Below are 72089 nucleotides of genomic sequence, written 5' to 3'. Positions count from 1 at the left end.
CTGCTTCTTCCTCTCCCACTCCCCCTGCTTGTGTTCCCTCTCTCGCTGGCTGTCTCTATCTCTGTCAACTAAATAAATAAAATCTTAAAAAAAAATGTACTTAGAGGTTAATTAAAATATATTTGAATATGAAAATATGCAAATTTTAATGTTTAAAAAGTATCTACTATTCAGTACTCTTTGACACCTAGTCTCTTTGGTCTTGCCTTTATGTCTATGTGATATTCTCTTGGCCTTGATTCTTGGTTCCATGCAATGTCAAGTGTATATTCCTGTCCATATTGCAGTTTAAGCCACACCCAGTATCATATTAAGGAACAGTAACTGGCCTCCTTTTCAATAGAAATGAGTTAATTCTTTGGGTGACTAGAAACCAATACATGCATGTCATCTTGAGTGGAAAGCCCGCAGAATAAAAAGTTTCACTAACTCAAGCCACCAGTCAACCTTAAAACACTGGTATAGTAGTAGTGACAGAATGAGAAGAGAGGTGTCAGGAGAGAGAAAATAACAGAGAGAGAAATTAACAGCTAGAGTCACAAAGTGCCTGAGGCTTGACGTAAAGGAGAGAATGAGGCAGACTAGATACTGCTAACAAGGGAGTGAAAACCCTCATTTCCTTCCACCTACCCCCTATTAGCTTTCAGTGTATTGTTGCCATGTGTCAGAATGACACCTTAGCAACAGTCTCCCATGTGACATCTGTCCATCATGTGATCATTTCCAAGATTTAACTTTTGCCATTTTTTCCTAATAGGGGGAAGAGCTGAGTTAGAAAGAGTAAACACATTTTCCTTACATTCTCACTGAATATTGTTCCCTAGGGGTTGTAATTACATCCTGCCTCCTTCTATAAAATAATCCAATAGACGTTATGGGGGAAAACCTTCTATAACATCCCTAAAATATATAATCCAATAAAATTAAAAACACAGCCAAAACCAACTCAAGGAACGTTCAATCGTCAACTAGTAAACTAAAATATTTGAAAACCTCTGTGAATTGAATTTCAAAAATAAATTCTGTAAGAAATAGAAAATATGAACAAAGTGATAATCCTGCAACATAACTTAAAATTGCTGAAGAATTTCCCTGCAAACAATTGTCTGATAGTAGGATTAAATTAAAGTTACTTTAATTTTAAAGAATTGCAATCTATAGAAGCTTTTAGAATGAGAAAAGTTTGAGAACTTTATAAGTTATGTAATGTTATTGTTTTAACATCATATGAAACTTTAAAAGGGAGCAAAAATTATTTTAAATGTGTAATGTAGATGCAGAAATCCTAATTAAAATAATAGAATGTCAAGTGTTTTTTAAAAAATAATATAAAAGTACACTTAATAGGTTTAATAATTGGGATTCTTTCGGTGGAAATCAAGAAATCCAATTCAATTGGCTTGAGCAAAACTGAATAATGTAATTGAGAAATTGAACTCTAAAATTAGCTCCACTACCGAAATAGAATTGTTCGGAAACGTCTTTAAAATCTGACTCTGGCCAACTTTATATTCTGTTTTCCTTTATGTTGGTTTTCTATTCGGGCAGTTTTTCCTTGTGGTGACAATGATGGCTGACATCAGTCTAAGAATTATTTTCTGTTATGTGAATAACTTCAGGGAACATAATGCACCAAAAACATCTATAGGAGGGGACTAATTGGCCCACCTGATGATATGTGGAAATCTCAACTAATCACTGTAGCCAGCAGACTGCATAACTTTTTAAGGCTAGTCATGGATAGCAACATCCTTACTTCTGGAAACAGAACTTGTGGTTTGGGGTATACCTAAATCATATGGATTTAAAGTAGGTCAAGAATTTCTCCCCAAAGCAAATTTAGAATTCTGTTACCAGAAGGTAGCTGAGATCAATAGTTGGTACTTCTCATGGTGTTCTTCTAAGGAGTTCTCCTGAGAAACATGTCATTTAGCTTTGCAGACAGCTGGAATCACTCCAGGCACATCTAAATTTCCTCTTAATGGTCAATCTTCAATAGTTCCAATGGTTATATAAGCCTCTAATACCTATTGTTAAATATATTTCTCCTCAAAATACCCAGTTGCATGTTCTTTTTTCCTGACTGAACCCCGATTAATGTAATAGGCAAAAATAAGAGCTATTGTGTGTATATATATATATACAAGATATTATTGCATACATTTATATTTACATACATTATTATATATATATTTATATTATTATCCACCTATTCAATTGAAAAACTTTTAGTTGTGTTACTATAAATAAATGACACACATGCCATTCAAAATCAATAGCTTTCCATGTATCAACACTAACCATTTGAAATTTTAATACCAAAAAAAAGCTACCAAAATATGTGTCCATGAATATATCTTATACAAAGTTGATCATGTCACTTCTGGGCTTAAAGCCTATCAAGGACTAATTAATCTTATCATTTACACTGATACCCTTAACTTGACCTATGATGGCTGGAATAATATAGCTTCTATTTTCTTCTCCAAGGTCTTCTCATTCATTGACTCTCTAACATCTTCACTCCCACTCTGGGCAACACCTGTCTGGGTCTAGAAGTGTGTCTGTCCTGTTTACAACTCTCTCTACTAACATGGCCAAGGCTGGAACATCACAGGAACTCAGTAAATGCTTGTTGAAGCATTGATGAAACATGCATGGGTTCTTACACAATGAAAAACTAAAATCTTATACAGAAGCATTATTCGTTTGTATTAAAAAATAAATATTGTAGAACACGTAATATTTCTGAATTATTTTATACATTTAATTCAAATATAATAAAAAATGTAGTAGATTTTGTTTTGACTTGACCACAAGATGGATTAATACTCAAGTTCTTCCTAATAGGCAAATGTAAGAGATGTTCACTACAACAGGGGAAAACTAGGAACATATATATTATATGCATGAACATATATTCATAAAAAAGGAAAAATATGATTACTTATCCTGCTTGTTATTCAAATGCATGAGGAAGTTTTGCTACTTAATAATGAGGTTCTGCTGTAAGAACAAACGAGTACAATAAATGAGAAGAAAAATTCAAGAAATACACAAGTGTATAAATGAGTTTTAATTAGGTTACTTTGTCGCAAAGAAGAGAATCTACAATGTTAAGTGAAAAAGCAGAATTTATTAGAACAATAAAAGGATACCTCTCAGCACATACTGCATATCCTGCTCTCAATAAATGGCAAATATCCTGGACATCCACCAAGGTTGACAGCAGCTGCTTTCCCTGATTTACCTTCTCTCCTTAAGACAAAGATCTATCACTACTTCTTTTTGGGCATTTATTTTATTATATAATTTCTAACTCTGTAGATCAACTTCTTCATGTGGAAAATGGTGTCTTCAGTCCTATGGTTTTGACCTGGTTTTCCTTTGGTGGCCAACATTAAATAAGTTAACTATAGTCTCTAAGAGCCAATTCCAAAATTCTAAGAATGAGAACTGATTGACATAGCCAGTGCAGGGTCCCACGTGCTCTTCCCTCTCAGCAGGCAAAGACAACTAAATCTCTGAGAATTAAGTAATCAAGAGAGAGTGTCAGCTTACAAGAAGTGACTGGAATTCTTAGTGGACTAAACTCTACAATAATGAGCAAAAATTATTAATGATCGGAGCTGAAAGAATTACTTAAATGCACTTAAAATTAAATATTAACTTCTGGTCTAACACTTCGAAGATAAATAAATTTCAGTCGGATTAAAGAAGTAAATGGAAAATCATAAGGTTAGGAGAAAATATAATTATTTTAATTTTTTTTTAGCAAAGATCTTTCTAAACACTAAAGATGCCACAAGCATCTGGCTACATAAATGGTATGCTGACTATTTCACAATACAACATAGTTGATGATGAAAACACAATGATGTTTTCACAAATGTGAAGGAAAAAAAAGATTCACAAATTATGTGGCAAGCAAAAAGGCTATATTCTTACTACTAAATAGCATTGACAAATCAGTAAGGCAAAGTTTGAGGCAGATAAGGGAAAAAATGAATAGTACATTAAAAAGGAACTAAAGAACACTGATAACTTCTATTCTTATAAACAATGTCTCTTCTCACTGTTAATCTGAAACAAGTTTATCTGATATTCAGATGCTATTACCAAAATTGTCAAGCATTAACAAAAACAACTGCAACAAAAATAATACCTGCTTTGGGAAAAATTATAGACACTAACAAATGTGCTGTTGCTGAAATTGATAGTTGATACATTTTAGGAGACACAGGAATTTATTTAGAAAGCCATAGAAATAGGTATGGACTGATGAAACAATGTTAATAGCATAAGTTTATTCTAAGAATATGATAAACATAAGTGAAGTAAAGTTATGAGTACAAGAAAAATTATTAATCACATTAGGAGAAAAATGTCAAAATGTGATTAGTGAAGTTGTCACACATCCATACAATGGAATGAGATTAAAAAATACCTGAAGGGAAAAATCTTATCAGTTTTAAAAGGTGAGAATACCTAAATAAGTATAGAAGTTCTAACATAAAATATTAAGTATTATCATAAGTAATACAGAGTCAAACATCAATTTGGAAAGACATACATGAAATGTCAACATTTTGACTTACTGAGCATGAGTGACTTTTATTTTCTGTTATTTTCTATATTTGTTTTTCAATAAATATCTTCAGTACAGTCGTATTAGCAAGTATCACAAAGAATTAAGAGTATGAAGATCCTGTGGCAATAGATAGTCAGATTTTTGAATTTCATTTCTCCAACTCATCATGAACATAATGTTGAATTACTCAATGCTTTCATGCTTTTTTTTACTGTATAATTGTAATACTTATAACTACTCCTAACTTTCATATGGATTATTCTGTGATTTAAATGAGATAATATGCTCATTACAATGCCTATAATACAGCAAGTGTTTAACGCATGATATTACTAATTTAAAAATAGTATATACATTGATTAAAATGTACTTCTAAAGATGATGCAAATAGTAAAAAATAAAGAGCAGGTTTTAAAAACTTGGTTATGTATAACGCATATACATTTATGTATCAAAAAGATCCCACATTGTGTAGCAAAATAGTACTGAAATTTGATATGTTTTAATAACAATGAAATAACTCAGGCACCATAATGAAGTAAAGCACAGTACAGTGGTTGAATTCCAGGTGTAATTTTCTAAGGGCATATACCCACCCTCTCCTTGTTCCTGGTGATTTTTAGTTTGTACGACTGACAAACGGTCATTTGCAAATTGAATCTACAATCATATTTATTTATATCCCTCCTTTTTAAATTAATAAACTTCATTTTTAGAGCAGTTTTAGATTCACAGAACGGTATGGAAGGTTCAGAGGCTTCCCATATGCTTCCTGTCCCCACATATGTATAACCTTTCTCACTGTAGACATCCCACACCAGACTGGTACAGTTGTCACAACTGGCGAACCTACACTGTCACATCATTACTATCCAAAGTCCATAGTTTAGATTAATCTTCTTTATTTTTTATTAATCATGAAACTTTAGAAACTATTCAGAGATAATATCTCATTAGAAATAGTAGGGACTGTATGTGGAATAGAAATAATTTTAAAATTATGCCTAAACATTAATCATCCATTAGGAAACTTTATAAACTCAGACTTATAAAATGCACCTCATTAAAATTTAACATTCATGATTATTACATTGATCATTGTCATTATTACTTTTGGGTATAGTATGATAATACATATCAAGTTCTCTTTTTAAGATAAAAATTCTTATATAAACTAGAATACATCAGAAAACTACTGAATAACAAAGATGGGTTGTTCTCCTCATAGTTGCAGTGGCTAGAATAGTATCTAATACATAGACTCCAATTAATTTAAGGATTTTTTATTGTGCCTTACACTATTCTAAGAACTCAAGAAAGTACAGAAATTAACAGGAAAAGAAAAACCCTCCTTACTTTTAATGAAATTATTCTCAGAAGTAGGATTCATTAAGTATAATATGTAAAAAAGTAAGAAGTGTTGAGGACAAAAATAAAGCAGGGCAGGTGGTTGGGAGTCCTGGGAGAGAGATGGAAGTCTCCACAGTTTGGGCAGGAGGCCTCACTGTGAAGGTGAGGTTTGAATAAAGACGTGAAGGAGTGAGGGATTAAATTTTGAAACTATCTTGAGGAAGAGAAACTAAGTTAGAGAAAAGAGTCAGTATTATTGAACTGTGAGAGGAGATCAAAGTTAGCAAGTTTGAAGGGAAATTAGACCTGAGAGGTCGTAAAGCTACCAATTCTTTGTCACGGTTGTAAGTACACTTTGCTTTTACTGTGAGTGAAATGGGAAACCAGGGAAGGCTGTGAATAGAAAAGTAACTTCATCAATGTATATATACTAAAAGTATTACCATGATTTGCAGTGAGACATGGATGGGGACAAGGAGACCAGGTAAGCAGCTGCTGCCGTAATTCAAGTTAAGTTTAATGGTGTCTTGGACCACTGTGGTAGGATGGCAATGAAAAGACGTGAGGAAGTATTGGATCAAACCGAGAGTAGTTTTTATGAAGTGAATTTACAGGAAGAGATGAACAGTGTCAAGGATACATAAGTTCTGAGAACTGACCTTGCCTTTCTCAGTAGACTGATGACTTCACCAAAAATAGTTTCAGTGGAGTGAAAGAAGAGAATGCCCAACTACAGTGCATTTAAGAGAGATGGGGAAAAGCAGAGTTGGAAAGATATAAAGAACTCTTCTAATAATTTTAGCTGTAATCAGGAAACTAGGAATAGTAAGGAACTGGAAGGAGGAGGCAGGCCAAGATAGACAATATTTTTAGGGTAGAGTAAATAACAGCGTGATAGGAATAATGTAGTAGGGACAGGAAATCGATGGCATTGGAGATAGAATAGAGAATTGTCCGAGTGTTGTTCTTGAGTAGGAAAGAGACAGGTGCCCTCCTTAGGGTTTTGTAGTGTATACTGCATAGACATACTGAGTCCATGGAGCAAGTGGGAGTGGTAATCTTGCTCATGCTTACCAGCACTTGTCCCCCAGCAAATGGCTGAGTCCATCAAAGAAGAGACTTTTTCTTTGGCCAAGAATTTTATATGGAGATCAAGACCCTGGTGAGAGGGCACTGTAACCAATACCTAAGTGGAGGGGTTGGCCTTTGATGTTCTAACAGGAGTGAAGGCAGAGTATGCATGTTAACAGACACCTAAATGTATGGGCAGTTGATTGGAGTTCATTTCCCAGTGAATTCAGAGGCAAGTTCATCAGCTAAATGTGACTATGAGGAAAGAGATGGATTTTGAAGACTATAGAAAAGGTGCAGAATAGTCATTTGAGAGAGTGGGAAAGAAAGGATGGAAAAAATAAATTCCCTTAATGTTTAGAGAATATAGAAAGAAAATGTAAAATGAGATCAGGCAGCACGGTTATAGGTTTTTCTCTAGTTATCTCAGTGTTCGGACTGGATTAGTAAAGAGTTATTTAACTTGAGTTAAGGTAGAGGCAAGTGTGTGACAAAATTAGAGTGGTATAGTTGAGAGTACATGCAAAGGAGTCATTTAAACAACTGACCATGGAATTTCAGTTTGGTTCTGATGTAAGAGAAAAATATAAGGTTGATGAGGGAAATTGAAAATATTGAAGGATCAATAAATATATATCCTGGTGGCATGATGGCTTATCAGAGTGGGGTTGCTTGAGGCAGTGAGTACAAGCAAGAAGTCAGGGACTGGAGCCGACAGAGTGTGATGCATGAAATTGAGATTATGGAGGAGGTATTATTACAGGTAATGACAAGGTCTGGGTCATGACTGGAACCGAGTGGCTTGGGAATGGGCAAGACAAGTTCACAGTAGTTTGAGAAACTGAAAAGCTAAAGTCTGGTTAGGATTTCTGCTCGCTCTGAGAACTCATCAAAAATTCTGACAGGCAAAGTGATAGTGAAGTGGGAGCTAAAACCAACAAGAATTGGGGGGTGGGGAGACCAGGGTATCAGAAGATGATGCATTAATGGGATATCCTGAAGCATAATATCTTATAACATGGGATCAAATTCTCTGTGTAAGATGGAGAACAGACTGGGAAAAGAATGAGGAACAAGGAGGATACAAATCCCACCTTACTCTCAGGCTCAGTGATGAGAAAAATACACAGGAAACAAACAAGCCAACAAAAGAACAAAAATCCTCTACTACTTGGGAACCCTACAGGGAGAGAGCCAACCATTCCTTAGAGCAAAATTGTAAAGGGTGCTTTCAGAGGAAAGGTTGAAAAAAGATGGATTTTGTGGATAGACTTTACTTCTATAAAGGTATATCTAATTGGAGCAACCTCTAAGGAATTGGGAAAGGAAGAGGTGAATTTAAGAGTCTTCTAACCTTTAATTAAATGCTTTGTTTTTGAAATAATCCCTTTTAGTTTTTTTAAATTTAATGTCTTTTAAATGTCAATACACACAAAAATGAATAGAATAAATGAGTTTTCTCAGAAACATACAGCAGAGTAGCAATGCCTGTGATCTGTGATAACGTGGATTATTCACAATGTACAATTCAGACTTGGGATCATGCAAGGTCCCTTGAATCTTTTTGATCACTCTACATTCCTTTTACCATCTTTTCCTTTCCGTTTGGTGGTAAAAATCATTATTGTCTGCTTCCTGCTGCCATACTGTTGTCACTAGTGCTGTTACATGCTGTGTGGTAAAGAGATGGAAAACAGTAGGGCTGAGCTGACTTTTGCAAAGAAATGGGTAGTATTGGGGAATAATAATGTCTTCTTTGGATTGATTTCTAACATTTGCAGATTCTTTGCCTGGGATTTCAGTACAAGTTTTAATACATCTTGATCAACATATTTTAGATGTACCCCCCTTTCATTTTATCATCCTGACTCGTATTTTTTTTTTTTTACTAGTTTTAGTGTATTTTGCTATGAGCCCCATATCATACAACCATTTAACAACAGTTTTGCTATATAGGAATAGTAAATTCAATAGTCTCCAAATTGTGTCTCTTCTACATTTGACACATTCAATTTAAAGAACCATTATCTCATGAAATCATAATGTGACAAAGGTTTTCAATTATATTCATGAAGGTTGTTTAAATATTCTACTGAAGAGAGAATTGACCAGTTGTTACTGGGGAACAGAGTAATAGAGAGATGAGGAAAATATGTAGATGTTTATCATATGGAAATGACTCTAAATGAGTAGAAGATAGCAAAACACAAGACAGAGGTGCAGACCGTGCCAGGTAACTGTCATCTTTATTCTTTCTGTTTGTATTTATTTGTTTCTAGTATTGAACTATATTTCACCTATGACATTATATAAATTTAAGACATATAACCTGTTAATTGGATTACTTTATGTATTGTAACATGATTGCCATTGTTGTGATAATTAGCACCTCCACCATGTTACATAATTATCCTTTCTTTTTAGTAGTTGGAATAATTAAATTGTAGTCTCTTCACAAGTTTACTGTAATACACTATTGTCTATATTCTACACTCTGGCGTACAGTAGATCTCCAGGGCTTATTTACTGTTCATTGCAAGTTTGTACCTTTAACATCTGTTTTATCCCCCAGCTCCTATCCCCTGGTGGTCACCATTTTATTCTCTGTTTTTATGAGTTGGGCTTTTTTAGATTCCATATATAAATGGTATCATACAGTACTTGTCTTTTTCTGACTTACCTCACTTAGCATAACATGCTCAAGGTCCATGCATGTTGTCACAAATGGCAGGATGTTCTTCTTTCTCATGGCCGAATAACATTCCGTGTGTGTGTGTGTGTGTGTGTGTGTGTGTGCACGTGTATGTATCTCACATCTTCTTTATCCATTCATCTGCTGTTGGGCACCTAGGTTGTTTCCTTTTCTTGGCTATTATGAATAATGCTGCAGTAAACATAGGATCATATATATATCTTTGATGTCCTCTTTTCATTTCCTTTGGGTACGCATGTAGAAGTGGAATTGCTAGATCTATTTTTAACCTTTTGAGAAAACTCCAAATGGTTTTCCATAGTAGTTGAATCAACTTAACTTCCACCGTGTACAATGTTTCCTTTTTCCACATTCTCACCAATACTTGTTATCTGTTTTCTTCTTCGTCGTAACCATTCTAACAGGTGTGAGGTGTTATTTCATTATGGTTTTGATTTGTATTTTCCTGATGATTAGGAATATTGAGCATCTTTTCACGTACCTATTGGCCATTTGGATGTCTTCTCTGGAAAAATGTCTTTTTAGTTCCTCTGTCCATGTTTTAATCAGATTATTATTTTTTTGCTATTGTTGTTATTGAGTTATCTGAGGGTGCTAGATATTTTGAATATTGATACCTTATTCCATATATGGTTTGCAAAAATGTTCTCCAATTCTATAGCTTGTATTTTTTTAATTGTTTCTTTTGCTGTGCAGAAGCTTTTAAATTTAATATATTCACATCTTTATATGTCAATAAGAGCAATGTACTTTGATTTGCCATGAGGAATATTTGCAATGAGGAATATTCTAAAATTAAAAAGGGAAAATTATCATCAAAGGATGGAAAATTAAAAAAGGAAGAATAATACTAGCACATTTAGCTACCACCCCCACCTCATGGCAACCTTCAAATGTTCTGTACTTTAGTAAATCATACTAACTATGCACATTTACTCAAGCCAGAAATCATTCCACATTCTTTCTTTTCTCCATCATTTCCATCCATTCTACCACCTTATTATATGATCATTGATTTATTTACTCATTCATTCATTCATTCATTCATTCATTCATTCATTCATTCAGTAAGTAAGTAAGTAAGTCACTATGCTACCCAATGTTCTTCCTATCCTGGTGGAAAAGACCTTACATGCTACCGAATGCCAATTTATTCTCCTAAATATTTCTAAAGAGTTTCCATGTCTTTCTATCCTGATGCCATAGCCAAGCCATGGATTTTTCTCACCTGAACAACTGCCATAATCTCTTGGCAACTGATTTTCCTACAGCGACTCTTCCTGCTATCCATTTTATAGCCAAATCCTAAAAGTTTAATTCCTAAGTCCTGAAGTTAGCTTCTCAGAACTTCTAAAATGTAGGGGGAAGGATCACATTTAAATATTAAGAGGAGTCTTCTCAAACTTGTATGGAAAAAGTACTGTTTTTATCATGCGTAGACCAAATTTTTTATGATTACCGTTTTATTTTTTAGGTAAAGGCAGCCGTTTTTTGCCATTTTTGACCTTTAAGAATCATAGTAGGTGATAAATACTGATATGTTGGAGAAAAGATTGTCTCTGGAAGTGGAGGTAGACGATGTTGACAACCACCACTCCATTATGCACAAGGGACAGATCGACTTCTATAGTCACTGAATCAAATAATCGTTAGTTAGGCTAATTTCATTTTCATGTATTTTGATGAACAACATCCATTTTTTAAAATATTTTTGAGTCCTGGAGCACCTGGGAGATTCAGTCAATTAAGAGTCCATCTCTTGTTTTAGGCTCAGGTCACGATATTGGGATCATGAGTTTGAGCCCCAAGTTGGGCTCCGCACTCAGCGTGGAGTCTGCTTGGGATTCTCTTTCTCACTCTGTGTCTGCCTCTCCCCTAGCTCATGCTCTCTTTCTACCTCTCTCTCTAAATAAATAAGCTTTAAAAAATCAATTTTTGAGTCCATACGACATTGCCAGGCTATCTTTAATTCTGACATTATCCATTTCATAGCATCCTTCTCTCTCTCTCTCTCTCTCTCTCTCTTTTTGCAACAAGGCAAAATTACCTTTATTCGCCAACCATAATTTCAGAACATTTGTTAAGATATTTACTGATCATTTTATGAGCATTAGGAAAGTAGAACACATTCCTCTTCCCAATTTACCATTAAGATTTTGGATTTGCTACAATAATAAGCCTGTTTTTGTTATCTGTCTATGAGGACAGGCATGATGAAAGAGCTGAGCAAAGTTATGCATTTCCCTAAAAACCTAAAACTCCATGCCCCACATAAGGAAAATAATTCTATTAAGATTAGAGTCACTGATGATGCATTGCTCCTTGTAGTGGAAAGACAATTTGTAATAAGCAGATTGTCTGTGCATAGCTAAGAGTAGGAAAAAGTAAAATGTGACTGTTACTCTTTCTCCACTAAGAGCTTAATACAAAGATAATTTCTGTGATTGGAGGAACAATGAAATCCTGAAATGTACTGTAATTATTAATCCTTACTCTGTATGTATTTATTTAAAACTATGTAAAATTATTTGTTGGCTATAAACATGATCTGAAATATAATTTTATGATATCTAATACATAATTTATATAGAATTCATATTCAAATAGGACTGCAAGTCTGCAAGATTTTATTGATTTTCTGTTAAAGAACTTCCCAATTTCATATAACAAAATCATGCAGTGCACATTGTATTTTTGTATTATAAGTCATAGCCTAATAAATCAGTTTACTTTCAGTAATTACCTGGAAATGATCTCCCTATTCTAGATATTCATTAGTCACTGGAAATGAAAATGGCAGGGAAACCAATAGTGCCTAATTTAGAAGATTTTTAATGTTTATAGATTTCTAAGCATGATTGGAAATTGGAAAAGCTGCCTCCCCTTCAGAATGATCAATACGGGCACATATTAGAAACCCAGAAAATCGTACTTCTCAAGGGCAGTGATTTAACACCCTGGAAATGTGACTGAAACCACTGATCTCTTGTATCTTTATTAACAGGTGTGGAACCACAATTACAGATTTAAAATTAGAAGTGAATAATAAAATCATAAATCTGATCTACATAGTTTGTCACCTTAATTAACTATCAATATTTTAAATTATTCTTCCATGCTTTAATTCTTCAAGTACATTGTATCCTGCATTTTATTGTATTTTTTTCTTTTTAAAGATTTATTTATTAGAGGGGCGCCTGGGTGGCACAGCGGTTAAGCGTCTGCCTTCGGCTCAGGGCGTGATCCCGGCGTTATGGGATCGAGCCCCACATCAGGCTCCTCTGCTATGAGCCTGCTTCTTCCTCTCCCACTCCCCCTGCTTGTGTTCCCTCTCTCGCTGGCTGTCTCTATATCTGTCAAATAAATAAATAAAATCTTTAAAAAAAAAAGATTTATTTATTAGAGAGAGAGAACTCGAGTGTGGGGGAAGGGGGAGAGGGAGCAGAAAATCCCAAGCAGACTCCATGCTGAGCGAGGAGACTGATGTGGGTTCAATGTGGGGCTTGGTCCTATGACCCCGAGATCATGACCTAAGCTGAAACCAAGAGTTGGATACCCAACCAACTGTGCCACCCAGGCGCCCCTGCATTTGATTGTATTGTAGGGAGTAGTAAAGACAGTATTTAAAATTACATTAATTCAAAATTCAAATAAAAATATGATTCAAAACATTCAAAAGTTTATAACTGTTCTTCAGAAAAATAATTATGATCAAAATAGCAACATATATTTATCAGATGCATAAACATAATAAAATCCACAATTTGGCATGTTGGTCAGAAAGACAATATTAACATTTTATTAAAATAAGTTTAAAGAAAGAGCCTTTCACAACATATCATTTAATTATAAGAGTCTATAAAACTATTTCTAAAAATCATACTAATTAGTTATATGATTTATTTATTGCTTTACATATTTAAGACAGGTATAAACATAAAATTCTAAAAATGTAACTTGGGAATGTCGTTTGCTTTTTTAAATTTCAGTTTAATTTCTTTAAGAACAGAGCTCTGTGATTATATAATATTCTGGAATAAAATACTTTTGTATTATCCATATTTGCAGTCTTCTACAAGGAAAAGGAATATAAGACTTAGTTTTTGGAGGTGGTGGTGGTGATGTTTTGCAAATGTCATTCTTGATGTTGGTGATACTGTGATGATCAGCAGCCTTTGCTACTTCCTACAGTCTTCCCTTTGTTTTATCTGCAGTCTTCCCTTTATTGATTCCTCCCTTTTTAAGCATCATCATGAACTTATTCCTGTAAGATGTGATATCACATTTCCATTGTCTATGCTAGCTCATTCCATTGTATCATTCACACACTTTGGAAAGCATAGTTGCGCTCAATGCCTCTCCTCCTTTTGGTCTATTCTCTCATTGCCATGTGCACATCTAGGCTTGCAGTATTCTTTGACCCCCCTCCTGGTCCTGTTCTCAAATGTTCACCAATACCTACTAACTGACAAACCTAGCATGTCGTCTCTCCCATCCTCACCTTATTTACACTCTATAGTATTTGACACCTGACTTTTTGTTTCTCTGAGTTTTACTAACTTTAATTCTTGATTTTTCTGTCTTTTGTTCTAATTCTTCTTACAGGTTTTGCTTGTTATCATACAATTCAAGATAGTTATTTGCCAATGTTTTCTTTTTAACACTCCCCTTGTCTCCATCTCCCACTTTCCACTGGCATTCTCAATCACTCATCCCGTTCCAGCGATCACACCAATGTTGATGTTCTTCAGATGCATCTCCTTTGAACTGAGAACGAGCAACCTCATGGCTGTCTATCAGAATTTGGTATGTGGATGCGTCACAAACATTTTCATTCCAAGATATTCTTATTGTCATCATCATACATGTCTATTCTCTTTCTGAATGACTAAGTTTACATTATGTCTTTTTCATCTGTTTCACTTTTCCATCTATTCTCAATTTACATTTCCATTTATTTATATTTACATTTATATACATTTAGCTCCTTTGCATCCTTGATGATCATTTAAAAAAATAGAATAAGATGACAGAGAAGATGGTTTGGCACAAATCCTTAATGTACAGAGACTTACTATTTCAAGGGAATGTGACCATCTCTTCCCTGGCTGATTGTGTTACAGAAAACACATTCTACCCATTCACATACCCGTCCTTATTTGCACACAATTGTCACCTATTTGCAAATATATTTAATGTGTGCTGCTGTTATACTCACATGCAAATGTGGCACTATTTTTTAAAATATTTTATTTATTATTTATTTATTTATTTATCTACTCGTTATTTATTTATTTATTTACTTACTTATTATTTATTTATTTATTTGACAGAGAGAGACACACAGACAGACTGACAGTACAAGCAGGGGGAGTGGTAGAAGCAGGCTCCCCACTGAGCAGGGAGCTAGATGCAGGGCTTGATTCTAGGACCTCAGAATTATGACCTGAGCCTAAGGCACACATTTAATGGACTGAGCCACCTGGGCACCCCTGTGGCACTCTCTCTTTTCCCTTTGGTTAGTCAATATCTTCTTGGTCTAGTCTGTAGTGTTTTTCCTTATAAAGTTGAAGTTCTTCTGTTACAGGATCCAGTTAAAATGTTTCCTTACGGTAAATTAAGGGAAAATATATCTTGTACTGGATTAAATAGGACGTAGAAGTTACTGATTTTCATGTATCCAAAATGTTCAGAAAGTGGATAGTCTTTGTTCCAGAGGCTTATGATGATACCAGAATTTTGTTTTATTTCCGTAATTTCACTCATATTTGTTCTCCTCCTACCAGTGTGCCCTCTGCATGGACCTCATTATGTCACAGAATAACAGTGACAGTCCCAGGGCTCTACCTCTAGTCTCATTATCTGAAGGAGAGAGAACTTCTATCAGAGAATCAAATCTGATGTCTGATTAGACCAAATAGATAACATTCCTCATTATTACAGTTCTAACTAACTTTCAAAGTCAAATCCTACATCTTTGATTATTTCTCTTGGGCCTTGTCAGTTTGTCTCTTTCTTTATATTCTTACTATTTTACTAATCCTAACCTGATCACCACAAAGTCTACATTCATATAGAATCATATAATAAAAGCAAAGTAAAGTAAGTTTGAATGTATATTGCCAGTAACAGAGAAAACAATGTCCCAAATGTAAATAAACCTTCTCTAATAATTAAATTCCTGTATAGTTGGATAGTTAATACATTTTGTTCCCCTATAATTTGAAAAATCTCACATAATTAAACTTTTGTTTTGTTTTGCTGTACAAGGTTTTCTACAGTATAATTTCATGACCTGGAAAGTAGCCATTTCTTTGTCTGTTGTGTTCACAAAAGCATAAGACCAACTCAGGATACCATTCAATCATGAGCAGATTTTCTGGAAAAAACCAGTACTATAGCAAATATTTAGACATGTTAAACCAAGGCATTTTTAACTGTGTTATATTTTAAACACTGGACCCACCCCAGTAGTTTTGCTTTGAACATTGTGACTCTATGGTAAGATGATATTTTAGAAATTCAAATTAGAATACCCTTAGGTTTCAAAATAGAGTTTTGGGTGGAAACAATAAAGTAGTAGTTTTAGAAACAGTTGATACCAAGTCAGAATATGTGGTTCAAATCTTGACTACATCCTTATTTGGACAAGTAGTTTCCCTCCTGTCTCAGTCTCCACATCTGTGCGGCATGGGATTATAATACCATATACTGCATAGGATTATTTTGATGAGTAATTAATACAGAGAAAATCCTTGGACAGTGACAGACATGAGGTAAACATTCATAAAAGCTGTGCCTACCATTATGCTTATTATTGTTGTATCCACTCTTGAGAAATTCTCTAAAAGCTAGAATTAATTGGCTTACAAATGCTGAATTTTGTTGAGTGAGAAAATACTTTTCTTTGAATTTCAAAAGCCAGGATTTAAATCTTGAAAGTGAAATTTAGAGGACTGAGCAGAAAGGTATACATAGAAGGAATAAGTATGTACTGCGGTTAATAGATCTTCCTCTTGCTTGAAAGTAAACAAGAATTTATCCAACAAACTGGAAGAAGAGGTTTACAAACCATAGGAAAATGTAAGGGTAAGAGAAGAAGTGTGAAAATCGGTCTTCACCTTGCTTCTATACAAACACAAACCATAGGAATGATAGCTCTAAATAGATTTGGGAAATCCTAGAGCACGTGTGTACCTTCCTCCTCAGGCATAGCCTCAGAAGATCAGATATTCCTAGAGATCCTCTCCAGCCCATATGGTACTGAACTTTCATGGCAATTTGATTTTAGCATAGCTTTAGCTGAAGAAGATAACCGGGATAGATATGGAGAAATTTGATGATATAGGCGAATCTCAGCATGCTGACAAAAAGAAGTAGAGGATTTCCAAGATCACCAAGATAATTTATAGAAGGCTGACTGGACTATGAACAGGACAATAAGAATATGGTATTCATGCATCCCACAACAGGATTCTGTGGTGCGACATGTTGCACTTTAGGAGTCGATCTATGATAAGGGCATGACTGTCAGACACCCAAAACAAAAAGCCTGACAGTAAGGCTCAGCAGGGACCAGGGAGAGCAGGTGGTGGTCATGTTGCTCCCCTAGTGCCCTTTAGGAATACTTAAACTCCCAAGGCATTCATTCCAATCCAAAGAAAATGGGAATATAGACTCCTAACTATTTCTGTTTTAAACTGGCCATGATTAACACTTTACTTAAAGAGATACATTTTATACTGTCAACGACAGTAGGGAATTTACGTACTCAATTAAGTTCTTTAATGAAAACAAAAAGGAAGTGAAACACCAAAATTTGACAAACCTAGTTGGGGTTTAATATGTGTTCATATTATTATTATATTAAAACATTTTTAAAAATCTACCACCATGGCAATATGGCAATACATATGCACTAATATTTTGCCATGTTCACTGCAGATACTTCAAGGTAAGAAATACAGTTACAAATAGACTACATTAGAATTTTTCATGGGATTATTTTGATGATTAATTAATGCAAACAAACTCAGACACATAGTAAGATGTGGTAGACACATTGTCGGCGTTCACAAAACCTGTGACTATTATGATGATTATTATTATTGTATCCACTCTTATGAAATGCTCTGAAAGTCAGGGTTAATGGGGTTGCAAATGCTGAATTTCATTGAGAGAAACTGACACAATGGCTCATTTTTAAAGGACCAGGGCCTGGATAATGAAAGAATATTGATGTTGTTTCCTCCTCCCTTCTGAGACGTAAGTGAAGGAGAGAATACAATGAGAAGATATTTAACTAAAAGTCTCAAAATATATAACTGCTCAAAAGTGCCCAACAATCACTGTTGTTGATAATTCTTAGTGAGAGCTCAATTCAATAGCGTATCTTGGAACTAGTGCCAAAGTAATTCTCTTATTCCTTAATGTTCCCCATCAATCACCCCTGAATGGAATATAGCAGGTGTCTATTTCAGAGCTGTCATGTCAACCACCTCAGTCACCAAACTGTTGACACCATGAGTAAATGCGAATGTCCATTCCTGTCTGTAGATGCTCAGAGCCCACCCATACATGTATGATCAATGAATAAAGGCAGAATGCTTAAGACAGGGCATTGGGACATTCCCCACATGAAATAAAGAAAAAGAAGATGAGGCCACATCATGGTGGAAGAATCGATAACTCAATCCACTGAGAAATATAAGGCCATTGAATTCCAGGCTTTCACAAGTCAGACTTTTTGTTATTCCTCCTGCCAGAGAGCAGATAATGTTACCTCCTCTAGAGAAAAAAGAGAGGAGACATGTAGGTTTGTGAATAATTTTACTTTGGATAGAGTTAGCCCAGAAATGTATTATAGGCACTTATTACTTTCAAGAAACCGTGTGTGTTTCATGGTGCTATGGAAGGTAACAATGAAAATGAAAACAAAGGAATATCTACTGAAGAAGAGGTAGAACAGAATCACTGCTTGTGAGAGGTGCTTCTCTTGAGCAAACTTATCCCATGGATCAACTGGATTCCCTATTTTTTTCCAAGAAACATTTGTCAGTCACATTCCAGTGACTGTGGCTGGCCTTGAAAAACATATGCATGAATGTGACAAGGTCCCTGTTATTGAGTTCTTTGTTTGTTTGAGTATCATTGCAAGTGTGTGCTCAAATGTACATGCTTATTTTTAGGGAATTGAATTTTCTGAAATAAATCAACAGTAAGGAATAATGTGGAATCCTTCAAATGTTACACACACATACACACACACACACACATTTATGTGAATATAGGCATCATTCTGAAAGTAAAAAAAAATCACAGCAGTTCACTTCTTTTTAAATATATACATAAGCAAACAGTATTTATATTAATAATTTGGGGAGAAGTGCATTATAATGTTTATTAACAATCATGAGAGCAAGCTATTAGTATTTAATTTTTTTTTAAAGATTTTATTTATTTATTCCACAGAGATAGAGACAGTCAGCGAGAGAGGGAACAGAAGCAGGGGGAGTGGGAGAGGAAGAAGCAGGCTCACAGTGGACGAGCCTGATGTGGGGCTCGATCCCAGCACGCCGGGATCACGCCCTGAGCCGAAGGCAGACGCTTAACCGCTGTGCCACCCAGGCGCCCCTATTAGTATTTAATTTTTTACTCCAAATATTGAAGAGGGAATTCTTATACAAATCAAAATTAAATACTTCCAAAAATATAATCTCTTTGAAATAGAAGCTTAGCTGAATAGACAGTAATAATCATGTCACTCACTCAAATTCCAAATATTCATATTCAGCTTCTGAAAAGAATTTATAACCTTTTATAAAATAATAGAAGACACAACTCATTAAGCACATACTACACATATTTATTTAATTTCTTTAAAAACTTAAAAACTATTATAAGATATGCTAACATATGAAACATTACTATGTTTTTTTTTCCCTTATAACCTCAATTTCAAGATACTTATTTTCCATTTCTAACAATTTTAAAATAATGTTCTCAGTTGACCAGGATGGGAAGATGAGTATTTATTTTCTTTCTCTCATTCACTGTTCTATCCCATCAGAAACCATATATCTATTTTGCAATGTTTCCTCTATATGTCCCTGCTCATTTCCCATTGTCACTGTGTTAAGCAAGGTCTATATTTCCTAAAAATTCTCAACATTCTGGCTCAGTCTTTTGTTCCCTTTGGTCTTATATTTACACTGCCTCTAAATTAATCATCTCAGGATACTTCTTAAGGTAAACTGTTGATCTACGGGCTTGCTCACCACACTTTAGACTTGAAAATCCCTTGAATAAAAGGGTAAAGAGCATTTCAAAGCAGAACACACCATAACCCCCATGATGTTTAAACAAGTACGAACTCAGCCCCTACTCCGCCATTTGAAACAGAGCAGCATGGTAATTAAAAACAGCTGTGTAGCCACACTGGCTGGCTTCAGGTTCAACCTCTGTCATTAGCTACAGGTGTAGCCCTGAGTGAGTTGTTTGGTTTCTTTGCTGTCTATTTTCTTATCTGTAAAATGTGGAAATTACCAGTACTAACCTCTTCAGGCTTGGGGAACAGTCAATGAGTGGAAACCTGTAAAGTTCTGAGAATAGTGCTTGGCACATAGAAAACATTCCATAAATATCATCTATCACTTTATATCACTTGAAATTGTCTCCTTTGCAAGTCAAACTTGTTGAATATCAGCAATTTTATGTAGCTTAAGATGAAATTTTTCTATTTTCTCTTTAACGTGGTACATTGCTTTCTTTCTACCCTGCAAGTCAAAACTTTAAAGTATTCTTTTGTAAAACAAAAACATGTAACATTATTTCAATAGCTTGACTTTCTGATCTTTTTTTGCTTTCAGATCCAACTTTAGAATGAGATGTCATTGTTTCATTTTCCAAGACTGAAATCTGCTTGTATTTAAAAGTAGATGTGTTCTCAGTCTCTTATAACAATAATATTATTTTAAATGCTTTAAACATTACAAATGTATTTTAGTTTGCATAATGTTAGAGCATGTGCACATAATTCTGTAGAACTCTTTTAAATGTCAAGACATATCAATTTTGCAAAGGTCAACCAGACATCATGAAAACTCAGTTCTGTCATGAAGAATCTTCCTGTAATTCATAATAAAATTTACTGGCTTTCCCCTTACTGTCTTCTCTAATAGAGAAAATCTTAACAGCTACATTCTTCATTAGACATTCAGTTTGGTATTACAGAGGCACTATCTGCAAATATATGTATTATAATGATAAAATAATACGATATTTATGCCATTTCATATGTGCTTAAAATATCTCCTTGGGAAGATATGTTTCCAGTCTCTTAAATAATTCCAGAAATGATAGCTATATGATTATTAAACTTCCACATATATTGTTTTTCCTCTTGAGAGAATTATTGAATTTCAGATTTTGTCTGCTAATTTTGTTTCTCTGGGGCTTTATGTTTGTGTTCACATGAACTGAGAGCCAAAACAAAATATTTTGGTCAAGCTATAGGAACCCACTCTATTTTTGTAGAGGAGTATTTGTTGCCACCTGCCATGAGCATTTATTCTTGAAAGTTGTAATTTGGCACTTATGTTAAGACACTCTTTTTGGTTGCTTGCTGCCTTGTTTGGGGGCCCATGATGTCCTAATGTGGTTGGGACTTCTGCCCTAAAGCCCTCACAATTCCTTAAATTCAGCTCCTCTGAGGGTGGCTGTCTTTATGGTGATCTACCAGTCTCCCCAATGTGAATTTTATGTAGATCTAATATCCAATATTTTACATCAGGCCATTTCTTTTACTCCTCCAAAATTTTCTGACAAATTAGACTAAACTTTTCCAAATATCAGATTCTGACATCAGAAAGAGGAAAACCTAATCAAGTTTACACAGATGAAGTAGTACAGTAAAACAAAATAATTGAGTTTGAATGGCTGCTTTTCCTTGGTGAGTTCTAATTTATATTTTTTCCATTCGCTCTTCCATGAGAACCTGTTCCATGTCAATGACATCAATGGGAATTCTTGTCCTTTTGTTTCAGTTTGGATTTGGCCAAACAGGAGATGTAAAAGATCAGAGGGAGGGAGAGAATGAGGCTGACGTATTTGTGACCTGGGTTCTCACATAACCTGGTCACCAGAGCTGCCTGTGTCCCATCACAAAGGGCCACTGTTCCTCTCACAGGGGTCATCTCTCTATCCAAATCTCTTCTCTGGGCTCCAGTAATTATTTCCCTTCATTCCTTCGAGTAACAAGGTGGAAACACTCCTATTATTAGTTTCAGGGTACTAGACTACCCCTTCCCACCCATTTGTAAATAGTTCTTGTATTAAACTTCTCTCAAATTCTCCTAATTTGAGTATGCTATCTGATTTTTTTCTGCCAAGACTCTTACTAATGTACTTCAATGAATGAGCTAATTACATCTCATAGTTTATGGCCAAGATTTTAATAATCTAGTAGAACTATCATTTATATTAATTAACCAAAATATGAGGACTATTGTTGGATTTTTATAAATGGAGATTCATATATTCTTGAGATTGTATTTCAGGCCCTAATAAATGCTGAGGTGTATTACTTACTGGACAAACATTCTGAATATTGGGCATTGGTAAGCCTTTGCTATGACATTTTGGGCAAGAATAGAAATGCTCATTTACAAATATCATAGTACTGCTGGGTTGCTTGAAAGATCTAAAGACATATAAAATCCTCCTATATTTTTTAATGGTATATCAAATCTCAGTCTCTGACCTCTCTGAAACTTACCATTTTGAAGGATTTCTAAAAGCATAGCTGCCTGGAAATAGGAGAAAATCATTTTGCCCTTATTTGGAGAAAAATGTAGTAGAATCATACATATATTTATGTATTGCATGTCAATAATTATATGTATGTATCATCCAAAAAAATTGAATTTATCTGACTATTTTTAGAGGGGACCTAATGTTCTTTTGCTGACATTTAATAAGAGTAATTTGGGTTACAGTTGCAGATTGATATGTCTTGGTATTGATGCAGGAGCATCAAGTGCAACGGTCAGGAAAGAATTCTTGAGATGTTTTACAGGGCAAAAAGGTGTTTTTATTATAGCACGGGGACAGGACCCGTGGGCAGAAAGAGCTGATTGTGATTGTGAGGAGTGACTGATTATATAGGATTTTCTATCCTATGGAGGTAAAGGTGATGTTAGGGCTCTAGGAAATTGAGTCTATGGGTTCCTGGAGGTCTGACTATTATTAAACTTGTGTTTTTCTTGTAAATCATTAAGACAGTTACAAACTATAGTGGAGTTTCATGTCCTATGTGACTGTGATCTTCATCGTTAACCCTTTGTTTTTCTTCTGCCTTGGTTCTTCGGCAGTTACTAGGAATGCTATGTATAGAGAGATATAGATAGATATAGATATGGATATAGATATAGATATAGATATAGATATAGATATAGATATAGATAGATATAATCTCCCACCTTAAGGAAGGGGGTTGGTTTATGGGATGTCAGGTTGCATTTTGCCCTCAGCTTGCCTTTTGCTCTCTCATCAGTATGACACTACTGCATATCCTTTCCAGACATTAAAAAAAAAAAAAAAAAAAAATCAGAACTGTGTTTTCTTTACCCTGCATCTGAAGGCCTTGTGCAATACATGAAACACAGTAGGGCTGAGTGTGCAACCACTAACTGAAAATATTAATCTAACTGTGATTCTCACTGACTTAGTCTGGCAATTTTGACGATGGCATGTCCCTTTATATAAACTTAACCAGTATACTATATTTAATTATATAAGATACATAATATTTTAAAATGTGTTAGAAACAGGGGCACCTGGCTGGCTCGGTTGGTTAAGCATGTAACTCTTAATTTTGGCTTAAGTCATGATCTCAGCATGATGACACTGAGCCCCTTGGGTTGTGTGTGTGTGTGGGGGGGTCCCTGCATTGGGCATGGTGCCTGCTTAAGATTCTTTCTCTCCCTCTGCCCACCCCCCCCCCCCCGCCAAATGCATTAGAAACAACTATCTAGTTAAGTGTTCAAAGATACTCATTTGTGAAATAAAATTCAATGAAAATATTCAAGTGTAGCTCTAAATTTGGCCATTTAATAACTCAGATTCTTATCATAGCAGTAGAAGGATGATAGACTCAGGTTTTGTAAGGACTGCAGCTAACATAATTTGGTGGTGATGTGGGGTATTGCAGGGTGCTAGATAAAATAAAGGAAGCCCAGTTACACTTGAATTTCAGATAACTTTTTTTCAGGATAAGTATGTTCCAAATATTTTTTCACTTACACTAAAAATTAGAAATCAATAATGTAAGTACATTTGTAAAACTCGCAAGTCAGTACGTAAATAACCAATGGTTGTAGAAAAAAACACAAGGTGAACTAGGAAATATTTCAAGATGAGTGAAGATAAAAGCACAACTTAGGAGACAAGCTAGAACAGTTTCTAGAGGGAGATTTACAGATGCAAACACTTATTGTAAGTAGAAAAATCCCAAACAAATATCCCAGTATAACACCTTAAAAACCATAGAATGAAGAAATGTTGAAGTGCATAATCTCAGACCCTATTCTTTTTTTTTTAATTTTTTAATTTTTATTTTTTTCTATTTTTTATTTTTTTTAAAGTTCAGGCCCTATTCTGAACTGACAAAACCAAACCGGTAACTCAACAAGATCCCCAGGTGATTCATGTGCAAATTAGAGTTTGAGAAACACTAAGGGATTGTGAAAAAACAGTCCTTCTTCTATAATGCAGGGGGTCAGGCACATTTTAAAAGACAAATTCAAAATATTCACAGAATTCATAAATTCTCATGCATTTTTGATGCAGATATTATTCTTCTAAGTATGCATCCTCTAGTTATATTATTCATCTATGAAATAATATATTCCATAAGAGCATAATGAAATAAGAAATATTACAAACAAATGAAGTATCCTAATCTGGGACAGTAGTTGAACAAATCATGGTATGTCCAAACAATGGAGAATTGTGTATTTTCTTTTAAAAATTAGGTGGCATTTATAAACTAAAAGGCAAAAGATAAGAAGTATCAACAAAGACGTGGAGAAATGGGAAGACTTGTGCGCTGTTGGTGGGAATGTAAATTAGTGCCGCTTCTGTAAAAAAATGGTATGGAGGTTCCTCAAAAAAAATTAAAAGTAGAACTATCATCTGATCTAGCAATCTCTTCTGGGTATATAGCCAAAGAATTAAAATCAGGATCCCAAAAAGATATCTGTGTTCCCACGTTTATTGCAGCGTTATCATATAGCCAAGACATGGGAGTAAATTGAAAGTCCATGGATAGATGAATGAATAAAGAAAATGAGGTATTTACATGCAATGGAATATTATTCAGCCTTTTAAAAGAATGAAATTCTTTTGTCACTATTTGTGACAACATAGATGAACTTGGAGGGCATTATGCTAAGACACAGAAGAACAAATATTATGCAATCTCATTTATACAAAGAATCTAAAATAGTTCAATTCATAGAAGCAGAAAGTAGATTAATGGTTATCAGGGGCTGGAGAGAGTGGAAACCGGGAAGGCATTGGTCAAAGAGCACCAAGTTTCATTTGTACAAGATGAGTAAGTCCTAGACATCCAGTGTACAGCATGGTTCCTATAGTTAACAGTGCTGTATTGTACACTTAATAATTTGCTAAGAGGTTATATCTTATGTTAAGTATTCTTATCACCAAATAATTAATAAAGAAATAATAAAGAAGGTGGGAAGAAAGTTTTGGAAGAGGTAGATGTGTTTATAGCATTGATTTTAAAGATGTTTTTGATGCAGGTAGGCTGCGTCCAAGAACCCAGACGGGTGTTTCATAGGACCAGTCAGGAGAGTCCTTGGCTTCATGCAGGATAGAAATCAAATTTGAGTCAGGAGGAAGTGAAAACAGAGTTTATTGAATAGCTTGAGTGACAGTGAACAGACAGAGTGTTCAAGAGATTCGGAAAAGAAAGGAGCATCATCATTGCTTGGGGTTAGGAGTTTATATTGGAAAGAAGCCCAAGGTACATGTTCCTTCGGAAATCCAAGGTAAAGTTCAGTCAAAGGCAAGTGTCAGGTGAATGGCAGGTGTTACTGCATAAATTACTGATGGTAGGGGATATTGATACCAGCATCAAGCAATGTTTGTTTGCAGCTAATGTCCTGAAACATGTTTGGGATCTGGCTTTTCCTAGATGTTTTCAGGTGTTTGGAGGCCTAGGAGAAGCTCAGAGAATGATGAACTTTCTTGCTTCACCCTTGGAGGGGTAACATAGCTTCTTTGTTTTATTCAGATGCAAAATATAGAACATGAGTATAGGTGGCCTAGCAGAAAAACAGCAGAGATGGAGCCTTTCTAAAACTGGAGTCCCTTTAGCTTCTCTATTGCAGTTTTGGGAGTATCTACTTCTCTCCAAACTCATCCAGTTGTATACATTAAATATTTACAGCTTTTTGTGTGTCAACCACAGTTCATTAAAGCGGGTAAAAAACAAAAAACAAAAATGAACATTTGGAAAGATCTCAAATGTGCTTTTTTTTTAAATGGAAAGAGGCAAGTTATGGTATAGTATAGATGAGTGGTTCCCAAATTCCACTGCACAATAGAATTACCTAAAGAGCTTCAAAAATCCCAATATCCTAGCTTACTCCCAAGATCAGTTACACTGGAATCTATGAGAATGGAATCAGGGCATCAATGTATATACTCTAAATCTGGGGTAACTGGATGATGGGTATTAAGGAGGGCACATGTCGTGATGAGCACTGGGTGTTATACGCAACTGATGAATTGTTGAACACTACATCAAAAACTAATGGTGTATTTTATGCTGGCTAACTGAACATAATAGAATAGATTCAGATTATCAGAATGATGATTGTAACATACAGATAATTTGGGAACCACTGAGACAGATATAGGTATTTGGTTTTGTATGTGTTGATTCTCCAAAAGGACAGAGATTCCTAACATGTCTTCAGCAGAAAGAACTGTCATCTCCCACCCTCCAACCCACACTCACATACAGTGCTTTGAGATTTTGTACTCTGTAAATAACTATATATACATACAGTATGGATTCGTAATTCATGTCTATTTTTCTCTTTTCTTTTTCTTTCTTTCTTTCTTTCTTTTTTATTTTTTTTATTTTTTTGGCTGAAGTGAGTTTATAGCTAAAGGAAAAAGAGGATTAAGTTTTTTCTGGAAGTTCCAAGCAGAAAAAATAGAAATTTTCTCTTAATATTTTTATGCATATAATATAGGAAGTTAAGCAAAATGTTGTTGGCAATTATATATGACTTACTAGGTGGTTTTTATGCTTTTCTTAAAGTTATTGTGTATTCTTCAGCTACCTTACAACTAATGTATAATATGTCTATATAAAGACAACTAAATCCACTTAAGAGATTTCTTCTTCGAAAGCAGCATTATTAAGAATCATCTTATTTTAAAAGTTGTTTCTTCCTCAGCCTGGACAAGAATGACCAGGCCTAGCAAGGTCATGTTGAAGGGTAAATTCTTGCTAATGTGAGTAGGAAGCACTGAAGGTGGTTTCAGGTCTTCATTGTGCTCTCAAGTGGGAATACTTGGTTTTTAGGTTTTATACCACAAAATAGAAAGCTATTATCTAAAGCCATTAAGTGGTGAGTCTAAGAAGTTCTGTTTATATTAAGAATAAGAATTTGGATTTCTATGAATAGCCTGGATTTATCTTTATGCTTAAAGCAGTTCAATTAACTTATATGACTTCAGTCATATACTGTCAGGTCAAAACATATCAGATTTTGTAACATATACATGTTTACACAGAGCCAAGGAACTTCATTAAGTCAAAAGTTATAATTTTGGGATTCTGTTTATCCACTATTCCTCACCTAACAAAATTCATTAAATTTTAAGTATGGTTAAAATTCATTTCTCTTAACTCAGAATTTCTCAGTTGAGATTTATTTCAGAACAAAGGTTTACTCAGGATATACATATTGACATATTTAATCCTGTATTTTAAAGTATGTAATTTCAAAGATTATTTGCTTACAATTGATAGTCTAATGGTAGAAACTTCTTAGGTCTGAATTTTAGGACTTGACTCTCAGTTTAACCCCAAATGTTTAAGTGGCATTAGCAAAATACTTAGCCCCTTGGAGCCTAAAATGAGAATCATAATATTTTCCTTTCAGCGTTTTGAGAAATATTAGGATAATTAAATTGAAGCCAGGACCCTAACTCCCTAACCAAAACCTCCTCAACTCTTCCATTTTGCCAAAAATAATATGGAAAATCATTTTTCTACAATAAAATAAAATTTTCAATGAACAAATCAGCATCGTTTTCCCCTAAACCGTTGAAAATAATGGAAGGGTTAATTCCATTAAATATATTTATCTGGAACACTAGAGTACTGCAGGAATAAAGCAAAGTGCATCAAATAAGGGATATATTAATTATTTATTAAATAATACATAGAATGTGCATTTAGGAAATGTTCAAGATTATGCAGACAACTATATGTTTTCACATATATGCATAGGTTCCTTACATTTCAATGCTGTTTTTTCACCATAAAATGTTACCAAATTTTGGTGAAGGGGGCTACTAGTTTCCTAGTTCAAACTGGTGGCACGTTATTTATAGCTATCATTAAAAATCACTTTGTCTTTTAACCAAATATAAGAAAGCTGCTGGCTTTAGAAATAAAATCCAAAAAGTAATTTATCAAAACCAAGGTTACCAGTCATATAATCACCAAAGAATAAATTGCTTAGCTTTTAAAGGGTAAATCATGTAGCTGACCAGTTTTCTTACATATATGATAGTTGTAAATAATCTGCGTAGGAGTGAAGCAGAGAAAGGGAAGAATCTGATTAGAACGGAGAATTAATTTAAAACTGTATTTTGGTGGTTTAAGAAAGAAAACTATTGCTGTACAGAAAGACATTTATAATGATAACACTTAAATATTTTTTGTTTGTCAGATGTGAAAAAAATCACATATATATGAAATCTATTAGACACAAAAATAGAATTTGTTTTATGAAATAGATTCATTTCAATGGATCTAATTATAAAAGTCCCACTACTGCTTCTTAATTCCTGATTCATGCTTAAGGCATATCTCAAGTGAGGCTACTATGTACCTTCTTAATCTCTATCCTTCTCTTCTCATTCCATTCTTCATTGTCTTGCTGATTGCTCTCTAAATATTGCTTATATCCCTCTCCATGTTGTCCTGCATAATAATTCCTTAGTTTAGACCCTTATTCATCATCTCTTCCTTCAATTGCAATAGTTTCTTAATTTGTCTCTCTGTCTTTGTCTTGCTCTCCCTAAATCCATCACTATATTGAGGTCAAAGTGATTGTTAGAACATGTAAATGTGACCACGCCCCTTCCTTACTTACAACCTTCAGTGATTTTTCCACTAAGTCCAAACTCTCTAACAGGGTGTAGGTGGCCACAGGTAACCCTCTCCTGCTACTCTAAGTGCTAAGTCCACTAGCTTTTCCTCAATTATTGAATTATGGTAATCAGTATTTGGCCTACTATGTGCCAGTCATTGTTCTTAATGCTGGAAGTAGAGGATAATGGTTTTCGTTGTTGTTGTTGTTGCTGCTGCTGTTGTTGTTTTTCAACTTACAGTTTTATTCAAGTTCTAAACTTTGGCTAATGTTAGGAGAGGTAGTCTACAAAGGGCCATCATTGTCCCTGCTTGTTCTTCCTGATTATAATATAACAAGAATGACTAGATCTGACCATCTTTACCTGAGACAGTTACCCAGCTGTGTTTGCAGCAAGCAAACCTCAGGGATGATGTAACTTCTTCCCCTGGACAAAGAGAAATCTTGCTACTGGTTGCTGTAAAAACACTGAACAGTAACACAATCCAGTGGATGTACAGATGTTATGGACTGAATGATTGTGTCCCAACAAAGTTCATACAGACAAACCTCAGAGATATTGTGCACTCAGTTTCAGACCACCATAATGAAGAGAATATTGCAATAAAGAGAGTCAAATGATGTTTTTATTTTTCAGTGCATATAAAAGTTATATTTATAGTATACTGTAGTCTATTAAGTGTACAATAGCATTATCTCTTTAAAAAAACCCACAATGCACATACCTTAATTGAAAAATACTTGATTGCTAAAAAATGCTAACCATCACCTGAGCTTTCAGCAAGTTGTAATCTTTTTTGCTGGTAGAGAGTCTTTCCTCGGTATTCATGGCTGCTGACTGATGAGGACGGTGCTTGCTGAACATTGGGGTGGCTGTGGCTGTTTCTTAAAGTAAGACAGCAATAATATTTGCCTCATTGACTCTTACTTGTGCTTGAATACTTAGAATTGTAGGGTTATTAATTTGTTTAATTTTAATGTCACTATGTTTTAAGGAATAGATGGAGGAAGAGCTAGTGGGTAGAACAGTCAGTGCACACAAACCATGTATGACGTTCACCATCATATTTGGGTGCAGTTGGTAGCCCCCCAAAACAATTACAACAGCAACATCACAGGTCACCGATCATAGATCACCAGAACCGGTATCATAATAATGGCAAAGTTTGAAATAGTTTGAGAATTACCAGAAGGTGGCACAGAGACACGAAGTGAGCAAATGCTGTTGGGAAAATGGCTCTGATGGAGGTGCTTGACACAGGGTCGCCAGACATTTTCAATTTGTAAAAAACGCACTATTTGCAAAGAACAATAAAGGGAAGCCCAGTTGAACAAGGTATTCGTTTATGTTGAAGTTCTAACCCCCAGCGATGGCAATGGCGTTTGGAGGTGGGGCCTCTGGGAGGTAATTAGATTATATAAATTCCTGAGAGTAAAGCTCCCATGATGGGATTAGTGCCTTTCTATGAAGGGGAGGAGACACCAAGGCTTGCTTTCCCTCTGCACCAAGGAAAGGCATGTGGGCATAGTTTGAGATGGTAGCTGTCTACAAGCCAGGAACAGAGGCCTCCCCAAAAAACAAGTCTGCTCGCTCTTGATCTTGAACTTCTCCGCCTGTAGAACTGTGAGAAAAAGGAAAAAAAAAAAAAAATCTTGCTGAAACTACCAGTATAATGGCATTTTGCTCTCGCTGCCCAAACTGACTGACAGGAGAGTCCTCTATCCTTGGTCCTGCATTACTCCCATGGGGAAACAGCACCTATGCACGTAAAGCCTTGCTATTGTTTTCTTTAATGCGTAATAAAGTCCATTGTCTCTGACCTAGAAGTCTACATCTTCTGCCAACATCTATGAAACTAACAAGCTAGCTTATTAGCTACTAAGTGGGGGTAAGTCCCAGGCCCTGCGTAGCCCTTGAGAGCAAGTTTCTCTCTATTCTTGTGTTCTTCCTATGCTTGCAGAAAAATAGTATATAACTTGATCTTATTTCTGAAATTTATTTGACCACATAGGTCACTTTTCATATCTGCTTCTGAACTATTTTATCTAAAACAATCTTTAACAATGTGAATATTATAGATCACCTATAAGATACTAAGTTTCTTTTGCAATCTTCAATTTATATACATTTCTTTCTTGTTTCTTCCAAAAAAAAAAAAACACATAAAGCAAATGGAACCTAACTCTACCTCTGCAAGAATGACAATAAATAAATAGATAAAATGTAAACTACTAATTTAAAACAAAGTTAAACTTATTGATAAGGAAAAAAGTAAAAGAAATTAGACTTCTTGTTGGCCATCATCTTTACCTTCCTGAGAAATCAAAAATAGAAGTTCTGCTATGAAGTTAAATCACCCTCGGCCTAAGCACTTACAAAAGCTGCAGTTTTAGAATATAATGAACTAATTCATTTTATTCAGGCCCAGCCAACTGCCCGAAAAATTCTATCATTTTTATTATCTATCATATTTATTCCACTTCAAAAGAGCATGGCCTTGTCTATAATAGTAGTTTGAAATATTTGCCCATTTAAAAAATATTCATTTTTTTCTACCTTAGGTAGTCACTGTTATTGGATACTTTCATGTATCAGGCTCTTTTCTAATCATTTTACAAACATTTTTTCATTAAACTTTTACAGTTCATAGTAGTGGGATATATTAGTAGGATAGGCTATTACCTCCAATATTTCAATGAGAAAATTGAGATTTGAAGAGATTATTAATTTATCCAAGGAGACAGAACTCGGTAACAACAGAGCTGGGACTTGAACACAAGCAAACAGATCAGTATCAGAAGTAGTAACTGCTCAACTTAAAATTTCTTTCCTCTTTACATTGAAAAAACAAACAGCAATAACAAAGCAAGAAACAAAACCAAAAACAAACAAAAAAAGGATTCTTTAATTGAAAAACTCATTACAAGTAAGACAAATATTACTTCTTTTTTCTTCTGTTCAAAATGGAGCATGGAATTATCTTCTTACAGTTTATTTTTTATATGAAAATTTTGCAACATTTCTTAAATTGCAAATGAAGTTGCAAAATTAAAGCAGATCTTCAATTACTTTGATGGACTTAAAGCCTCCAAGTAAACCACCAGCCACCAGTCAATCATCTCAAAAGTCACAGAACAGAAAGGGCCATGGATCAAATTAAAATGCTCAACTCACATCGATTTCAGACAGAAAGAAGAGTAGGGTAGGTTAAGTTACTTAGGACAGGGTATGAGTAGAAAGGCAACACTACCTTGGTTCTGGGCTACAGGATGCTAATGCAGCCTCTTCTTCTCTCAATGACATCAGCCTTCCAACGTGATGCAGTGCTGATAGAGTAAGGAGCCCATCAACTAACAACACACACTTGCCTAATGGTAAGACACAGGCAAAAGTACACTTGGCCATCACTGGTTTCACCAAATGGGGGGCTGACTTAGGGCCACAAGGCTATCAAACCAGCTGTGGCATGATTATAATCTAATTTTTCCAATTCTGTCACTTATGACTGTGTATTTCTCTTTATTTATCTTTTGTGTATTTTATAGATCACTATACTATTACTATACTAACTGTATGCATTTAATAAATTAGATAAATGCTGCCTCTGTTTCATAAGGTCCTTGCTTAGATATTTTATTAAATTAACATATCTGATGCATTTTGATTGTCTTTCATAAACTAACATTTTTTTATGAGTGTCATCCAACCTGTAGGTTGTCTTTACCCCAACATCTAGGATGCTTGCATACTCTAAACAATACAAACATGCATATTATAACCCCGTTTAACATGCTGAACATTTTTAACAAGAATTAATCCCATGATCATATCCATTTGGAAACTGATTTATATTTTCATTGTATATATTTTCGTATAAACTAACTTGTTTTTATGAGTCTCATTAAACCTGTAGGTTGCCTTTTCTCTGTGCCAAAGTTTATGAAACCTGAATATTTTAAAATAATACAAAAGTACATATTATAACCATTTAACATGTTGAACATTTTTAACAGGGATTAATCGCATGACAATATCCATTTGGAAACTGATTTATAGTTTCATTGTATATATTTTTATATATTTTTAAGTGCACCTGCTTTCTCAAATATTGTATCCTTCTCTAGGATTCCAGAAGATTTCTAACTATCCACACAATAAAATCTTATTGCTTTTATATCTATATCTTTGAAAGTACTGCAAATTGGATACAATAACAGGATAGAATTGATACATTTCTTTGCATAGTCCTCAAGGAATTATTGATAGAAATAAGTTTGAAGAACAGTGGCTCTTTTAATCAATTATGTTTTTCTGGCCATATAGAATTTCATGGCTATAATCTATTCTGTATATTATAAAATTTTGGCCTTCAATGACCCAATTTGCAGTAATATTAACTTAATAATGAAAATGTTTAATTCAAAATTAGTTGAAAATAAAAGATCAAATTAAACTTGAATTCATATATTTTTATTTAGTTAGTTAGTTGTTTTTAAAAAGATTTATTTATTTATCTGAGAGAGAGAGAAAGCAGGGGAGGGACGCAGAGGGGAAGAAGGAGAAAACCAAACTCCCTGCTGAGTGCAGAGCCCAACTTGAGGCTAGATTCCGAAGACCCTGAGATCATGACCTCAGCTGAGGTTAAGAGTCAGATGGTTAACTAACTGAGCCACCCAGGTACCCCTTATTTATTTATATTTTTGACATGTTTTAAAATATAATATACCTTAATTTTTATTTTTCAGATTTATTGAGATATAATTGACATATGACATTGTATAAATTTAAGATGTACTATATGATGATTTGTTACATGTATATATAGTGAAATAACTACCAAAATAAGATTAGTTAATATATCCATCATCTAACATACTAATCTTTTTTTGTATGGTGAGAAATTTTAAGATCTACTCTTAGAAACTTGCAAGTATATAATACAGTATTATAAATTACAATTACCATGACATACATTAGATCTCCAGAACTGATTCATCCTATAAATTAAAACTTCTCGGTAATGTCTGAAAAGACCTCATAATCCTGTATTTACTCAACAAATGCTAATTGATCACCTATTGTGTGCCAGGCACCATAGTCTGTACTGAAGCTAGAACATTGATTTAAATAGGCATAAGTCCTGCTCACAGGTAATTTACACAGTAGTGAGAAATATAAATGTTATCAAGCAATTACAATAAAAAATTGAATTTTGTCATGTAAGTATCCTGAGTGCTAGGGGAGGGCACAGCAGCTGGACAAATGTCTGACCCACATTTTGTGTGTCAGTTTATAGTGATGGAAATTTCAGGGAATGACCTGCAGCAGATAGAGATTTGTTCAGAATGTGTACATGTGTGTGTATGAAAGTATGTAAGTGTGTGCGTGCACGACACTGTTAATTTTCTTTTGATATGAGTTATTTTGTTTGGTTTTAGTTTTACATTATTGGCAAATGTTACATGTCTTTTTATTTTATAATTGATTGATGGAAAGAGTTGGATTTTGTGGAAAAATGTGAATAGTACTTAAAATATAATCCCATATGAAATCATACAACATAAAACTTTTGTTAGAATAATACTGAATTTCAAAATTACACGTGGAAACATAGGAACAAACCTAGGAAGTAAAGCAAATATTCCTGACATTGTCTCAGAAAAACTTGTGTTAAATTATCAGTATTTTACCATGAGTAATTAAATGCCATGTCCTAACATTTTACTCCTTGTATATAAATTTGAAATATATTTAATGAGTTTTACTTATTTTTTCAGTAATCTTTATGTATTTTGAGTCACCTATAAAGATATGAATCCCCTTATTTTTATTCTAACTGAATCTATAAGAGTTAGCTGTATGCTTATAAGTATGTCTGAATACTGGTATGTATAAACATACACACATATGCAGACATTTTTTCTACCTCTAGAAAAATACTTTTAGGGGCACCTTGGTGGCTCAGTTGGTTAAACATCTGCCTGTGGCTCAGGTTATGATCCCAGGGTCCTGGGATCCAGCCCTGTGGGCTCTCTGCTCAGCAGGGAGTCTGCTTCTCCCTCTCCCTCTCCCTCCTCCCCCTGCTCCTGTATTCTTTCTTTCAAATAGATAAAATCTTAAAAAAAAAAGAAGAAAGAAAGATATTTTTAATATCTAGCTATTAATGACACAATGTAGAAGCATTATATTTAAAAACATGAGCTAGGGGCACCTGGGTGACTCAGTCAGTTAAGCGACCAACTCTTGACTTCAGCTCAGGTCATGATCCCAAGGTCCTGGGATCAAGCCCTCCTCCAGCTCCACACTGGGTGTGGAGCCTGCTTGGGATTGTCTCTCTCTCTCTGCCCCTTCCCCTGCTCACGTGCTCTTTGTTTTGCTCTTTCTCTCTCTCTCTCTCAAAAAAAAAAAGATCTATACCAATAATAGAACTAGTAATCTACATTGAGAAAGGTATTATTATATTGAACCACAATTTAAATTTTATTTTATTTTTTTAAAGATTTTATTTATTTATTTGAACAGAGAGAGACAGAGTGCATGAGGGAGAGCACAAGTGGAGGGGGTGGGCCAGAAGGAGAGGGAGCAGACACAGTGTTGAACAGGGAGCCATACCCAGGGCTTGATCCCAGGACCCTGAGATCATGACCTGAACCAAAGTCGGATGCTTAGTCGACTGAGCCACCCAGGTGCCCCCACATTTTAAATTTTAAATATCTATTATTTTTCTTAAATTTCTACATAACCTATTTCAGTCCTGGGTTATACATTTAGTCATATTTTTATAAATTCATAAGTAAGATATTAAACGTACAATTAATATTAACTTTCTTATCATTCAGGATTAACAAAATAGTCTCTTTAAAAAAAGATTTTACTTACTTATTTGTCAGAGAGAGAGAGTGAGAGAGAACACAGGCAGGAGGAATGGCAGGCAGAGGAACAAGCAGGTTCCCCGCTGAGCAAGGACCTTGGGATCATGACCTGAGCCAAAGGCAGACGCTTAACCGACTAAGCCACCCAGGTGTCCCCAAAATATTCTTAAAGCTCTGGCACCTATACTAACTTTCCCAAGAAAAAAAAATACTACCTAATATTCAACAATTTGCTTCCTAACAAGAAAGGCAGATACTCCAGAGAATGAGAAAATTTTATGTATAATAGAAATTAACTTTTTAGTGTGAGGAGCTGTAAGTTGGGCACAAGACTTGTAGGGCATGCATGGTATAAGTTAAGATCCAAATTGATATATCAGGTTAACAAGGAAAGACATGCTTTATCAAGATTTTAATATATGTGCAAAATAATTCATGGTATCATAAATTTACTCAAGCACATAAAACAGTGACCTGAAAATCATTCATGATTTCTCTCTCTAAAGGTTAGGAATTCTTCCAGCTCCAGGTAATAGGAAACTCTATGTGGCCTTTCCCCCATGCTTATTATTAATATTTTCATGATAGCTGCTGCAGTTCCAGACATCTAAGTTTAAGGCAGTAAATAGGGACTAGAGGGAAGGGCTTTGCCAGTGGTACCTGGCCCATTTTCATTATTGTAATTGTTGTTTTAATTAATCAGAGAAGCAAAAGCTTTTTATAAGATCTCCCCCTGTAGCTCTCTCTCTACTCCCCCCTGCCCTGGCTAACTGCTGCTTATACCCTGTAGAAATGGGTCACGTGTCATTTCTAGTTATAAAGAAAATAAGAACTGAAAATAAGAACTGTAGTTGTCTTCTCAGCATCACTGAAGGAGATCATGTTGGGTGTTTGTGTCTGTTAATCTCCTGCAGGGTCCCAACAGGGATACTTTCTTTTTCTTCCTTATGATCCAAGATGTGTAATTCTCTAAGTAAATCCAGATTTTAATCACAAGATATTTTTCTTAAAAATGATAATGATTTCCTTGGCTAATAAAATTAAAGAAAATTAGTGTTTCAAATTTAGCCTAAATCAAAGAAAGAGTATTTGTCATACCTGAAGCAGGTTAGAGATCATTTCAAGGATGGCAAAATTGCATGTGCAAATTTGTGTTTGATACATTTCTCTTGGAATATAATTGAGTTAGTTTTTTTGTTTTTTTGGTTTTTTTTAGTTTAGTTTCTTTTTTTTAAAAGATAGTTCAAAGATAAAGCTTAAAGTAGATTGAAAAAGATCCTGAAAACATTCATATTTACTTTCAAAATAACTCACTGTAAATGAATAGAAAGGAAACATTTTCAATTGGTATAATACTTTTTGCTCTTCAAATAAATGAATCATAGAATTAAATTCCTGTTTCTTCAGAGAAATGAGATGATAAAATAAAATAAAGCAAATGGCACTAGAGTGCTGAATTGATGGGGAAGAGTGGTGTTGATAATTTCATTGAATAAAGAAAAAGTAAAAAAGAAGGACATTGATGGACAATGAATACCAGGACCTCTTCTTGAGCAGTCAATGTCAGTGAAGAGCATAAATAAATAAAAGAAAATTAAGTAAGAACTATACATAAGACCATAAGCTGCAGTGACCGAACCACGTCCCCTACTTTTTAAAGGCCTATCAGCATCTTTCACAATTTTTCCCACTTACTGTCTCAGGTCAAGTGAAATTGACATACTGTTTGCTTCCTTGGGTTCCTGGGTCCTTGTCATTTAACCAGCTCTCCCTGCACAACGTCCACTGTGTCTTTTACCATCTCTATGCAGATACTCCAAGATCACATTATTTTTTGGAAATTTCAGTGGGATTATTATGTTGTACACTTCTGTTTATTCTGAAGTTTGGGGCCAGCAGACATAGGAATATGAAAAACAAAGAAATAAGATGTCCTTTAGACATATCATAATACTTCTCTCTTTCTTCAAGCCTTGGGTTGTCAAGCTCTGGGAGTCTGTGAATTTGACTTAGTTTTTAACTCACAAAATTGAATTTGATTTTCAGTGAAATAAATTCTTTTAAGAGCATTCAGAAGACCTCTCATTCTTTATCTGTCAATGGAGCCAAAAGTTGAAGGTCTTAAGCTTGTCATTTGTTTTCTTCATACTCTCCAGTGCAGTAGAAAGGAGATACCCTTGCTCATATGCATCAAGATTAGAGATGTTTCGGGACATCTCGATGGCTTGGTTAAGTGTCAGCTTTCAGCTCAGGTCATGATTCTGGGATCGAGCCCCACATCAAGCTCCCTGCCATTCAGGGAGCCTGCTTCTCCCTCTGTCCCTCTCCATGCTCATGCTCCCTCTCTCACTCTCAAAAAATAAAATCATAAAAAAAAAAGAAAGATTAGACATGGTTCACAATCAACCATAGGTGGCAATTTAATCATGATCCACAGCATGCCAAGAATTACTGATTTCTAATTTCCATGTTGAGAATCTCAGCATATTGTTCAAGGCCAAGAATACAACTAAACCAACCCATGAATCTCATTTATGGGGTTTTGTCTCCTGGGATTATGTTTGCTACCAATATAGGATGAGACTAGAAGGTCCAGTGAGAAACAGAGAAATCATACTAAATATGGCAACAGAAAGAATTTAAGATACATTAGATAAACAGGTGTTAGAAAAATGGAAAGATCAAGAGAGAGCACTAGGGTAAATCAGAATTACACCCTCTCAGACTTGGGGCACACAGGGGAGGGATTGGGGCTTCCAGAATCTGGAAACTTAGAGATGGTACCCCAGAGGACTGAGACACAGATCCTGAGAAAGGGTTGTCATCCAGCTGCAGTTAATAGCACAGGAGCTTAGAGAATGGGCTTTGCAGAGCTAGGCTCCAAATTCTGGAAAAGAGGCATTGCATGGCTACTCTTGATACCTCGGGAGATCATAAGCTGGATACTACATAATTTGGGTCCAGACCTCAGAATAGACCATCTCCTAGAGTACTAGTACATCTAAAGGGACACTGCTATATTTGTTCCTGAAGGACCCAAATTACTGGAGACTGGGGTTAACTGCTGCTGGTGGTGAAGAGCCATTGCTGAAGTGAAGCTGGAGTGTGCCTGATGGGCAGAGCAGCAAACTTTCCCTTCCTTTTCCTGCCTACTAGTTTCAATCTAGTTACCCATATTGGTGGAACTTAACAGGGCACCTTCTGAAAAAAGGGAAATATAGTTTTCAGAATTTCAACCCCATCATTATAAAATAGAGTATAGATGGGTCAATTTAGAGATGAGTGAGATAGCTTAAAATAAACTTAATGTAGCTTTTAAATAGTATTTGTGCATAAAATTGAAATGAGTCAGTGAGTTCAAGATCAGGGAAAGGCATAAGGAATGAGTAAGTTTGGGACGCAGCAAAGAGAGAGGATGACCATTGAAATATTGATATGTAAGATGGAGGCAAAAAAAAGACATTGAGACAAAGAGACAAGGAAAGAAGAGAGGGAGGAGGAAGAAATTAATGAAGGAAAAACATATAAATTAATAGAAATAAAATGAAAAGAAAAATTTCAAGAAAGAAAAGTATATCAGGATAACATAAGGGAAGGCTAGAGAAACATCCAAATTTTATTCTACTAACCTATTTCAACTAAGAGATTAAGCCATCTCTAGTAAACAAGGTGAACAACTTGAAAAAACGTTCAGCTATAAGCAGGACATTTCTTGTAAACAGTTTCCTTCTGTTTTTGTGAGGTGATATCTGCAAGACTGCATTCAATGCAAATGTTAATTTACCTCCCTCTTGTTTAATTATTGCAGAACAAGTTTAAATCATCACGCACTATTTGTGACCTTGTTCATAAAAGGACAGATCATGACCACTATACAGTTTGTTCAGAAATGTTGATGCTTCTTTGATGTGCTTTTTGAACTTGGGAAAAGTTAAAGACAATTATTTTACTGGATGTGTTAAATTATCATAAGCATCTTTAGGAAGTGAAGTGGTCTGGATTAGTCCATTTTCTGCATAGTGGGAGACTGCCATTGAATTGGCATAACTGGGGGAAAATAAATATTTTTTAATAGACATTTTTCTCAAATGTTGCATGTGATTCTCTACCTTCTTTTAAAGTACAAAACCTAAATGGCCTAGTCTTTTTTTTTTTTAAGATTTTATTTATTTGACAGAGACAGCAGCGAGAGAGGGAACACAAGCAGGGGGAGTGGGAGAGGGAGAAGCAGGCTCCCAGCGGAGCAAGGAGCCCAACACGGGGCTTGATGCCAGGACCCCGGGATCACGCCCTGAGCCGAAGGCAGACGCTTAACAACTGAGCTACCCAGGCGCTCTTAAATGGACTATTCTTGACTGTACAGAAACTGTCTCCTTGATTCAACTCTTTTGTTAGGATTCTCAGACTTCTTTTCTACTAAACTTCATTCTTGCCCCACTTCTCTCGAACTCTTGACTTTGTCCTTTTTTGGCAAAGAATCCTATTAAACCAACTTATTGATCATCCTCCCATTCCCACTGTCTCGTCAAACTCTTCTTTCCCCATCCTCCATATCTAACCAAGTTGCAGTTAGTAATTTCTCATCTGCTCTCTTTCAGTGCGCATTGGCTATAAATCCCCACGTGTCTTTGCTATACGTATGTTTGAGTTCCGTCATCCTCCCTATGTCAGTGGTCTTTACTTCTGTTGAAATAGTCTTGACTAAAGTCTTCCTTGCCATTTTTAATGAATGGGAGAGTAATTTGTTTTTTACACTTCATATCATTTTGAAGACCAAATATTATTGAGCGTGATGCCTACATTCTGAAGTCAATTTGTATCTGTCACATACACTGTTGCTCTGCAGACTAGTTCTCAGAAAATGGCTCTGCACGTTTCTTGTTCTTCCTTTTAATTTTCTTTTCCTAATCTGCAGTGTTTGCGAAATCAGATAATCAAAGTTGTTAGAGTTGTGTATAAAGTCATGAGATAAACTCTAAATTATGTTCTAATGTTTAGTCTTCATAACAGCTATTTCTGTAACTCAGAAGCCCTTTTCTCCATTACTTTTAATTTGAGACTGTTTAAAAGGCCAGCGTGGCTGAAAGCACTGAGTGAAGAAAATGTTACTATATTAAAAGCAGAGTATAAAAGCATTAAGATTATACATATTTGACTTACCTTGAAGAGAAAGCTTTAAATGGTCAACAAAGCTTAATACTTGTGATTCTATCTGCAAATGACCATTATATGAAAATTAAAAATATATTTCTTAGAACCAACTCTTGCTTTTCCCTGATACACTTGTCAACAAATAAATATAATAGGGATGCCTGGGTGGCTCAGTGGGTTAAGCAACTGCCTTCAGCTCAGGTCATGACCCCAGAGTCTTGGGATTGAGTCTGGCATCAGGCTCCTTGTTCAGCAGGGAGCCTGCTTCTCCCTCTGCCTGCCACTCCCCTTGCTTGTGCTCTCACGCGCATGCTCTCTCTCTAGCAAATAAATAAATAAAATCTTTAAAAAAAAAACCAAATAAATGGGATAGATCAGGTTTCACTTGCCAGACTGACTGCATTTCTATTTGGGAATTCTTTTCTTCATGTCATATGAATTTTTACTGAACAGCCACGGCCCCCAAGAAGGCTTAAAACACTTTATCTGATTCAGATGAGCTAATCACAGACTTTCACTGTTGTTGGTGAGGAAGGAAATTCCGACAGATTCTATCTCTTCCTCACTGCCAACCACATGTGATCTTTGATTTTCAGTTTTCTCAGGGATTAGATATTAAAGTAAGTAAGAGGGAATCTTGTCAGAAGGTAGGAATGTGTACCCAAGAAATAAGTTGGTATTTCATCTCAGCTCTAATATTTCCTAAACACTCTGATCAAAGAATGAACTTCTGCGGTGCCTGCATGGCTCACTCAGTTGAGATGCCGTCTCTTGGTTTAGGCTCAGGTCATGATCTCGTGGGTTGTGATATTGAGCCCTCGTCATTGGGCTCCATACTCAGAGGGGAGTCTGCCTCTCTCGCTCTGACCCTCCTCCCACTTATTCTCTCTCCCCCCCTAAAATAAATAAATAAATCTTAAAAAAGAAAAAAATAATAAACTTCCATCCCTTTATTCATTGGCTCAGAAACATTTATAAATGCCTGGTAAGTGCTGGCTGCTATGCATGAATGAATAAGGTGAACTATAGTACCTCTGTCTATTAGAAAATAGCTCAACTTACTTCTGAGTCACCCAATCTTAGTAAATGAAAAGTGGATAAAAGTGATTTAATCAATAATAATCCTTCTCTATTCTTAAACAACTAAAGTCCTTCTCAAATGTATATTTCCATTTTAAAAATGTGAACTTAATACAAATAAAAATATAAGGCACTGCTTCATTTATATTTTATTAGATTAATACTCTTACCTGTATTAAGTTCAATACTTGATACACAATTCTACTCCCGCTTCAGTCATTTATCTATGCTCAAGCCTGTCAGCATGGTACTTGAAATGAGTTTATTGTTACTTGCAAATTTCTTTTTGTTTTCTTATTGTTACTTGCAAATTCAACTTTCCTTATATTGAAGGATTTGAGGAGTAGAGGAAATTTTCTTATCTATTCTTTCATATGTGATCATTTAAAGATGTCTTTAATGCTACTGGATTCTTTTCTTAAGGCGTTTTGTATTTTGGTCTTGCTTTTTCTCCCAAAGGATCTGATTCTTGCACCCAAAAGTTTTATCTTCTCTTAAACTACCAATCATTTGTGCCTTTTCCTTTTCAGTAAAATCAATCATCTGATTGGTCCCAGGTGCAGAGTTTGCTTAAATTTTCAACTCAGAGTGGATCCTGGGAATTCTGTTCCTGCGTGTTACACTATCCTGAAGCCCTCATTCTTATACAAAGTACTTTACATAAATGCTGTGACAACATAAGTCAGTATTTTCCCGGTCTTTTAAATTAAGTGATAAAAATTTTCAGATCTACTAAATGCAGGTTCCTTGCAATGCATAGTATTATTTAATGTTTAACTTAAGATATGGTTAAATTCTAAAACCCTTAATCTATTTTTCTTTCTTTTTTTGTCTCTTCACCATCATAGATAAGAATATTAGTCTTTCAAATTTGTGTTTCATTTCTATTCAAGAAGGTAAAAGCAGAACACGTCAAATGATTGTAAAGACCTCAGAAACTTCATGAAGCATTTTGTGTGGGGTGTGTGTTTAAGCACTTCATTTTAAGGTTTCCTATTGAATAGTCCACATAAGAAAAGTCATGCCACTTAAACTAACAAACACTATGTGATTATTTTTTTAACCACTACATGATTTTCTGATAAAGATTCTTCTCACCTTTCAAAGTTTGGTTTCTAAGCAAAGAGATGGTTTGCATTAAGCAGGTAAAGTAATTTTTACAGATTCTGAGAATACATTTTGACATTATAACAGGAATTTTTTTTTCAGATATTCAATATTATTTCCTACATCACCAGTGGCCATGGTAAAATGTAATATTGACTAGGAACTACTCATTTGTCTGTAATATAATTAGATAATCCTATTTTGATTTATAAGGCCAAATGGTAAGGGAAGAATCCTGGACTACTCAAATTTGAAAGGGTTTTATATAAATTATAATCCAGGGACGCCTGGGTGGCTCAGTCAGTTGAGTGTCCAAGTCTTGATTTTGGCTCAGGTCATGATCTCAGGGTCGTGAAATTGAGCCCCATGTTGGGCTCCACATTCAAGATGGAATCTGTTTGAGATTCTCTCTCTCCTTCTGCCCACCCCCACCTGCTGCTTACATGCTCTCTCTCTCTCTCTCTCTCTCTCTCCAAAATAAACAAATAAAATATTTTTAAAAATTATAATCCAAATATCTCCTGTTGCAAATGTGAAAATTGATGTCTAGAGAGATTAAATGGAAAAAGTGACAAGATTAGAATAAAATTATTTTAATTCCCCCATATATTTCTCACTTTATAGAAAGTTAGTAGGCTCATTTAGTTCTTGATGGATGGAGACAAAAAATTTATCCTTCCACTTAGATATATAATTTCAGTATTTACATTTATGGAGGAGTGAGGGGGCAGAGAGAGAGAGAGAGAAACTGTTTCCAGCCTTGCTGAGAACCACTCAAGACCGCAAGATCAACAATATAATTCCTTGATTTCAAAAAGTTTACTAACTGGAGATAGAGAAATGAATACACAATTAACTAAAATATGAGGAAAACAGACAAATACTACAAAGCGTAGGATGATATGGAGGAGGTAATATTTAAGAACTAAGCTAAAAAGAGACATATAATTAGAAATGAATTCTTCTGAATTTCTGCTATTAATGGCTGTGAAAAAGTAACCTAATGCGTGCCTATACAAAGATAGACACCAATCATCCTGTCAAGGAAAACACTCCCTGGATGCTTTGTCATCATTATCAATTAAGTACCCTGGGCACCACTTAAAAAGTCATGCCGATGTGGCCCTAGGCCATGTTACAGTGAGGTCAGGTAGAGCCTTTGTGCAGTCTGTGACCATGGAATATGTCATGATGAATTATCATTGATCGTTTAAACTGTCATTGTGCACTATTACATGTAATTCGGGCATACCAAAAATATAGTTCTATCATTTATGATGGTTGTTCTTCTTAAAGCAAAGACCCACACTATCTTTAACCAGCTCCTTTCCCCTTGGTTTCTTAGACAATCTTATGTGCAAAAGACATATGTTAATATTAGCACCCATTTTGATGGTAACTTTTGTGAAAGAATTCCTGAGTATTTTTTGGCAGTGTCTGTATATTTGATCCATTAAATCTGAATATTTGTCCACATTCATCAGCCACTTCATCAACTGCTGGTGCTTTTATCTGGTATAATTATTATTTTCCCTAAGACTTGCATTTTCAGAGGTACAAGATGCTTTTCCTATGAGACTCCTTTCCAGCAATAGTCAATAACTGCAAGACCAATTAAATCTTGGTAGGCAGCAAGTGCTTTTTGCTTAGTTTTGTTTGTTTTGTTTTTCTCTCATTCAATATTTTATGAGCAGTGACACTTTCAGAGGAGGTAACTGTTATTTTTTTATGACATAACTTGCCTTTCTACATAATTGAGCCTCCTAGGACCATCTGCCATCAGATTATGCCATATAATGTGGCATTGGATACAAAATTAACTCATGCTCACAATAATTCTATAGTTGAGGAGCAGATTTCTAGCATATTCTATCTAAGAGAATATAATTACCATGATGTTTGTATTACACAAGGTATTGGAGGGCCAGGTCTTATCAGTGCCAAAGGCTTATACTTTCTATTATTAAAAGTCGAGATGTGTATCTCTTCTGATTCTATGTTTAAAAGTTTTAATTCTGTAGCACAAAATGATTGGTAGTAATAGTTAAGCAATTTATGGCAAGGCTCTTCTCCTTGTATCCATGGTGTTGATTTCCAGGATGCCAATAACTATGTTTTGCAGTGATGAACTGACCATGTTACCAGGGCAACTGCATTCATTCTTTCACTCAACCAGGACCATGGAGCCATGTAATGAGTACCATGTAATGAGTCACTGTTCCAGGTATTGGCAACATAACAATTAACAAGATAGAGAAAATTTCTGCATTCATGGATCTTGTATGTGGCTCTGCTGAGAATTTACCTTGGTTGTTTCTATGCCTTTGAATGTGGGAACTTTATTTATTGCACCTAAGATACTCATTTTAATCATCACTTTTATTGATGGTACGTACATAGTAAACACCAAATAAAGATGACATGAATGAATAGTACGGATGGTAATTTTAGCTTGGCAATCCAGCTACTTGCAATTCTGGATTTGCTATGGCTCTAAATGATCTTTTTATCTTTGGTTTCTCATTGTACTATGTGATTTCCAAAACCAAAATAGTAAGGATGAAAAATAATCCTTAATATTTTGAAACTGAAGAAAGGAAAGAGGATTCAGTATTCTTAGAGAATTATCTGGACTCTACTACACACAGGTTATGAGTTTGGAATCAAACTTTTAGCTCTAACCGTTTAGCCCTTTTGCATATAAAGAGTGTAATGTGTTCTTTCAGATCAAGGTGAGATGATTTATTTTAATTAATGGCTTTCTCTGCGTAATTTTAATGCCTTCATTGGAATTAAACACACAAACACATACATGGATGCACACGCATTCCATCTCTGTACCATTTTACACATGGATGAAAACACAGAGCCCCCAGATACAACGATAGAGACACTGCAGCATAAATACCTCTCCTGGTGCTACTTAAGGCAGTAGAAATGTAAAATTACTTTATTGTGGTTTTGTCTTCATTTTAATATTTATTTTATCTACTATTTCCCACACAGATAACTGGACCTTCTTTTAAAATTATCAAAAGTATCCTTTGATTTTGTAAATTGAGAGAAAGGTGCATTTTGGTCTGTATATATTTATTTGATCTTTCAAGTCATTATGTTTACTAATAGAGCAGAAGGGAAACTTTGGTAAAAAGATTGTGTCTCCTGAGGTCCCTATTTTTGTCTTTTAGGGGATCCCCAGTGTTCAAACTCGGTACCTTGGCATTTGTGATATTTTGTGATAGACCCTTGCCTACTTTCCAATCTTATCTCTTTATTCCATGCATATTGAAGCTCTGGAAATCTTTCAGATTTACAAATTCTTTCATAGCTCTGTGTTCCTGCTTATTTGTACTCTCTGCCTAGACTATATTTCCTGGGCTTAATTTCATTTTAGCTGCCAACTTCTGCACAATTTCCCCAAACCCCGTGACCCCAGAATTAAGTTTTGTCTACACATACATTGAAGGATGCTTAGCCACAGTGATGTCTACTCAATGACGTTTTACTATTCAAGTCCCCATAAAATCAGTAAAAAGGAAATATCTAATTTTTAAGAAACAATATGTGTGCTTCTTCCAAATTCTGGAGGCCAATAGAATGAAAAACATCAGGGCATTGTTAGAAAGCAATAGTTCTCTTGGGGCGCCTGTGTGGCGCAGTCCTTAAGCGTCTGCCTTCTGCTCAGGGTGTGATCCCAGCGTTCTGGGATTGAGCCCCACATTGGGCTCCTCCGCTGGGAGCCTGCTTCTTCCTCTCCCACTCCCCCTGCTTGTGTTCCCACTCTCCCTGGCTGTCTCTCTGTCAAATAAATAAATAAAATCTTTAAAAAAAGAAAAAAAAAAGAAAGTGATAGTTCTCAACGCAGGTTTGGAAGGTTTGAGCTTTGCTTTGTAATGATTTCATCCTGAAAATTCATTCCTCAGCTCTCCTGAGCCAGAGACAGATACTCTAGAAAGTCTGCCTGGTTATGTTTCTCATTATATTCTCCTTTACTTTTTCCATCTTATGTCTCTTCAAAGGAAGGAAATATTGCATACATTTTGGGCATAGCCTTAGAAATGTATCCTGTCCCTTAGGGGTGCCTGGGTGGCACAGCGGTTAAGCATCTGCCTTCGGCTCAGGGCGTGATCCCGGCGTTATGGGATCGAGCCCCACATCAGGCTCCTCTGCTGTGAGCCTGCTTCTTCCTCTCCCACTCCCCCTGCTTGTGTTCCCTCTCTTGCTGGCTGTCTCTATCTCTGTCAAATAAATAAATAAAATCTTTAAAAAAAAAAAAAAAAAGAAATGTATCCTGTCCCTTAGAGTTAAATGTTCTAACTCATTCTCTCAAGGCATAACCTCAAATGTGTTGATTACTTAATGTATACCACTTACTTTTATGATAGTTATAGTCTTACCTGTTATACATTGTACATGCTCCAAATGGACTTTTTGTTATATTAGATTATCACAATTTATTTCCCTATCTTTCCCTAAATTTAAAACTCTCAATGTTAGATTATATCACATCAATCTTACTATCCCCTAGGATCTAAAATTGTGTTTCAGCTCTGTATTCTCTAAAGACATTTGTTAAATTGTTGTCCTACAGTCCATTTAATGAATTGATAATTGAATTCTGGAACTTGAGTGTGGATAATTTACTCATTTTCATATTACATATTTAGAAATTTATTATTTTTACTAAGAAAACATAATTAATGAGGATTATGAAATAGGGATACAAAGGCTATATGTATTTATAGCAATATAATAGCAATACTAAATACATATAACACCTTTGAAAATATTGATGGAATCTTTTCCCTTTCAATAAACAATAACCTATTTTTGGAAGTATTTCAGAAGGCATATACTACTTTTCATTTGTAATTGTCCAAGTTATTTTAAATTATATCTAAGTCTGGAGATATCATTTTGAATCTTGAACTCACTACAAATATTCAGAGTAGAGAGGCAAGAAATGTAGATGGATTAGGTTAGGAATCGCATCATATACTAAAAGCATACTAAATCGTATCCTAAAAGTGTATACATCTCCCCTCAGATGGTGTTTAGCAACACTATCTTAATAGTATCACAATTGTGCCATGCAGAGTTAAATCAGGCATAAAATGGAGTTGGATCTATTTTGGTGTTTTCAGCTCTTGGTTGCAATTGATTAAGGTTATGAAGTCAACTTAATGACTTTATCTCTAACATACGTTTAATAAACTAAAAAAAGACAAGAGGTAAACTGAAAATAACAGCACATTGCACATTACATTATGGGATTTTGTTCCGAGTGTGTGTATGTCTTATACATTTACATTTTACTATTTTTTTTCTGATCAACCAAGTCTGAAGACTCTATTCAGAGTGTTTCCAAAATTCCCTCTAAAACAGGAGTCTACAATTTGTGAAGAACACATTGTTATTAAATAGTTTGCAAAATATGCCCAAATGCCCACTTTCCCACAGCATGCCTTTGCTTTCCTACTTATCATCAAGGTGAGATTTGCTAATGTGCAGCCATTGACCTCCCAACAAATATCGCAGGTATTCATTCAGTGTGATGTGATAGCGCTGATAGATTATATTGATCCAGCAGTATATCTCTTAAGTCCTGTTTGCTATCAAGTATGTGTAGATTGCTAAAATTAAAAGACAATACTATAGAGATTGAGTGTTGTGGTTCTTTAACTGCAAAAACCACTTAAAAATATTTGTGGCCAAAAGTTTTGGTGATCTGTCATCATTAGTTGAACAAACTGATATTCAAAATATGGAATATTTTGAAATGAGAAACGAAGTAGAAATTTATTTCACTATTTTCATTTTACAAATGATTTGCATATCTTGTTTTTCATAACTTCCACACATATTAGCTCTAAACACAGGGAAGGTTTAGTAAATCTGATTAAAGAAATGCAGATTGCTCTAGAAAAGTAATGTTAATGGCAGGAACAGAAATAGTCTGGGATAAAAACAATGAGGAGAATCAATCTAGAGAAATAGAAGATACATGTCTTCATATCATGAAGCCTTGTCTTCATATCAGTGTCACTAACCAGAATTCAGGACAATTATTAAAATAATGATATTTGAGCTATCCCTTCTAATCTTTTGTACAGATCGTATATTGACCCCACCTGGCTTCAACTCTATGACTCTCTTCTGGCTTATTAGTTTCCTGAACCCCCCTCTTTGTTGGTTTATAATACATTTACATAAGTATGAATTTATTCATTATCACCTTGCTTACGTCTAAAAGAAGCTTTAAGGTGAAACCTTGTTGACTTCATGAATGAATTCTGCAATTTATGCCAGTTTAACAACTAAAGATCTTCCTATTTTAGATGAATATCGGTAGCAATCTCCAAAGTTTCTCATGGATGTGTAGGCACCTGATAAATCATTTCCTTTCAATGTCTGCTACCCATTTCTTCTATTTCCAGAGAGTGGTTCATGTTCCACAAATAGAAGAATCCAGGCATATTTTTTTTCAGCCCATAAAAATCTGAAATTAAAATGTATTCCTCAATCCATGTGAAAAATGAAAACTTAATTCATGTATAAGGATTATGTACTAAAATGTACTTTATGCCTGTTTGACTTAATATGTTAATACCATGACAGAAGAATTAGCAGCTATTTTAAATATATCACAACAAATAAGTGTTCATATTTATTTTATAATGTCAAAAAAATACCTTTTCAGTCTACTCATATTTCAAGTGAGATTTATATTTGCCTTTCACCCTAGCATCTTTTAATTTTTTTTATATTATAACATCTTTAAACAAATTGACACAGTAACAGAATGAGAACATTTCATTGTATGAATTTATTTATTATGTACACAGGAATTTTTCAAACGTATGTCATTTTTGTCTTCAAGTAATTGATATGTTTTTCTGTAACACCATCATTTGCTCTATTCTATTTTTTATGGAGCGTGAATAAAACTCATCTTTACTCCAAAAAAACAAATTAGTAAAGTTATGTTTTATGTACATAAAAAGCATCCAAACTAGCTTTGAGTTGCATTGCTTTCAGCAAAACATTCATTTATTTTAAGCTGATTCACTTACAGAACATTGGATTCAAATGACTACATTTTAAAGTTAGTTTAATCTTGATGAAATTGACAATATCAGTTTCCATTATAACCAAGGGACCACTCATAAAAAATACAAGGAAGAAACTCTATTATTCCATCTACTCTGAAGTACAAAGTCACCCTACCCATACATAAAAACATTAATTACTCTAGTCATGAATTATTTATTCAGAAACTTTCCCTCTTAGAACACGAAATAATTTCTCTATAGTACAAAAGGAATTTTATTAATATTTTTCTAAATTATGTGACATATTTTTTTGAGAAAAATATATTTTACCATATTAAGTCACACATGGTAATTAAGAATTAATTCTTTTCAGGCTGTAATTAAGAGACTATGGAAATTATAAAAAGATATCTAATGCAGAACAATATAGTCTTTATATTAAATAAAAATATCTTCATCACAGTCATCTTTAGCTCAGCTGTTTAATCTTGGGTCTTTTATTTTCCTAAGTGATTTACTAGTAGAATGTCTAGATGTAGCACACATATAAACAGGTAACCCCTCTTGATGTTCTAGCAATTTGTTAGCAATGGACTGAAGATAGATTTTGTATCATCTGGAAATATTTATTTCTCTTTGTGCTTTTTGGTATATTTTGTATTTGAGCTTATTTTCTATTTAAATCATTGCCATTGTGTTATAATTCCATAAAATTATTTTTAATTCAAAATGACATATGTCTTATGGAATAATAATTTATTATGAAATACTGTAAGAGTACAACCACCTCCCTTGGTGACATATTTTTGGAGATTTTTGGTCCCTTGGTCCTTTGACATCAAACCCTTACAAGTGAAAAAAGGATAAATCTGATGACATTTAAAGGCCATAAAAAAAGAAAATCCAAGCAAGTTTGTATCAAAAAATAAGTATGTATTATGTGTGTATGTATGTATCTATATTTTTTCACACATAACTACATATATATATGTGTATATATATATATACACATATATATATATTTAAATGAATACCTGTACTAAGTATTGGTTTCTTTACTTTGGCCATCTGTTTTCATGATCAATGGGAATGCAATGAAAGATCTGCAGTGTGTTGTGTCGCTTTTACTGACTGATTATGCCTAAAGGTAATGGCCGCATTTATTTGTGTTGGACCAGTGAAGGGAGGTTAAAGTCAGGCTAAGAGGAGATAAGATGTTGGGTATACACAAGGGCATACGACTGGGAAGTTTGGTTTCAGTTTCAGTTTAAGAATTAATGAATCAAATAATACCTCACTTTACAGTGCAGAGGAGATGGGAAGGCGAGCTGGATTCCCACAACAGAATGGAATAATCAATGGAAGCAATTAACAACAAGTGTTTCTGGCAATTTGAAATGCTGCTTCATTTTCTGGAAGAGGGATGAAATAGATCTTTCTATTTTTTTTTTCTTCCTCTGGCCTGCAGTTATTTATGTTTACTAAATAAAAGTATATGATAGCACATCAAAGAGAATGGTGAGTGATTTAGGCACCATAAATATATATAGTCAAATATTTATGTTATGACAATAAAATCTCATTTTGGTTGATTGTAGATCTACATGTAATAGTAGATTTTAAATCTTTGAAAATATTGAGGTATTTAGGCTAAATCTAAGTAAACAGCAGTACTAACAATGGTGATGATAATAATTAAACAATAATAATGTTGATAAAAATAATTGAGAGAAATTATCACTTGGTGGATCCCCCAATAAATATACGATTTGATTTGATATCTGATCACCTTTCTCCACTTTTAAAACTTACACTTATAGATATTTGTGACACTTGGGTACCTTAGAAATTATCCTTATTTTTTCTTCTCTGGACTTCTACTCTTGATATTTAATTTGACTTATTTGGGAATGGGGTGGCTGGCTGAACATGCCTTCTTCTAGTAACTCTGTGTCAGGGGACACTGTGGAGAGTGGTTATTATACCCAAGTGTGATGTCAAGGTTCTCTAAGCTGGAATATCCATGTGGTTGGCCTCTTTAGGGGAGTGGTTTTGACTTGTCGGTCTTTACTAACCGCTTTTTATGTATCACATACGCACCGTTCTTAGCTCCTGGATGTCAAGGAAAATAAGACAGACTTGATCCTTGATCTCCCAGAGCAGTTAAATGAAGTCGGTACTGACATATCAGCAAGTGATCACCTTTAGCCACTTTGAATGTTAATATAATTGGCAAAATGACATGTTTATTTGAATTGTTGATGTATGCCTACTTGCATACAACAGAATTCATTCTAGTTAGTTTAACAAGCAAACAAACAAACAAAAAATACTCTCTGTAAGGGCCTTGGCTTGCCTGAAGAATTCCCAGGAGGCCAGAGAGCTCGTACAGTGGCTATTTAGCAGGAGCTGTGGGACCCCTCCCCCTGGCCTGCCTCCTGTGTGATGCAGTGGGGTCCAGCCACACACCAGCAGTTCTCAGTAGAGGAGGGGTGCAGAGATGTTCTATAGAGACTTTTCCTCCTGCTTCCCCTAACTGCTTGAACCTGCTCTGGCATACTGACACCCTTCCTAGGTATTTATTTCATGAAAACTGTCCTTATTCATAGAGCTCTTCTCTGAATGAAAGTCTCAAGCCAGTGGGTTTGATGATGAGGAACTAAGTAATCTGTTTATTTCAAATAATCAGAGAAGACTTGAGATATTGAATATAAAACCTATTTCCATGTGTATTGACCATTCTGCCACTCCAATGATTAACATATGATGTTAAATTAGCAATCATTTATTAAAACTTTTCTAAGTTAATCTACTAGCTGTTGTCTTTATCATCAAGTGTGCCCTTTACATCATAAGATACTCATAAAATATATTGTAAGAGATTTTATTCAATTTGCTGTTGAAGTCCATTTGGTCATCATTCCACTTGTTACTTGTTAAGGGCTCTTAAAAGGAATCCATTTTCAAGATGTTCTCTACTTTTTTCAAAACTTCATTCTTCACATGTGCTGAAATCTTGGGACTTCTTAAGTGGTCTTTCTAATGATCAAAATTCTTCATATCCTATTCTCAGCCATGTTCCCCTTTCCTCCACACTTCTCCCTTATATGTTTCATTGTCTCATACAGACTTGCCAATAATTTTTTAGAGGATCAATTGTAAATATATATTTAGTCCCACCCTCTTTACATTTATAAGTAGTAGGTAGATATGTTTAATTGTGTACCCACGTGAAACCAAACAGGTCCAAGCTTGAAGTTATCAGCTCAGGCCCTCAAATACCTTCCTTATACTTTTAACTTAGAAATATGTTAAGAATTCTTTTCCATTCCTTTACCAACCACTCTTCATCCTCTCAGACCATCTAATTTATCCTTAAATCCTGCTGATTTTTTTCAGTGTCTTATATTTCCTACTCCTTTCTAAATCTATAGGGTGTGTGTTATAGAAAGGGAAAACATGGGAGAAAACTTTACATGGACAATGATGTTTGAGCTATTAAAAAATACAAATAAGAATTCATTAGTTGTGTCTATTGCCTCAGTTGGCTAGAATGAACTAACGTAAAGACTTAGATACATGTAATGTTGCAAGCACTGTGAAAGTATTTTTTTTCACTGAAGCTATACTTGTCATGGGTTATTCCAGTTCAATAGCTGACACTTATCCCTGGGTAATTCAGAGACCCAGGCTCATTCCTCAGGTTCTAATGCTGCATCTGACTGGCAGAAGAGGACAAACCATTCCCCCCCAAAATTCTTGACTCAAAAATTCTTGACTCAATTTATTTCCAATACTTTGATTAGAATCAACAATGTGTCTACATATAATTGAAAGAAAATTTGGGAAATATAATCCTCAGGAAAAGATTTATGGTTGTGGAGACCAGCTAGCAGTTTAGCCTGTCCCACAATGGAAATGGAGAAAAGAATTTCAAGGTAGAGAAATTACGTGCAAATGAAAGCAGAAAGTATAGCATGGGAAGGAAACAACATGGTCAGTGTTGTTCAAGTATTAATGGGTAGCTGCTGATTGAGAGCGTTTCAGGGGTGGAGAAGGTAACATGGCATATTCATCTACACTGAGAGGGGATGGAATTAGTGAAACAGGGCCTTAATTATTATGCGGAAGAGTGTGAACCTAGCCTCTGATAAGAGCACACTAACTTCTCACTTAAGTGAGAAGGAGCATCAATAGATTGTGTTACACAAAGAAAATTCTGTAGCTTTAGAGGATTAACTGGTTTGGAAGTTAAGAGTCTTGTTTGAGACAATAATTCCCCTACCATACTGGAAACTTGCCTGAAGGCAAATCCTTATTCATTTCATCTTTGTATTCAGTATGGAATTCAGCATAGTGTTTGTTATGAGTGAATTGAGTCCCCCTGAACTTGCTATGTTGAAGCCCTACCCACAATACTTCAGAATGTGACTATATTTGAAAATAGGCCTTTAAAGAGGTAATTAGGTAAAAATAGAGCGCTGAAGGTGGGCCTAAATCCAATAAGACTATTACTCTTTTTTTTTTTTTTTTTTTTAGATTTTATTTATTTGTAGAGAGAGAGTGAGAGCACAAACTGGGAGACAGAGGGAGAAGGAGAAGCAGGCTCCCAGGGAGCCCGATGCAGGGCTTGTTCCTAGGACCCTGGGATCATGACCTGAGCCAAAGTTAGCTGCTTAACCAACTGAGCTACCCAGGCACCCCAGGATTAGTACCCTTATAAAAGAGTAGATAAGGGTCTTGCAACACAAACAAAGGAAGACCATATGAAGACAGAGAAGGTGACCAACTGCAGATCAAGGAAAGATGCCTCAGAATGAAACTTCCAGACACCTTGGCAGCCAGGTTCCAGCCTCCAGAAGTGAGAGAAAATACATTTCTGTTATTTAAGTGACCCAGTCTGTGGTATTCGTGATGGCAACCCTAGGAAGCTAATACAGTGACATTCACTTAATATGAATTCAGCAAATATTTATTACAACTGTTTGATTTAACCTAAATCCAGTCTGTACTAACTAACCTTTTTTCTGCTCCCACCAAGCCCATCATCAACTACCCTAACTTTCCTATCTGATTACCGAATTCTCTCTCTGTCCCAATGTCAAATAGCGTTAGACTCTGAAGGAGATCGAACACTGGAGAAGAATAATTAGTAGTTTAGGAAAATTGAGTGTTAGTAATTAAGGGAGTAACACCTCAACTAATTACTTCTATGAGGCTCCATCTGTTACTTTTTTCAGTATGGTTCAGTGAACACCCCAACAATCATGCATGCACAGTGAAATCAGAATGTATTCCAAAACAGTGTGGTGTCACAGAGACTTTGAGCGAGCGCATCTAGTTTATAGTTAGCCTGTCATTGAATGGTTATAGATGTGTGAGCAATTTAGTTAACATTTGAAAGCATCTGTTTATTTTTTCAAAAAATAGGACAGCTATTAATTCATAGAGCTGTTATTAGAATTAAATAAAATAAGTCCTTGGAATTTTCTAGCACAGTGCCTGGTATATGTGATGTCTTTCTGTAGATACCCTTTTCTTACTTTACTAAACTGGTTTTAAACGTTATTCGATAGAATTGCTAGAAAGTAGCTTTTCTTGTAAAATGGAAGGGAAGAAGTACCTAGCATATATAGAAATTATCAAATGATATGTTGTTTCTTCAAACAGGTTTCATTCATTACTACAAACATATCAAGAGAAATAGGTATAGAAATGTATTGTCCCTTTAAAAAATGTGTAACATTTAGCATTCCTCCATGTAGTATTTATAGATACTTATTTTGAAATGAACACATTGTTATTATAAAATAGAAAATCAAAAAAATATCAAAATAGTTAGAAACCAAGAGAGGGAAACATATATAATTACTCAACATGAATGCCTTAGTGAAGTTTAATCCCTTGTGGGTCTCCATTCATATTTTGAGTGTCGATTCTATTTGTCAATTTTATATGTACTTCTGGCTTTCTATCTATTTAGCTTTGGTTTTTTTAATACCTTGCATGATAAAAAACAAAGATTATTTATTCCAATTATATTAAGAGTTAAATACTGTCTTGCTTCCTCAAGGTTTTTGATAGGAATTAAATCTGGGTTATAGTGAGTTATTTATACACCTGAGGAGCCAAAAGCATATGGATGGTAACCAGCCCTGCACGAGGTCATAGGATGGGTCAATGGGGAAACTTGCCAAGACACATGGGTAATCTCCCCACAGCCTCATAATCTGAGCATGATGCTCTCCTGGTTGAACACCAGTGTTTGGATATGGCTGCCATGGGTTAGAGTCCAGCATCAAAGACCCCAGAGCTGCATGATCAGTTTAGCCATTTGAACTCCAGTTTAACTATCTGTAATGACAACTCATGCTATGAAAACTGTATGAGCCAATGTATATAAAGTGTTATGTTTACCACATAAGTGCCCAGTAGACTGGGTCATCTGGTACATGGCAGGGATTAAGTACTATTTTTCTTCATAAAGCACAATTAATATTTGTTTAATTTTTGGCCAAATTATAAAATTAAAAAAAAAACACCTATCTTCTGATTTTACAACCAATTTATAGCATGCATTCTGTGCATCCTTTGTTTACTAAAACAAACAAAAAATATTTGTAAAAAGTCTTGCAGCATTTTGTCTCCCTAGTTATGCCACACATGTAAGGATTATATGCATTTGAATTAATAATTTCTTCAAGGAAACTCTGGGAGGATAAAGAAATGACACAAATATTTGAGTTCTTTACGAGAAAACATTTGTATTGGGATATCTTGGAGGCTCAATCGGTTGAGCGCCCGGCTCTTGGTTTTGGCTTAAATCATGATCTCTGGGTTCTGATATCAAGCCCTGCATTGGGCTCCATGCTCAGCATGGAGTCTGCTTGTCCCTCTTCCTCTGCTCCTCCCCCCACTTGCACTCTCTCCCTATCTCTTTCTCAAATAAATAAATAAAATCTATAGAAAAACCCATTTGTATCAAATAATATTTATGAAATAGGGTTTAATTTAAAATGAGCTTTAACTGTTACCAAATAACTTTGCTGAATAAATACACAGTACTGTTGGCATAATCATTTCAGATATTAGCCTTTATTTAAAATTATAGTAAAATAGTTGTTACACAATGACGATACACTTAAGGTTACATAACATGCCATTTTCTTTCACTTGAATTTTTGGATAAATATTATAGTTACTGCAAACATATCCTATTATGTTAAAGTTTATGCAAAATGCAGTTTCTATTTGTTCAGAAGATTTTCAGTCTTCCTCTCTTCAGCACATCACACTGGGGGAAAAACATAAGATCTGTATCTTCCTTTTGTTTCCCATTGATATTTTTAATTTTTTAAAGAAATTTCAACAACAGTGAAGAAAGAGGGCAAACATAACAAAACATCAAGAGTCATTCAGCTTAGACCTGGCTACAGTTAATTATTAGTTTATCATTTATATTAGAGGTATTCTTTGTTGGATGATATAATTAATTGGCCAAAAGACACAATGGGTTCATACCTCTAAAATGAGGAAATACTGTTATTCTTCCTCTTTCTCTGCTCACCTGTTTTCTTAAATCATAATTTGAAGAGCCTGGTAACTTAGTTGATCCACCATCTCCCCTTCTCTTTAAGCCAAATCCCTCTGGGTAGGAGAGGGGCTAGGGAGGAGAGAGGCAGGCTCTACAGGAATTTTGAATGAAAATGGGGGGGAGTCTGAGCCTGTGAAGGAGAATATTAAGGTCTCCCTTGAGGAGAGAGATTGCATGAGAGAACTGGCTCAGAAAAAGGAAGCAGAGCTCTTGTGAAGGAATGGAAGAACGTTTGTGTTATTTTACACTCCCCTCCAGAACATCAATATTTTACAGGTTTCTCCCTTGGGAAATGATAGAAGATTCTATCTCCACTAAGTAAAAACACATATAGCTCCCTTTGAGGGATTGCCTGTTACCATCTAGATAGGTGGGAAAATTAGTAATGCTTGCACTTTTCAAGGAAATATTTTCTTATTACTTTTCCTTGCTTTATTTTTCCCTATATCTAAGGAAAAAATGCACAGGCAGGCAGGAAAAAAAAGTATGAAACAATACATATTTGGAGTCCATTATGCTTATTTATGTTCTCTATTACAGCACATGGGTAAAAAAAATAATGTTTTCTAATTAGAAAAGTGGAAACTTTCAACTAATGAATTTCCAACTCCAAACTAATACTAAATACTAATACTAAATATTACTACGTACGGACTTCCTTATTCCTGAAATATGAGGATTGGTGAAATTGTGACAATAGATTTGAATCATAACTAGGTGTAGTTAGTACTAACCATTTCTTAAGAATTCATAAAAAGTATGCATATACTTCCTAGAAATAATGGGACAGTAACAGTAAATGCAAGAGAAGTCACAATAAAAGCTAATTGGCAAGTGGCCAGGTCTCTGAATTACTAATTAAAACCATATTGAAACATACCATCGTTTGGCAATCTAATGATGTAATCTGACAGGATAAATGATTTATTTCAGAATCCTTAAAAGTTTATGAATTCAAAAAAATCTCAGGTTCAAGTCATTCTCCAATTTTGTCATCCCTTCACTTCACTTCCCTGTTTAAAGTGTTAAGTACCTCCTGAAAAGGATATTTTACTTTAGGTAAACATGAGAGGGAAGGGAGATAGCACGATATGTTCAGATTTACAAGAAATGCTGTGTGTTGGTTATTTTCCTAAAACGGTGATCGCCAAAAGCAAACATGTAGGGATTTTATGTTATAAAATATATACAAAATAAGCTTTGGTACTTGTATTGTCTGCCCTTTGTAGTGGAACATTGCCAGTAGAACATGACTTTAAAGGTAGATGAGGTTGTCTTGAGACATTTTTTACAAATAGAGGAAAACATAAAGAATATTAGAACAAATAGCTGTTTAAAATTAATACAAGTATTTTAAACTTTTTTAAATTAAAATTACCCTTTGAAAATTTTGCTTGTCTTCCATTATGTCGAGGTTCAAAGATAAGGGTTAAATTGTGTAGAACAAAACTGAAGAATTTTTTGAGGCTTTGATTCTAGTACATTTTTCTTTTAACTTCTACAACTTGAGAATGTCAAAAGGAAATGAGGGTGAACAATATATGCAGCTGGGGGTAGTTTTTGCGAGTGATATGCCATGATGTTATTTTTAAAGACAATTTCTTGCTGAATTTCTCTATGAAAATTAAAGAGAAATTCAAAAAATATATATATCATGGCTCCCTATTGCTATGTTTTTGTGATGCTTATCTACTTCCCTCCGTATTTTTTCTGTCTACAAAAGGAAATCATTGGGAAAATATCAGCTGGTAAATTTCTGGGATTATTTGATCTGATACCTATGGTGAGTAAACACAGTCATTCTACTAAAATGTTATGCTCAAGGTAGATTTCTTCTGTCACAATTAAAATGTGGACTTGTAAGTTTTATTACCAAAAAAAACAAAAACCAAAAAACTCATGTAATTCACTCAAGACCTTCCATATTTCATTGTAAATGTTTAATTTCTGTTCCCATAAGCCACTTTTCAATATAATATGTATGTTGTATAAGAAGTATATATACTCAGAAGGATAGGACTATTTACACTTTCTGACATATGCCTGGCATTTATCTAATTACTGCATCTTTATTTTTGCTTGAAATGTCTTTCCCTATCCGACTTTCATATGGAAATATATTAGTACATCAAGCGTCATATTAATCGATTTCTTCTCTGAATAACGTTCCCACCAAAGCAGTCAGAACTCATCTCTAGCTCCTTAGTTCCTTTGTGCATTATTTATACTTTATTTTAGGCAATTATCATAATATGCCTTATATTATCGTGTTAGTTTTATATTTATAAATGTGTCCAAACATGCCAGGATGATACTATGTATCAGAATGTAAGTATATAATAAATTTATTATGATGATTTTTCTTCACTTAATTTACTTAAAGATGTCACTGAGAATTTTCTACCATAGGTTCATTTGAACCATACTCTGAGCCTATATGGTGACTCTTACATGTTGGCCTCTTCACCCAATGCCAACTTGATTGTTCCCTAGTTGGTGACATAGGTTAATTTTAATAATTTACTTTTTTAAGTCAATTCTTGAGCTCAATTCCATTTATAATATCATTTGCATTTACAGTAGCAACCCAGAAGGAATATGTTCAAATCTTGTCCTGTTTTTAGATGTACCTTACCCAAGAAATGGACTTAAATGATTCTCATTTCTACATAGGAACTCAGGAGAAAGAATAAAGTGGAAATATTCTTATGGAGAAAGTTGTCAGAATTAGAATTTAGAACAATGTCCATTCTATTCCTATTGTGTAACCAATTTTACTAACAACTCATATTAGTTCTTCTCAAAAAAAAAAAAAAAAAAGAATCGCCAAGAATTAGTAATCACAGAATGAATACATGTTAACACAGCTAAAAACAGAAAGTCTTAAAATTCTTGATCATATTTGAACATTTTCTTGAATTACAAGTTTAATATAATGTATCAAACATGTTCCAATAAGAAATACATTTCCTCTCGTTTCCCAATATTTCTTGAAGTAAAATAGACTTTGCAAAATGATATGCTGTGTTTATTCTATTTGCTTTGGTTGTCTTCAGAGACTTTTTTCCTTTGTAAAAGGAGGAAATTAAATACTTTCTAAAACACTTTTTTCTCTACGTGTAATTATTCTAAACTCTTGGGTAAATCTGTTGAACTCAGTATAAATAGAACAAATTCAGGATCATTTTTAGTGATTGTACCAAAATATTTGAAATGATTTGTAACTTCCTTTCCTGACTGAATATAAACTTGAATATCAAATGAAAATAGTGAAAAGCTTATCCAGAATTTTCACTGATGTCGTTTTCTGGTTAATGTACTTTCCTCTCCCAATTAACAAGTATTTAATATTGTCTGAGCAGTATGTTAAGCATGTCAAGCACTATTTCATGTAATTACTTCTCCAATATGATGAGATCCAGTTCATGATAATCTCAGTTGTCCAGATCAGGAAGATGTGACTTAAGTGAGTGGAATAAGGTGATGAGATCCTTGGCTAGGAGATTTCCCATAAGAACTCATACCCTTCAAAGTGATGCAAAATGTTCTCAGCTTATCTTTCCATAAAAGGTAGGGAATCCATAATGGTAAAAGTCATATATTTTTTAGTTTATTTAGTAACATTTGAAAATGTTACAATAAAAATCCTATATATCACTTTAAAGCAGATGTGATGGAGATCCTACCAGGAGTTAGACCATAAAAACCACAGTTGGTTTTTCTGGGTATGTGCTCAGGACTCATTTGATTGGCTAATTAATCCTTCAGAGTGACATGCAATTGGAATGCTTTTGACTTATGATTTTCAGTTACTACAAATCTTATTGAGAATATATATGTCAATGCGTATATGTGTGTAAAATTAGTACATTGTGATACAGTTGACTAAGAGATTGAAGACTTAAGAAAACTTACCTTTTAAAAAGGTTTTATTTTGTTAACAAAAATATAAATACATATTTATAATGAATTGAAAAATGAAATAAAAATATAATGACAAAATACAGAAAGAAAGTGAAAAGGATAAAAAGTGCAATAATTTCTCTAATTTTCTCAAGTTGCTCTTCATCAGACTCATAAAACACTTTGTCCTGAGAACGATGATAACATGGCTCATAATTACAGAGCTCTTACTACTGCTAAGTGCCGTGCTGAGTTACTACTGTGAATTACCTAATTTAATTCCCACAAAACTATGATTCTGGTTTATTAATTTTGTATTATTAAATATGAGAGAAACAAGGCACAAAGAGGTCATGTAACTTGGCCAAGGTCACACCAATGTAGTCTAAATTTAGAGCAAAGTTTATTGCCACTCTCATATATTGTCTAACATTTAATTAAAATTATTGTGTAGCACGTCAGTATGTTTTCCAAAAATGAAGACAAAAAAGAAATTGCAATAATTGTATCCAATTTTAATTTTCATCTATTTGGCATAAAGTCTGTCTACAGCAAAATGTGTTATTTGGAGGAGAATGCTTGTAAATAGCAGCCTAAAACCATCTGTTTTATCTAACTATTTAAAAACAAAAGTAAATATAAAAATAAATCAGTTATTTCCTTAAAATATAATATACCAGAATTCAAAATATTAGTAGATACAGCTCGATTGCAAGCTAAATTTGAGAGATTGCATCAATTTTTGTAGATCAATGTATCATAGAAATGTGCCATGTAAAATGCAGCAACTAAGAGTTAAGAATTATAATAAGAATAGCAAAAATCAGTTTTATGCCCCATCTCCAGGATGCTAAACACCAAAAACTTTATTTTTATATACTTTTAACAATTTTATCTATTGATGTGTCAATTTTACTTACCAACTTCATGTGGTGAATGGGGATACTAGCTATCTTAGCTCATATATTTCCAGCTTCCATATCCTCCTCCTAAATTTTTGGTTAAATCTATATTCAAATTTTTAATTTACATGAATGAGACTTGTAGCACGCTTCATCATTTTTTTCCCCATTTTTTTCTGGAGTTAATTTTTGCTTCATATTGTATTTGTTTGTTGTTGTTTTTTACTTTGTGTTTGTTTGTTTCAGCCTATTGCTAAGTCTTTCATACCCTCCAGTTTCTAAGAAAAATGTCAGTGGAACTTTCTAGATAGTGAACTTTGTCAGATGATCAGGTTCATCCAATTCTCAAGGTTGTGTGCCATAGGACACCCTTTCCAATGGCGTTCTACCTCCTGCTCCATCCAGGACAATGCATGGTAGAGTCCTAGGATACTGATTTGCTAAGAATCTCCTCTGCTTTCTTTCTATTTTATTTTGTCTTGTTTTCCCCTAGTCTGGAACTCATGTTTTCCTCCATCTTGATTTATTTCCTCATTTTGATGTAGTAGAACTCATAATATTTTTCTTAGAAATGGAATAAAGAGGTCATTCGGAACTCTGCAGCTCTGAAATGTCCTTGTTCTTCCTTTCAAATTTGCATCATAGTGAGTGACTGAAGAGCACATGGCCTTGCTATGCCAGATCCTTTGGATGAGAGTAATGTTTTTCTCAGAACTGCTCTCAGAATCTTTTTAATCTATAATCAGAATCTTGTTTTTAATCTATAAAGTTCTGAAATTTCTGAGTAGTAAACTTGGCAGGGGATGTTTATCTGAAAAACTGTATCATTGTTTAGAAACAATAGTTCATCTTTTTTCTCTTCCTACAACTTTTACTAATAGTTCTTTTTATAGTCCTCCTGGATTGTTCTTCAAATCTCTTGCCTAATGTAATCTTCATGTTTTGTTTTCTAATTTCTGTGACCTTAATGTTATCTTCCAATCTGTTTACTGATTTTTTAATTTCTGTTATTATTTTTCAATTCCAGGATAATTTTTGGTTCTAGGTTTTCACAGCTCACTATTTTTATTTTATGGATGTGATATCTTTGCACATTTCTTTGAGTATACTCCTTATAATTCCTTTGATTCTTCTATTCTCAGTATTGTTGCTATTTCTTCTGCATTTAATTTTGTGTTTATTTTGGTTATTGTCTTTCATGACAGAAATTTCCCACAAGTATCTGGTGATATTTGGCTGTCTATTTCAATTTAATGAAGACTTCATAAATCCTATATATGTGTATTGTGAGTATGTACGTGGATAAAAATGGATATTGTTGCAAATAAGAAAGGATAGTAAATGGTGGTGACCTATAGGGTGACCAGCTGGCAAGGTAGGCTTTTTGTTGGAAACCCCCAATTATCATCATCTATGGTCTTTCCTCTCAGATGTTTTAGCTTCTCTGTTAGAGGATCATTCAACCTCTCACCTAGCAGATAGAAGCCTGAATGTAGGCTTTCCAGAGCCAAACTGGAGAAAGGGGCTAGGAGTTCCATTATCACTGTATAAACTTCCATTCAATCTCTCTGTTTTTCATTTGGAATATCACTGCTCCCTTTATGTGTGTTTGGTATTTTCAAGTCTAGAGTTTCATTCACTCAACTCTTCCATCCTTTGGGGATATAATGTCTTCTTCCAAAGATAGAAAAACTGGAGAATAGTGGTGCTGGTAAGGATTTGAGGTCTACTGCTCCATAAAGTAACTTTTAAACCAACACCCTGTTTTAGACTTATCATTCCCACCAACCTCCTGACTTGTATTATGAATGGTACCTGATTCTTAACCTTAATTAATGGGCTATTTTTTTTTCAATCAATTTGACTATTTGGAATTGGTAAATACATCTGGAACAACAAAAATTTGGTTTTTTGTCCAACAAAGAAATAAAAGCTGTATTTTTCCTAGAATTTTAATACCACACACATTTAGAAATTAAGATATATTTTACAGGAAAGCTGTTAGAGTGATATGTCATTACTATGAGAATGTCTCCATTCTGAACTTGTCCATAAAAGGAGAGCTAGATAATTTTCAATCATAGAAACCATATAAAATAAGTGTTTAAATATGTGTGTGTGGGTATAAGGTAGATAACCTCAAATATTTATCATTATAGTTTTTGTGTTTGGTGAATATATATATATATATATATATATATATAATATATGTATATATTATATATATATTCAATATATATGTGTGTGTGTGTATGTGTGTATTATATTCAAATATGTAAATATATAATATATATTTAAGTTTATATATATTAATTTGTACTCTGTTTTGTTGTATTTGCCCTATTTCATTATTTTAGTGTATTTCAGTAATTGAACTTCAGTTTGATTTAATAAAATACATGTATGTTTCACTTTCTTTTTGCACTGATGTATTTATCTGTGAGACCCCTTGTGGTAGCACATGATTCTGCCACTTTTTCAATTAGAACATCCAAATCCTTTCAATCCCTTTTTAAATATTTAATCATTAAAGAGTGATAATAAATTTTAATATTTTTTTTATTTTTAATACTTTAATAAAATATATAAATCTTAGGGTAGCCTTTCACAGAAGTTCACCTCATATCTAGGAATACTCTGTGTATTGTGTTGGTTCAGTATTCAGTTTCAAAGAAAATCATTTTTATGTAAACGACCTTAGTGTAGTTGACAGTGCTGTCATCCAAAGTCATATCTCAACCACTTTCCCCATGTTTCCTCCCACCTTAAGAGTAGAAAATACAAAACCAAGTGATTGCTCCCTCCATCCCCACTGCAGTGAAAGTTGTATGTTTTTCTCATTCAGATCAATGTGACTCTGTTGGAGACGTCTGGAAAAGCAGGTCTTTGTCTGATAGCAGAAGTGAGAGAAGCTTTTGGCTATTTCTCCTTGCTCTTGAATATGGTTGTGGTACACGAAACAACATCAGCAGTCTGTGCTTGTCACATGGCGGTAGGTGGGTCAAACTGAAGACCTGAGGTTGCTACCGCACATCACTGGAAGGGATCTGAGTGCTTGATAACAGCATTAAGCAGTGTAAGCTCTCCCTATGTTCTTTGTTATGTAGGGGAAAAAAGGAGTTTTTTAGAAGACAGTATTGATGGATTTTCTGTCACTTGCTGGAAAACACATCTTAGAAGAAAGAGCAATCATGCTTCATTAAAAAACATGCACAAAAAAGAAAAATGAATTGTTAGGCAAGTGTTTATAGGATAAATGTTAGGGGTTAAAATTTCTGTTTTCATGAAAAGCAGTTAGTAACAACACAGAATGATTGATGCGTCATGTAGAGAAAGAAGAGGAACATTTTCTTTTAGTTTATTTTTTGTTTGTTTTTTGTTGGTTTTTTTCTGACTTACTACTATTAAATAAAATGCCAAATAAGTTATCCTGGTTCTGAACTAAAGTACACTAAATTAGAAAGAGATAATAAAATAGTCTAAGATTTTTACAAGGTATGAAGATTCAAGAGTTGCTTGTGGACTGTTTAAATGACATAGAAATTTCAAGCAATTTTTATTTTAGTTTATGACCAAGAGTAGAAGAAAATACAAAAGAGTCTACTTATGTTTTGTGAAACTAAATTACTACAAGTGATGTATTTTATTGAGGAATTGTAACTGAGAGTAGTTTTCCAAGTATTTATCAGCAAATGTACTTTTTTCTTTTTACATTAAAAGGTCCTAAGGAAATAAACAAAACTTTAAGTTGACTTCTTTTTAGTACTTTAGCATCTATCAAATATATAAAAGAACATAAAGGTAATGATTTTTCTAATGGTTGGGTTGTTGCTTATTTTTTAATTAACAATAGATATTTTATAAAGAGTAAGTCCCAAGTTCTTGTCAATTCTAACAGTCAAATTTAGCTTTTACAGAAGCAAGTTCTAATAGTGTGTAAAAAAAGATAGTGAGATGCTATTGACCACTAGGTGCTTGCAGGGAGCCAGAGGGTCAGCAAGTTTGATATATTGACAACCAAGGCTATTTAAAAACATCTTCAAAGGAGTCACAAGGTAGCCACTGATTTCAGCACCACCATCATTGTTTTAGGGTTAAACAAATTGCAGACATTAGAGGTGAGAATCTGCAGGCTGATCTAATCTGCTATCTTGGTTAATATTCAGTGTTACTCTCGTATCCAAAAATCCCAAGAAAGTGATTGGACCGAGAAAGCAATTGGTGTTTTTGGATAAAATAAAGTTATACATTACCCAAAAAAATTCTTAATTAATTATCCCTTTGTAGAAAGAAAGTGAATGCATACATTTAAAAAACCTCTATAAATGAAAAACAATAAAAGTTGTTAGAATTGTGAATTTAAAATATAAGTCATGGAAGTGGATAGAACATGTCAATGCATACATGATGTCTACATGTGGGCACGCACACACACATATATACACATATGTATATATGCACATATACACCCAGTTAAGCTGAACTCATTTTTATAATTAGTTATTTATTATATAGTATATTACTGAAATCTTCATTTGTTCTGAAGATATTCCTTGTGTTTTTGTAGGCTAATTAAGAAGAATAAAATTACAAAAAACAAAAACAACAACAAAAAACTCATCTAAATGTTTTAGTCAGAATTCCTATAGGAAGAAATGAAGACTTCAAACCAGGTTATTCACAGGAAAATGTAGCTGTGCACATGCATAAATGTGTGTGTTTAACAGAATCTCCCCAGGAGGAAATATGTGGGAGGAGATAATGTAACCCAGAGGCTAAGTCAGAATCTCTGGGTTAATAATAAACACTAGCTGCATCATCTGAGGAAAATTCCTAATATCCTTGTACCTGTCTCTAATAGGCTTCTAGAAGATCACCTTCCTCAGACGGTTGTTGTGGAGACTAAATGAGATCATACGTGAAAAGGGCTTAGAGGAGAGCCTGGCACATCATCAGAATATAAATATAAATCAGCTATGTTTACTATTTTTATATAGTTATTATGATCTGAGAGAAGTGGAGCTCTGGTATCTGTCTCTAAGTTGGATATCCCTAGCGTGTCCTTTGATGAATGTATGTTTGATTACCAAGCTTCAGCATTGGCCCTTCTTTCCCATTTGCAGGAAATACTATGACTGGTGACATAACAGTTCTCCCTAAATTCATGTGACTTGGGGACGTAAAGGAAAAAGTGCTTACTGCTATCGCCCCTCATTATCTTCAACTTTTTCAGCCACAGATTTTTTTTGTGTAGAACAAAATAAGCTGCACATTTTAGAGTGTGATTACTAAAGCAATACCTTCCTCTTGCTTGTCAGACCCAAAGACCAAAATGTGGATTCACCTCATTATTTACTACTGGAATACATACTACCTAATTCAGATTTCGTAATGATGGAAATGGACTGTTGGAAACCGTATACCTGTGTTAACAGCACAAGTATATGTTCATTTTATGAGCCATATGTCCAATATTTGCTGAACTAAGCTTATTTTATTGTAAAGACTTGCTATCAATATGAGTAAAAGGGAATTGCTAAATAATTTCAGGAAAATAAATATCTAGGAAACAATATGACCATTTTTGCTAGGAAAGTTTAAGTCTATAGCCCTCCTAATACATTTATAATATATACTTTGCAGCAACAAAATAGCTAAATTATTAAATATATACCATGGTTTACAAACAATCAGCAAATTATACCATGAAAAAAAAATCTCTAACAACAATTCTTCAGTATCTTTTTCAATTTTTAGGCTAGCTTTTTAACTGTAAATGTAGGCCTTTCAATATTGCAAATCAAATGGTTTGTTATCCACACACTTCTGAGTAACTCACTTAAGGTCTGAACTAGAAGCTTTCATCCAGAATTGAATATTATTCTTCTCTTCTGTAGGTTTTTGCCAGGTACGTCGTTTTACCATGATGTATACATTATTGAGAAAATGTATACATTATTGAGAAAATGTATACATTATTGAGAAAAGTGCATTTTCTGTCCTTCCCTCTAAATTACCTGAATCCCTTCAGCTGGCCCTAGAATCATTTATTCATGTTTCAGGGCATACCTCCAAATCATCTCTTAAGTTTTCTCATGCTATGAACATTGTGTTCATACTACTTTCTAACAAAACTCAAATGAGTGCAGACCTTTTCATCCTAGTTCTTGAGGCGTGAATATTTGCCATGTGATCTGCTCTTACCTGTGCATTTGGCAGGGATGGGGTGGGGTGGGTGTAGTTCCATTGAGACGGTTTTTTTCTTTGTATATAGTTTAGTGACTAAATATACTACCAAAGTCTGTGACTATTTAACTTTATTCTATTTATTTATACTATTTAAATGAAATCCTAATCTCACTTGCATTCTCTCAGACTGAGTTTTGCATGTGATATGATCTTTCTGAATATAGAAACTCTCTACTAATTATACATGCCTTCCCTTCAATTTGCTCTTTCCCTCCGACCTCATTATTATGTCATGTGTTTTCATTAGATTTTTGAAATTTCAGGATCTTTTTTTTTTAAAGATTTTATTTATTTATTTGATGGAGAGAGACAGCCAGCGAGAGAGGGAACACAATCAGGGGGAATGGGAGAGGAAGAACCAGGCTCCCAGAGGAGGAGCCTGACGTGGGGCTCGATCCCAGAACACCGGGATCACGCCCTGAGCCCAAGGCAGACGCTTAACGACTGAGCCACCCAGGCGCCCCGAAATTTCAGGATCTTATGATTTCCTAAGAGAAAGGCAAAATTATGTAATGTTTTCATCATCTGAAAAACTAATCTCTCTAAAGATAAATCAGACTGGGGGCGCCTGGGTGGCGCAGTCGTTAAGCGTCTGCCTTCCGCTCAGGGCGTGATCCCGGAGTTATGGGATCGAGCCCCACATCAGGCTCTTCCGCTATGAGCCTGCTTCTTCCTCTCCCACTCCCCCTGTTTGTGTTCCCTCTCTCTCTGGCTGTCTCTCTCTCTGTCAAATACATAAATAAAATCTTTAAAAAAAAAAGATAAATCAGACTGAGTTGTTTTTCACCAAATCTGGTGACAAGCTTGGGATCATTTATGTATTTGTAATTTCACTTTTTATGATGCCAGTATGTTTTATTTTCTCATAGAATTTGCTATTCACTTCAATAAGACCAAGTCCATGTTTCTATTCCACAAACGTTGGCATAATATTCAAGGATTAATCCTTTATAAGACGCCTCAGCACATGTGTATGAACTTTAGAGATGGTAGTGTTCCTCTTTAAACTTCATCTAATTTTTGATAGTTCCTTTTATTTTTAATAACGGGTTGCATTATCTTTTTCTACTTGGACTTTTGACTTCTCAAATTATTTTTCTCTAATGATTTTTGTGCCAGTTTTGAGGAAAATACTTGACAGAATAATCATTTAAAAAAGTAATTCCAAATCTCTATTGTAACATATTTCATTTGTGACAAGTTTAAGAAAGTGGGGATGGGGCAATCTTCTTGATATTTTATTCCAGAATGTATGATGATTAATTTCATTGGACTCTTTGGGTCTGTTTTGTTTTGTTAGTTGATTGTTTCTTCTTCATATAAATTATAGTTTCATTATTCTTTGGTAATGTAGCTTTTCTTTTTAAAATGATCTGTTATTTACAAAACAACTCTCTCTGAATCTTATTGTTTATCTCTTTTATATGTCTTTATTTGACATCAAGCTTCATTATAACCACAAATGGGTGGGAGAAGCCATGTAACTCACAGGTGTTTTATTGTAGAAGCCATAAGAAAATTATCTGTGTGGAATGTGAATTTAAGAAGCAGGGCCGTAATAACCAGTTATGTTAAAAAAAAATCTGCAAATGCCAATGAAATGATATATTGAATTTCAGTCATTCTACAAGGGATGTATATTTGTGTGTGTATGTGAGTATATTCAGAAAGTTTTGAATTTTTTTATCTCAAGCCACTCTTTTTGACAAAATAACAGAGTTTTTTCAGTAGTAAATATTATTTTAGTAAGAACTGTGATAAAATGCATAAAGCACATATAAGGAGAGGCAGTTTTATAACACTGTTTCTGGATAAGATTATGACTTTCAACATCATTTCTTGTTCTAACTGTTTTTACTACATTTTTGGAACTTCACCTTTTTGAAATGAATTACTTACTTTTTGACTCTGTTCCCCCTTTTTTAATACTGTGTTATTATGTGGCGTTTTTGAGTATGCATATGATAAACCACTAATTTGTGAAATCCCTCAGAAATCATTTTTAGATATTGAGTGAAGTTTTGAAAATCAAAATAAATGATCCTTTCTCTTAGGAGTAGATTTAAAAGTATATATCCTTGGAATTACTGCCGTGTGAGTCAGATAGCAGAAAACTCTGTCTGAATGTTAAATAACTAAAGAAAATGCTCATGATTGCCCAAGCGTTTGTTACTTTTGCATGCTTTTGTCCCAACCTTACAAGTATAAGTTACTTGCTTTGCTAATGAATGGAATATCAATTTCAAATATAAAATCAAATATGAAGCTTTACATCAAGAGCTAAATGAACCATTAATATAAGGTTTTATGAATACATTTATCTATTTAAAAATATCAATTAAAAATTAATAACTCAGTACTATGTGTTATATTTAAAATATGTACTTCCATTTGTAGCAGTACTTCTGTATGTTTTTGTGTGTGTGCGAATATATGTGTTTTCCTGTACAGAAAAAGATGTTATGCTCTGACTAAATTTGTCCTTCATCCACGATTTCAACGAGTATTAACAGATAGCCTACTATGAGTCAGACCCTGCTCCAAAGGCCAGGGATAAAGTGAACTTAGGGTTTATATTCAAACCAGTAGAGAAAGCAGACGATGAACAAATATACAAAGAAGTCATTTCACAATGAGATATGTTCTGTGAAGGAAACAGGTGGAACTCTGGAAAGATTAGTAAGGTCAAGCTGGCAAATAATTTCTGAGTAAATGGCACATAGTGGAGAGCTGAACATTAAGGAAGGGCTTGAACATGCAGAGAGCTAGGAAAGTAATTTTCCAGACATATGAGAAGTAAGTGCAAGTCATGAGATGAGACAGAGGTTGCCAAGTTCTAAGAACAGAAATCATGTGAAAGTAGAACATTTAAGGTGATAAAGAGAGTAGTGCAAGGTGAAGATGGGATAAATATGCCTATTTAGCTGCCGACCCGATCAGAAAGCTTAGATCAAAGGAAGATGTGAGCATTTCTTGCAGAGCAATGAGAGGACACAGGATTTTAAGCAAAGGAGTAATATGATATAATTTAT

This window comes from Ursus arctos, unplaced genomic scaffold (assembly GCF_023065955.2).
Source record: "Ursus arctos isolate Adak ecotype North America unplaced genomic scaffold, UrsArc2.0 scaffold_15, whole genome shotgun sequence".
Classification (NCBI taxonomy): Eukaryota; Metazoa; Chordata; class Mammalia; order Carnivora; family Ursidae; genus Ursus; species Ursus arctos.
Note: the sequence above shows the minus strand (reverse complement) of the source record.